Source organism: Notolepis coatsorum, assembly GCF_963971535.1.
Source record: "Notolepis coatsorum genome assembly, chromosome: 9".
Classification (NCBI taxonomy): Eukaryota; Metazoa; Chordata; class Actinopteri; order Aulopiformes; family Paralepididae; genus Notolepis; species Notolepis coatsorum.
Genome location: NC_140173.1, coordinates 149,552,093 through 149,624,181, shown reverse-complemented (window position 1 = coordinate 149,624,181; position 72,089 = coordinate 149,552,093). Strand labels below are relative to the sequence as shown.

At 44.3% G+C, this 72,089-nt stretch overlaps 1 protein-coding gene across 2 annotated transcripts; it reads right to left on the bottom strand.

Moving 5' to 3' along the window:
- Positions 1-30,295: 30,295 nt before the first annotated feature.
- Positions 30,296-68,149, bottom strand: eif2ak2 (eukaryotic translation initiation factor 2-alpha kinase 2). 2 transcript variants are annotated; one of them, XM_084321372.1, is made up of 19 exons: positions 67,817-68,149; positions 64,691-64,889; positions 62,120-62,301; positions 61,358-61,481; positions 58,169-58,245; positions 57,152-57,316; positions 53,694-53,826; positions 51,720-51,787; positions 50,997-51,078; positions 47,882-47,907; positions 46,551-46,590; positions 46,337-46,419; positions 45,017-45,136; positions 43,879-43,998; positions 42,349-42,550; positions 40,095-40,238; positions 38,065-38,166; positions 37,128-37,190; positions 30,296-33,060 (listed from the first exon to the last, which is right to left on the bottom strand). In XM_084321372.1, the coding sequence occupies exons 1-19, from the start codon at positions 67,924-67,926 to the stop codon at positions 32,920-32,922; spliced, it is 2,181 nt and encodes a 726-aa protein (XP_084177498.1). In that variant the 5' UTR covers positions 67,927-68,149; the 3' UTR covers positions 30,296-32,919. The 2 variants fall into 2 exon arrangements, with proteins under 2 accessions (XP_084177498.1, XP_084177499.1); XM_084321373.1 differs by having other exon boundaries at positions 64,754-64,889.
- Positions 68,150-72,089: the final 3,940 nt, after the last annotated feature.

The following is a 72,089-nucleotide window of genomic DNA, read 5'->3' as shown; positions in this document are numbered from 1 at the left end:
TGAGGGTGTGTAGTTAGACGATGCAGAGTGTAGGGGTCTTGAGGGTGTGTAGTTAGAAGATGCAGAGCATAGGGGTCTTGAGGGTGTGTAGTTAGAAGATGCAGAGTGTATGGTCTTGAGGGTGTGTAGTTAGAAGATGTAGAGCATAGGGGTCTTAAGGGTGTGTAGTTAGAAGATGCAGAGCGTAGGGGTCTTGAGGGTGTGTAGTTAGAAGATGCAGTGCGGAGGGGTCTTGAGGGTATGTAGTTAGAAGATGCAGAGCGTAGGGATCTTGAGGGTGTGTAGTTATAAGATGCAGAGCGTAGGGATCTTGAGGGTGTGTAGTTAGAAGATGCAGAGCGTAGGGGTCTTGAGGGTGTGTAGTTAGAAGATGCAGAGCGTAGGGGTCTTGAGGGTGTGTAGTTAGAAGATGTAGAGCGTATGGGTCTTGAGGCTGTGTAGTTAGAAGATGCAGAGCATAGGGGTCTTGAGGGTGTGTAGTTAGATCTAGAGCGTAGGGGGCTTGAGGGTGTGTAGTTAGAAGATGCAGAGCGTAGGGGTCTTGATGGTGTGTAGTTAGAAGATGCAGAGCGTAGGGGTCTTGAGGATGTGTAGTTAGAAGATGCAGAGCGTAGGGGTCTTGAGGGTGTGTAGTTAGAAGATGTAGTGCGTAGGGGTCTTGAGAGTGTGTAGTTAGAAGATGCAGAGTGTAGGGGTCTTGAGGGTGTGTATTTAGAAGATGCAGAGTGTTGGAGTCTTGAGGGTGTGTAGTTAGAAGATGCAGAGCATAGGGGTCTTGAGGGTGTGTAGTTAGAAGATGCAGAGCGTAGGGGTCTTGAGGGTGTGTAGTTAGAAGATGCAGAGTGTTGGGGTCTTGAGGGTGTGTATTTAGAAGATGCAGAGCGTAGGGGTCTTGAGGGTGTGTAGTTAGAAGATGCAGAGCGTAGGGGTCTTGAGGGTGTGTAGTTAGAAGATGCAGAGTGTTGGAGTCTTGAGGGTGTGTAGTTAGAAGATGCAGAGCGTAGGGGTCTTGAGAGGGTGTGTAGTTAGAAGATGCAGCGTGTTGGAGTCTTGAGGGTGTGTAGTTAGAAGATGCAGCGTGTGGGAGTCTTGAGGGTGTTTAGTTAGAAGATGCAGAGCGTAGGGGTCTTGAGGGTGTGTAGTTAGAAGATGCAGAGTGTTGGAGTCTTGAGGGTGTGTAGTTAGAAGATGCAGAGCGTAGGGGTCTTGAGGGTGTGTAGTTAGAAGATGCAGAGCGTAGGGGTCTTGAGAGGGTGTAGTTAGAAGATGTAGAGCGTAGGGGTCTTGAGGGGGTGTAGTTAGAAGATGCAGAGTGTAGGGGTCTTGAGGGTGTGTAGTTAGAAGATGCAGAGTGTTGGAGTCTTGAGGGTGTGTAGTTAGAAGATGCAGAGTGTTGGAGTCTTGAGGGGTGTGTAGTTAGAAGATGCAGAGCGTAGGAGTCTTGAGGATGTGTAGTTAGAAGATGTAGTGCGTAGGGGTCTTGAGGGTGTGTATAGTTAGAAGATGCAGAGTGTAGGGGTCTTGAGGGTGTGTAGTTAGAAGATGCAGAGTGTTGAAGTCTTGAGGGTGTGTAGTTAGAAGATGTAGAGCATAGGGGTCTTAAGGGTGTGTAGTTAGAAGATGCAGAGCGTAGGGGTCTTGAGGGTGTGTAGTTAGAAGATGCAGTGCGGAGGGGTCTTGAGGGTATGTAGTTAGAAGATGCAGAGCGTAGGGATCTTGAGGGTGTGTAGTTATAAGATGCAGAGCGTAGGGATCTTGAGGGTGTGTAGTTAGAAGATGCAGAGCGTAGGGGTCTTGAGGGTGTGTAGTTAGAAGATGCAGAGCGTAGGGGTCTTGAGGGTGTGTAGTTAGAAGATGTAGAGCGTATGGGTCTTGAGGCTGTGTAGTTAGAAGATGCAGAGCATAGGGGTCTTGAGGGTGTGTAGTTAGATCTAGAGCGTAGGGGGCTTGAGGGTGTGTAGTTAGAAGATGCAGAGCGTAGGGGTCTTGATGGTGTGTAGTTAGAAGATGCAGAGCGTAGGGGTCTTGAGGATGTGTAGTTAGAAGATGCAGAGCGTAGGGGTCTTGAGGGTGTGTAGTTAGAAGATGTAGTGCGTAGGGGTCTTGAGAGTGTGTAGTTAGAAGATGCAGAGTGTAGGGGTCTTGAGGGTGTGTATTTAGAAGATGCAGAGTGTTGGAGTCTTGAGGGTGTGTAGTTAGAAGATGCAGAGCATAGGGGTCTTGAGGGTGTGTAGTTAGAAGATGCAGAGCGTAGGGGTCTTGAGGGTGTGTAGTTAGAAGATGCAGAGTGTTGGGGTCTTGAGGGTGTGTATTTAGAAGATGCAGAGCGTAGGGGTCTTGAGGGTGTGTAGTTAGAAGATGCAGAGCGTAGGGGTCTTGAGGGTGTGTAGTTAGAAGATGCAGAGTGTTGGAGTCTTGAGGGTGTGTAGTTAGAAGATGCAGAGCGTAGGGGTCTTGAGAGGGTGTGTAGTTAGAAGATGCAGCGTGTTGGAGTCTTGAGGGAGTGTAGTTAGAAGATGCAGAGCGTAGGGGTCTTGAGAGTGTGTAGTTAGAAGATGCAGAGCGTAGGGGTCTTGAGGGTGTGTAGTTAGAAGATGCAGAGTGTTGGAGTCTTGAGGGTGTGTAGTTAGAAGATGCAGAGCGTAGGGGTCTTGAGGGTGTGTAGTTAGAAGATGCAGAGCGTAGGGGTCTTGAGGGGGTGTAGTTAGAAGATGCAGAGTGTAGGGGTCTTGAGGGTGTGTAGTTAGAAGATGCAGAGTGTTGGAGTCTTGAGGGTGTGTAGTTAGATGATGCAGAGTGTTGAAGTCTTGAGGGTGTGTAGTTAGAAGATGCAGAGCGTAGGAGTCTTGAGGATGTGTAGTTAGAAGATGTAGTGCGTAGGGGTCTTGAGGGTGTGTATAGTTAGAAGATGCAGAGTGTAGGGGTCTTGAGGGTGTGTAGTTAGAAGATGCAGAGTGTTGAAGTCTTGAGGGTGTGTAGTTAGAAGATGTAGTGCGTAGGGGTCTTGAGGGTGTGTATAGTTAGAAGATGCAGAGTGTAGGGGTCTTGAGGGTGTGTAGTTAGAAGATGCAGAGCGTAGGGGTCTTGAGGGGTGTGTAGTTAGAAGATGCAGAGTGTTGGGGTCTTGAGGGTGTGTAGTTAGAAGATGCAGAGCGTAGGGGTCTTGAGGGTGTGTAGTGTAATGAAAATTATTTATGATATCACATTTATAATGTACATGATTCACAATTAGATGTATTTCATTTCAGAGCATAAACTCACTGTGTAACTGACCGCCAAGGGTAAAGATGCCTATCATCTTTATTGTCAGTAAGCTTTAATTTACGTTGGTCTAGATGATCGACTTCTCTGTATTAGCTCAGAATACTGAGCTTTCTATTTAAGAAAAGAATATTTCAGAGCCGCTTGTGCATTTTCATTTCGTGTCCACATGGGGGCAGAGCTCGTCTTTCCTATAGTATAAAGGTCACAGCATCCTGTGTGTGACCAAGGCGGAAGTAACTCAGAGACAACGATGGAGCAGACAGCGAATTATGTAGAATATAAGGACCTTACTTCAGTAAATAACACCCCTTGGTAAAGCGGAATAAGGTATGTCGAACACTAAAATGTATTGTTATTATTATTATTACTGTTGTTGAAGAGGTCTATATTTATGTGTGGTAAACATGTAAAGTGGTGCACTCACTGATTAGGTTCTAATCAAAGGCACCTGCTGCCGAACAAGTAACGTTATTATTTATCATTATTTTCCCCTAAATGCCTTTATTATGGAAGACGAGTTCACCCTTAATATCTTTGAATTCAAATGTTTGTTTGAACACGTTGGGTGCTTTGTTGTGAACAATATTGAACTATGAACAATGTAACTAATTGTATGTTTGTGTTTGACTGTCCTATGCAGTTTTCACGGTGCAAACGGAGCAAACGATGCAACCGTCACTACCTGTACAAACACGGTGCAACGACAACTACCAAAGAAAAGCTACAGTACTGCTATGCTGAAATGCAAAAGAAAAAAGAGAAAATAAATAAAAGCACCTGTACGAAACATAACCGCATCTTTATTTCACCACCAAGCCGGGGGGCAGTTACACACTGTATCTGTCCCAAAAACGAGTGCAAAGGTTCGCTTATGCAAACAAGCCATTGTTTGCAAAAGCTAACTGCCCCCAACTATTACCCCCACCTTCGTGTTATCATGTCCCCGAAGTCATTTCTATAACCCTCCTCAGAATCACACCACTATTATCACTGCCTTTGTCATCATGACCTCAAGATGACGTGGCACACTTGTACCCCCCTGTATTGGACCTGTGTAAACATTACACCACTGCCTTTTCCTCAATGGGACTTCCTTAACGCGCATGTATTGGATTGGATAATACCGCTATCATCTATGTGATTGGATGAAACACTATCATTATCATCCTTGCCCACTTTTACCCTATATAAACTGTGTTAAAATGTTCATTAATTTGTCCAACTCAGGGTAGAGCATTTTGTGTGCTCTGCCTTGACTTGTCACCATTTGTATTCTGCAGAATATAATAATAAATCACTTTTGACTGTGAAGACTCTGTATCCAAAGCCATATTTATTTCATGCATTACCAAGGGTTTAAGACGACTTTCAATTTCCACAACAGTTAGAAGATGCAGAGCGTAGGGGTCTTGAGGGTGTGTAGTTAGAAGATGCAGAGCGTAGGGGTCTTGAGGGTGTGTAGTTAGAAGGTGCAGAGCGTAGGGGTCTTGAGGGTGTGTAGTTAGAAGATGTAGAGCGTAGGGGTCTTGAGGGGGTGTAGTTAGAAGATGCAGAGTGTAGGGGTCTTGAGGGTGTGTAGTTAGAAGATGCAGAGTGTAGGGGTCTCGAGGGTGTGTAGTTAGAAGATGCAGAGTGTTGGAGTCTTGAGGGTGTGTAGTTTGTTAGAAGATACAGAGCGTAGGGGTCTTGAGGTGGTGTAGTTAGAAGATGCAGAGTGTAACTGAGGGGTACAATTCCCTGACTGTATTACTAGATATGATACTTACTACCACTACCTTTGTACTTAATATTCGGCCACCCAGTACACGGCATAAATATATTATGATGAACACTGTCACGTAGATGAAACGGATCCAACACAAATGTACGAATTAGAAATAGGTCTTTATTTCTACACAGCGATGGTGTGTAGAGCAAGCACTTAATCAAATCAATCACATTTATGAATGGAATTAGTATGCACTTTTATGGCAAGAGTATTCGTCGGTATATCAATAGAGAATGTCCAATCTCTGAAGGCGCAGGTGGTACATATACGACCTGGAATAGTTTAAGGAATAACAGCAATGATACTTTAATGATTATATACTGGATACACTAGAGGGGGTTAATCCGGTCGCTTGTAAGCCGACAGGAGTAGGAAGGGGGGGGGGGTAGAATCCGGCTGCCTCGTCCGGCCAAGGGTATCCCAGGTGAACCCACTGTAGTGCCGTTCAATGCGCCGGCGATCCTTGGACCACAGATGAAAGCAGGTGGACTCTTTGTGGGCCGGCGTCATCCGGTCCACGGAGGAGAGACGTGAAGCGACCTCGTCTTGCAGAGCGTCTCCTCACCTTGCGTCCTCTCCAGGGGGGGGGGGTTCCAACACACGGCAGTGTCGGGGGTCTTTATCCATGGAATAATCAATGTATACAAAGCATAATCCGTGCCTGGGAAGGCGGGCTGTCGTCGGTAGAATAATCCGGTATACAGGTCCACTCGCTCGTCGGCTCTGGGGCTCCTCGGGTGCAGCTTCACGTGGGGTCAACCACCCTGGGTAAGCAGCCAGTTCTCTGCCCGAAACGATGGGGTACTGACTACGGTAGTATTCTCACCGCACGAAGCACTATATATTAACAGACTATTATTAGCTTAATAGACTACGTCCAACTCGACGATATAGTGCCAAATATGACTATTCAAATATTAATATACACGATGTCTCAATACCGATGGTAGGCGAACTTGGCCTTACTCCCACACGTGGCGTCGCGGGGAGGCTTTACGTCTGTGACTCTATTGGAGGGTAAGAAACTGGACTGAAAAAAGGAAGTCCTACTTTAGTAGCGCAGTATATATACGCACTATGAACAAATAGTCCCATTAGTGGTGCGGTAGCCAGATTCCTACGCGGAACTAGGACTTGTTCGTACATGTGGAGCGGTACGTTTGAACTGGGTCTGAGGGGTATGGCAGCCTGGCACCAAGGTCTCGACCAATAGTAGAATGGAGACTATTATGGGATGTTCAGTAGGCTAGAATGGATATTCAATGCATATTGTACAAGGAATATACAAGGGATATCAGGGAATATTAGAGAATATACAAATACAATTAAATATATATATATAAATAAATATATATATTCGGTTTAATCTGGCCCTTCACAACAGCCACCCCCTGATTGGTCCCAGACCTAATCAGTTAAACAGAGACAGATTAATCGCGTTGTCTATTTACACATAAGGGTTTGCTGTAGGGGTCAGTCAACTTCACAAAGTCATAGGGTTGTAGGGTCATGGTCATCATCGATTGTGTCTGGGAGTCGAGGCAGTTCTATGAGCCTCGCCACGGGACGGGTGTAAGTGCGACCCTGGACGAGCACTTCAGCTGCTCGGACCTTGCCGTCGGCACCGGTGATCACTTTGCTTACGCGGCCGGCCGGCCACATAGCTCTGGGCAGTGATTGATCAATAATCATGACGACTGTTCCTTCTGTCAAATTGTCTCTCTCCTTTACCCACTTCTGGCGGGTCTGTAGCGACGGTAGGTAGTGCAGTAGGAAACTGTTCCAAAACTTGTCGGCTAATACTTGGCTGTACCTCCACATTCGTCGGCCGTTCGCTTCTTCAGGCCGGTACATTGTCTGTGGTAATGCAGGATCTAGCCGCCCCATCAGGAGTGTGTTGGGGGTAACTGGGTCGATATCCGCCACATCACTGGAGACATATCCGAGGGGCTTCGAGTTAAGTACTCCCTCAATCTCCGTGAGGACTGTCATTAGGACTTCTTCCGCCACAGTCTGGGCCCCAAGTACTGCGTACAAGGCTGTCTTTATGGAGCGCACTTCTCGTTCCCAAGTGCCACCGAAGTGGGGTGCGTTTGGGGGGTTGAATTGGAAATCAACCTGTGCTGGAGCGAGGTGGGTCTTAAGTTCTGGGCCCATAGCTTGGAAGCTCTCTCTCAGCTCTCTTTCGCCGCCTTTGAAGTTTGTCCCATGATCGGACAATAGGGTAGACGGTCTTCCTTTCCGTGATGTGAATCTACGGAAGGCCATAAGGAATGAGTCTGTGCTCATGGTCGGGAGAAGCTCGATGTGTATCGCTCTGGTGGTCATGCATTTGAATACAATACCCCACCGCTTCTCGGTTCCTCTTCCTTTCTTTATGTGCAGCGGGCCAAAGCAGTCCATACCCGTTGAGTGGAATGGCTTGTCACCGATTCGGAGGCGACATGGAGGAAGGTCAGCCATCCTTGGTATGCTGGGCTGCGCGCGCCACTTGCGGCAGTCTAGACATGTTCGCTGGAAGCGTCGTACCGCCTCTCTTCCTTGTAGGATCCAGTAACGACGTCTGATTTCCGCGAAGACTCTTTCTGCTCCTGCGTGATGTACATCCTCATCGTATTTCTTTATAATCAGCTCTGTGACCTTGTGTCGGCTGTTCAATACGATCGGGTATTTAATGTCATCCGGTAGATTGGGGGCTCTGCGTAGGCGACCACCCACTCTGATGAGGGTATGAGCGTCGCTCTCGGGGGCCAGATGAATTAATCTGCTGTCGGATGGGACGGGCTTTCCTCCCTGTAGACAGGCCAATTCATCGGGGAACGAGTCTCTCTGGGCTCGCTGCAGTAGAAGCAATTCTGCTTCCTCGTAGTTAGCTGCTGACATATCAGCGGGGGACTTGCACTCCGGGTGGTACCGCAGGAATGTTCTTTGTTGTGCACTCTCTATGGACGTGCAATCGTCTATGTTAGGGTCGGTGGAGGCTACGGTGCTCAATCCACAGAACACAGACTTCTTATTTTCCACCTCCTCTGGACTTGCTTCCCTCGGGATAGGCATGGGCCACTGTCCTTCCGGGAGTCTTAGGAATGCGGGGCCGTCACTGTAGACATTGCGACGGGTGAGGTCATCCAGGGGCATCCCCCGGGTGATGACGTCAGCTGGGTTCTGTTTTGTATCAACGTAGCGCCACTCTGTTTCTCCGGTTAACTCTTCGGTTAAGTCTTGAATCTCGGTGACTCTGACTCCCACGAAGACTTTGTACTTGCATGAGTCCGATTTGATCCAGGCGAGTACCGTCGTGGAATCTGACCACAGGATTGTTCTAGACACCGGTATGGTGAGCTCACGTTGGATGAGCGTGGCTAGGTGCGCTCCGGCTAGGGCTGCGCAGAGCTCTAGACGTGGGATAGATTGTTGCTTGCGTGGGGCTATTCTCGAGCGGGCGAGGACAAATGCTGTGTAGATCTCTCCCCCCTGGTCTTGGGCCCGCAAGTAGGCTACTGATCCGTATGCGACCTCTGAGGCGTCACTGAAGACGTGTAAGTCCATTTTACATGTCTCTGGCCTCACCGTGGGTGGGAAGTAGCTTCGGCGCATATTAACGCCTGGGAGTGAGTGGAGCTCCATCTCCCACTCTCTCCAGGTGGATGCAAGGTGTGCGGGAATGGGGTCGTCCCAGCCCTGGTCCTTGTCCCACAATGCTCGTACAATCATTTTTGCCCTGGTGGTGTACGGTAGAATACATCCTAGCGGGTCATATTGTCGGGCGAGTGTTGTGTACACACTCCGTCTGGTGGTCGGCGCCGCCGCCGGCCTTCCCTGCTCCGTAGTCAGGGGCTTGTGTCTGTAGTGAAGCGAATCTGTTTTGAATTGCCACACCAATCCCAGGGTCATCTCCTGGGCTTCTCCCGGGATTGTAGCCATCCAGGTCTCGCTGCTGGCTGCCTTGTCCTCGGAGGAGAGGCTGCGCAGTACTTGCGGATCGCTGCTGGCCCACTGCCTGAGATCAAAGCCGCCTTTGATCAATGAGGCGCGGAGTTTAATCAGGAGAGCCTCGGCTTCTTCCTGGGTTGAAAGGCTTTGTAGACAGTTGTCTACGTAGAAGCTGTTCTTTACGCTGTGTCGGACCTCTTCGTCCGCTGCTGGGTCCTCTGCTACATGTTTCTGTAGTGCAAATGTAGCACAGCAGGGGCTGCACGTCGTTCCGAAGGGGAGGACTTCCCATTGGTAGATGGCTGGGTGCTCATCTCCTGGCTTCTCTCTCCATAGGAACCGTAACAGGGGCTTGTCCGCCTCTACTAGTCTCACCTGCAGGAACATTCCTTTAATGTCCCCGCTGATGGCCACCTTTTCCTGGCGGAAGCGGAGTAGAACGCTGAGTAGGGAGGGGCCGAGTGTGGGACCGGGCAGTAACTCTTTATTCAGATTTTGGGATCCGATCTGGTAGCTGCAGTTAAATACTATGCGGTCTTTACCGTTGTGATGGACCTTGTGGTGAGGCACGTACCACGATTCAGTGGTCTGGTCAGCCTCTTTAATGTCCATCTTTGTGACGTGTCCCGCTGTGATGAGCTTCTCAATCTCAGCGCGGTATACACTCTCTTGGGCGGGGTTCCTGGCTAAGCGCCGCTCCGTGTTCAGCAGGTACCGTTCTGTGGCGTCTGTCTTGGCGTGGAAAGTAGGCATTCCTTCTCGCCGCAGGAGTGGCGTGGCGTATCTCAACACGCCGCCGACCGGGACTCTCTTGGTCCCTGTCTCGAGGAGGTGAATGGCGTAAATGTCATCTTTAGAGCGAATGTCTTTCTTTCCGTTCTTAAAGGGCATTTGTTCCAAGGTCCATAGCCGCTCTACGTGTTGCAGGAGTGCGGTTTCTCCCTCTGTGACTCGGGAGTGGAGACATCTAGTGGCTGTACTTCGGTTGAGAGATTTGGCGAGTGGGCCTTGGAGAGTCCATCCCAAACGGGTCTCGACTGCTGCAGGACAGCCTCGGGGTCCGGTATGAACCCGGTCTATCGGGACAATGAGGTCTGCATGGTCGGAGCCTATCAACAGGGTCGGCATAGCATTGTCTATGAGCGGGATCGGTAACTTGCGCAGATGTACATATTTCTCCATCAGCTTGGCGACGGGGTATGTGTACCGCGACAGTCCTATTTCTTGGCTGGTGAAAGCGTCTGTAATCTGGTACCGTCGCTCAGGCTGGCCGCTTGCTGCGATAGAGAATGAGACATTCTCGCCCTTTATCGTCTTCAAATCTCGTCTTATTGTCCGAATTGTCATTTGGGTTTCGCTTCCCCGCAGCCCTAGCTGGGCCGCAGCGGAGGCGAGCAGCAGGGTCTTCTCTGACCCGTCATCGAGGACGGCGTAAGTGTCCAGGACTTTATTCTGGTAGCTTAGTGTCACACGCACTACTTTTAGGAGTACTCGGGCTCCACTGCTGCTGGCGGGATCGATGTACATGACGCTCGCTTTGCGGCTGGATGGTGCGGGTGAAGGGCGCCGTCTGTTACTGTCGTGAAGTATGTCCAGATGGGCTCCATCGCACTTGGTGCACCTTTTCTTTAAGCGGCATTCGGCTGCCATGTGTGAGCGCGCACAGCGAAAGCAGCGCTTGTTGGACTTTATCCATTGACTTGCTTCCTCCGCGTTCAGCTTGGGGAAGGAGTCACATTGCGCTAGCCAGTGTTCTTTCTCACAGTAGGGGCACACTATCTTCCACTTCTCCGTTCTGGAGGGGGTACTGTGGCTCCTGCTGCTCGGTACTGACTCCGATTGGTGCATCACGGTCACCGATCTTCTTCCATCATTTAGTCGTCTGGTTCCTTCTCTGGAGCCAGGGGTGCTCCATCCGAATGTATCTAGCCGTAGGCTGCTGACTTCTCTCGCCAGGAAGTCTGCTAGATCGAGGAGGTTCGGTTCGGGGCCATTCGGGTCTCTGTGGTCCCTCTGCCGCCTAAAGCGCTCCTGACGAGCGGGCGGCAGCTTCTCCAGAATCCTTTCCACATTTGAGTTGGCGTAAAGTTCATGCCTCCCCTTCTCTCTCTGCGCTCCCAACATCCCTACCAGGGACTGCACTCTGATGGACAGGTCGTCCAGTGCTCGATTGTCTATTGCTGGGGGTAAGCGGTCGATGTGTCGGATCTCCTGGATCACGTAATCCCATATGCGCCCATACCTCTGGTCCAATGCTACCAGCGCTGCTGTGTATGGGGTGGTGGAAGTCGCGTAGGCGAGCGCTATATTATGTGCGCGGGGCACCTTTAAGTGCTTCAGTAGGATGGCGTATTTGTGGCGTTCATCCAATACATCCACCAACATGGTCTCCAGACACATGCGGAGTTCTGTATACTGGGCCCGGTTCTCTTGGGTGAAGTCGGGTACCATAGGCGTGCCAATGTATGACGCTGACTGTGGATACATCGGCGAGCGTTGGGGGAGAGGCCTCCTAGGCGAGTCTCCTCCCGCTCCTTGGTATGGGCTGGTACCGGCAGTGTACCATGGCCCGCTTGTCCAGGTGCTGTTCCTCGGTGCGGGTCGTGCGTCGTGCTCACCCGTGTATAGAGTCGGGGGTCTGTAGCGCAGCTCCGCGGGGGTATAGCCTGGGCTGTACCGGATCTCCTGGTCCGGTAGAGTACTGTGCTGTCTTCGGGCGTGGTTCTCCTCCTCTTCCTCTTCGTCTTCAGTTAGGTCATCCAGTGCTTGTAGTCTCTGGTTTAGCCTCTCCACAGGATATGCTGCTCCTTCCCGGTTGCTAGGTCTCGCTTGGACCGGTGGGGGGAGGTGGTCTGTGGGGGGTATAGACCTCGTCTGTTGGTCAAGTTCAGGGTTGTTTACTCGGCTAGGGGATGCCGCCCTGGAGGTGTGTCTAGACGAGTTCCTGGAGCCTCTGGCGGAGGGAGAGGGTGTTGTCCGTCTGATCAGCTGTTCTATTAGTTGCGACTGCTGTCTGTCGCGCGCTGCGTCCCGTTGAGCACCGGCTCGTTCTCGGGCCACATTCTCTTCCATCTGAATGCGTCTTATTTCTAGACGTATCTGCTCGTGTTCGCTTCGCTGCTGGATCTGCAATCGGTCGCGTTCAGCAGCGGCGTTCAGGCTGATGAGGAAGGCCTGCTGTAGGGTCCTCTCTGCCTCGCTGGGAGAAGGCGGTTGTATAGGGGAGCCTTCCCTCGGGGTACTCCTTGCGGAGCCTTGGAGCTCTATCTCCACGGTGCTCTCCCCGTCTTCTTCCGTGCCGAGTTCTCTCTCGGTAGCGTTGTATTCCTCCCGGGACTCATCGGGGACTACTTCTTCAGTACTGGCGGGGTGTGAAGTCATGTCTGGTTCCCACTGGTCCCCACCGTGAACTTGGTCAGTTACATTAGAGCCCGTAGGGGCCTCTATGGTCGGGGTAGTCTGGGCGTTGGGGTTAGACATACTTTTACTTTCTAGTTTTACCGCGTTTACTGTTGGTAGAAGACTAGGTTGTTGACTGACAGCGTAGGCCTCTAAGTACTGAGGGAGCCGTCGTTCGCGCTGCGGGCGTTGGTTAGGAGGATCGTTTCGTGGAGTGTTCATCATAGGCCATTTCAATATTAATAACACTATATTAATATTACACTAATTACCATCCGGCTCGAAGGACCAATTGTAACTGAGGGGTACAATTCCCTGACTGTATTACTAGATATGATACTTACTACCACTACCTTTGTACTTAATATTCGGCCACCCAGTACACGGCATAAATATATTATGATGAACACTGTCACGTAGATGAAACGGATCCAACACAAATGTACGAATTAGAAATAGGTCTTTATTTCTACACAGCGATGGTGTGTAGAGCAAGCACTTAATCAAATCAATCACATTTATGAATGGAATTAGTATGCACTTTTATGGCAAGAGTATTCGTCGGTATATCAATAGAGAATGTCCAATCTCTGAAGGCGCAGGTGGTACATATACGACCTGGAATAGTTTAAGGAATAACAGCAATGATACTTTAATGATTATATACTGGATACACTAGAGGGGGTTAATCCGGTCGCTTGTAAGCCGACAGGAGTAGGAAGGGGGGGGGGGGTAGAATCCGGCTGCCTCGTCCGGCCAAGGGTATCCCAGGTGAACCCACTGTAGTGCCGTTCAATGCGCCGGCGATCCTTGGACCACAGATGAAAGCAGGTGGACTCTTTGTGGGCCGGCGTCATCCGGTCCACGGAGGAGAGACGTGAAGCGACCTCGTCTTGCAGAGCGTCTCCTCACCTTGCGTCCTCTCCAGGGGGGGCGGGTTCCAACACACGGCAGTGTCGGGGGTCTTTATCCATGGAATAATCAATGTATACAAAGCATAATCCGTGCCTGGGAAGGCGGGCTGTCGTCGGTAGAATAATCCGGTATACAGGTCCACTCGCTCGTCGGCTCTGGGGCTCCTCGGGTGCAGCTTCACGTGGGGTCAACCACCCTGGGTAAGCAGCCAGTTCTCTGCCCGAAACGATGGGGTACTGACTACGGTAGTATTCTCACCGCACGAAGCACTATATATTAACAGACTATTATTAGCTTAATAGACTACGTCCAACTCGACGATATAGTGCCAAATATGACTATTCAAATATTAATATACACGATGTCTCAATACCGATGGTAGGCGAACTTGGCCTTACTCCCACACGTGGCGTCGCGGGGAGGCTTTACGTCTGTGACTCTATTGGAGGGTAAGAAACTGGACTGAAAAAAGGAAGTCCTACTTTAGTAGCGCAGTATATATACGCACTATGAACAAATAGTCCCATTAGTGGTGCGGTAGCCAGATTCCTACGCGGAACTAGGACTTGTTCGTACATGTGGAGCGGTACGTTTGAACTGGGTCTGAGGGGTATGGCAGCCTGGCACCAAGGTCTCGACCAATAGTAGAATGGAGACTATTATGGGATGTTCAGTAGGCTAGAATGGATATTCAATGCATATTGTACAAGGAATATACAAGGGATATCAGGGAATATTAGAGAATATACAAATACAATTAAATATATATATATAAATAAATATATATATTCGGTTTAATCTGGCCCTTCACAACACAGAGTGTAGGGGTCTTGAGGGTGTGTAGTTAGAAGATGCAGAGTGTTGGAGTCTTGAGGGTGTGTAGTTAGATGATGCAGAGCGTAGGGGTCTCGAGGGTGTGTAGTTAGAAGATGCAGAGTGTTGGAGTCTTGAGAGTGTGTAGTTAGAAGATGCAGAGCATAGGGGTCTTGAGGGTGTGTAGTTAGAAGATGCAGAGTGTGTAGGGGTCTTGAGGGTGTGTAGTTAGAAGATGCAGAGCGTAGGGGTCTTGAGGGTGTGTAGTTAGAAGATGCAGAGCGTAGGGGTCTTGAGGCTGTGTAGCAGATTCAACTACCCGTCCCTGGTCTCTGCTCTCAGGTATTGAACTGATTTCAAGTCCTTCGCAGCCTGGTTATTGTTGAATTAAAACCACAGGAAGCCATAGGAGCCAATTAGTGATCTGATTGGCCCTCTGCTCCCAGGCCAGGTGATGATGTGGGGATCCAGTATTTGGCACTTGTTGTTGTTGTTTTTTGTCATTTTCCTCAGTGATGCTGATCAACCAGCATGCGCCAGAGACATGATTAAATGTCACCCGACTCCCTTGGTTATTATGGCCCCCTCACTGTGAATAAATAACCTGTGCTCTCTCTCTCTCTCTCTCTCTCTCTCGCACACACACACACACACACACACACACACACACACACACACACACACACACACACACACACACACACACACACACACACACACACACACACACACACACACACACACACACACACACACACACACACACACACACACACACACACACACACACACACAGTGATGTGGCCTACCTCTGAACAGATGGGAGCGGCAGAGCCACAGCTCCCCCTAGTGGTTGCGCCACACATTACAACAACAGTTGTGTCAGCCTGACTGCAACGCTTAGTTTTACTGTACATCATACACTGAACTTGGGTGTTTTTTTTGTGTGGCATGTTCTCAGTATAGAATGATCATCAATTTTACAAGCGGTTTATCATTGTCATTACCTTAAACATTATTATTATGTTTATCATTACCTGATCTAATCTACGAATTCCAATCTGGCTTCAGAACGTCCCACTCCACTGACACATGCTTCCTCTATTTGAACGACCACATCAAACAAGAGGTGGACGCGGGCAAATCCTGCGGCATGGTCATGCTGGACCTACAAAAGGCCTTAGACACTGTCAATCACTCCATTCTAATGGACAAGCTAAAAGCAATTGGTTTTGATAGCTTATCAGTGAGCTGGATGCAATCCTACCTGGAGGGGAGAGAACAGGTGGTAGACGTAAACGGTACTCTATCCCCCCCCTCACAGTGAGCTGTGGTGTTCCACAAGGAAGCATATTAGGACCGCTACTCTTCCTAATTTATGCAAATGACATGTCGTCAGCCTGTGACTGCAACTTGTTCCTGTTTGCAGGTTGACCCTGCTGGTCTCTGGAGATGCTTCCAGCTGCAGCCGCACATACAAGCCCCGCACATAGCAACCCCTCGCTTCCATTGGCTGATTTTTTTTTTTTTTGTCAGCCTTTCTATCTTTTCTATATTAGGTCTGGAGTTGCCCTCATTAAAAACTGATTTGGAGTCTTTGGGTAAAGGAGTAACCTTAGCCTCCTTCCATATCTTTGGACATAGTCCCACTTGTATACATCTATTAATAATATGACACTGGACTTGCTATGATCGTAGCAGTAATTCTCAATAATTTACTATCCAAGTTGTCGGTGCCAGCTAACTTGCTGTCAGGTAGAGCCTGGAGTAACCTTTCAATATCACTAACCTCAACCTGTTGAAAATCAAATGTACACCCTTTATCTTTCATTATGATATTCTTAATTATGTCATTTGATTTTGTATTGTTTGAGATGTGCATTCCCTGCCTGAGCTGAGATATCTTACTTGCATAAAAATCATTAAAATGGTTGGCAATATCACATGGTTTGGTTAGGACAATTCCGTATGACTCAACAAAAGGTGTACAGACATTGGATTTTCTACCCATAATTTGATTTAAAACATTCCATAGATTTTTACCATCATTTCTCACATCATATAACCATGGTTTAAAATATTCCCTTTTTCTCACCTTATTTAACTTTGTGACTTGATTACGTAAGGAACGGTACTTTTGTCTGTCATCTGCAGAACTGGAACACACTGATGCATTTTTGGCTACAGTATGTCTCTCTCATTCATTAAAATTCATTAAAAGCTACTATCTATCCATGGGGCTGATTTGTTTCTGACATAAATAAGTCCAGTGCAACCTCTGGGTCATCCTCACAACATACCTCCTCCCAGTTTATACCCAACATTTCATTAATAAAACCTTCTACATTAAAACTCTTATATGACCGTGAGTGAAATTTCAGGGGAGCTCCCACAGACCGTAGTACAATATATACATACATGAAACACATATAACACTGTACATAACAGAATATTTTAAATAAAGTGCATGATGAGTGGTAACAGTGATTATCAAGTCCAGGTAAGTGCATGGTGCACGTGAGGGGACAGTCAATGAGCGTTTAACAGTCTGACTGCTTGGGGGAAAAAGCTGTTCTTAAATCTTTAACTCTTGGCATGTATGGACCGGTATCTCCTCCCTGAGGGAAGGAGCTGAAAGAGGTGATGTGCTGGGTGAGACTGGTCCTTGATGATACACTTGGAGCGGTGGAGGCAGCGGGAGGTGAAGACGGAGGTGATGTTTGATAGAGGAGTCCCGACAATCCTGCCTGCCGCCTTCACCACCCTCTGTAGAGCCTCTTGCTCTGCCTTTGTGCAGCTGGATAACCACACAGACTTCACACAGACTGTCTGTACAATACTGCTGTAGGCCTATACTACTTATGTAAATAAGTAAGGCAATTGAAATATATCTGCAGTACAGCTCAATACACACAATTGTTAAGGGGATGCAGACCAGAGAAAGACTTCCGTCTTGTTTACATCAGGGTCCCCCATTTTCAATTCATCATAAATGTACAGTTCCCTCCCCCTTGTATATATTTACTGTATGTCACAAATGTAACAGTACTGCATGGTCTGCATCCCCTTAACAATTGTGTGTATTGAGCTGTACTGCATTCTGCAATCTGTTAATAAAGTTTTCAATCAATCAATCAATAAATCAATCAATAAATCAATCAATCAATCAATCAATCAATCAATCGGTCACTGTACCCATTCTGCAATCTGTTAATAAAGTTTTCAATCAATCAATCAATCAATCAATCAATCGGTCAGGTCACGTGTACCCATTCTACAATCTGTTAATAAAGTTTTCAATCAATCAATCAGGGCCTGTGGTCACGTGTACCCATTCGGCAATCTGTTAATAAAGTTTTCAATCAATCAATCAATCTGTTAATAAAGTTTTCAATCAATCAATCAATCAATCAATGAATCAATGAATCAATCAATCAATCAATCAATCAATCAATCCCGCAGTGCAACGTGACCCAAATCATACGGCAATCTGTTAATAAAGTTTTCAATCAATCAATCAATCAATCCCGCAGTGCAACGTGCAACGTGACCCAAAATCACGTGACCAAAATCAGCCAATGGAAGCGAGGGGTTGCTATGTGCGGGGCTTGTATGTGCGGGGCTTGTAAGCGCTGGTCTGAACGGCTGCAGCTGGATACTATTGGGGACCTCTGACAAGAACAAATTGCAGGTTGAAAAAACCCTCAGCACGGAACTAGGCAAAATCTGCATATGGCTCGCTGATAACAAACTATCATTACACATGGGCAAAACAGAGTCCATTCTCTTCGGTTCAAATAACAAACTCAGCAAGACCGACGGCTTCTCAGTTACAGTGGTTGACAATATTGTCACAAGGAAAGACGAAATTACCTACCTGGGTTACATCCTAGAGGCAAATCTTTCCTGTGACAAAATGGCATCCAATGTAATAAAAAAAAGTCAACCAACGAACTAGATTCTTGTACCGGATCTCCTCTCTGGTAAACAAGAATACCCTGAAGACTGGCAGGAGCACTCATTCAAGGGTACTATGACTATGCGTGCACCTCATGGTACCAAAGCACCTCAAAGGCGCTTAAAACAAAATTACAAACATCACAAAACAAACTGGTCAGACTACTACTTGACCTGAACCCCAGAACCCACCTCACCCCTGCCCACTTTGCCAACCTAGGATGGCTTAGAGTAGACGACAGAGTACAGCAACTTGCAATGGGCCTGGTCTACAAGATACACTATACGACCGGGGTGCCCATGTACATGTCAAAATACTTCCCAAAGGTCAGTGAATACCACAACCACTACACCAGAGGAAGCTCAACAAATCATGTTAAACCCAGATTCGGCTCAAACAAGGGACTAAACACGTTTCACAATTATGCCACAACAATGTGGAACGCCCTACCCAAAGCTGTAAAGGAATGTGAATCCCTGCCCACATTCAAAACCGCTCTTAAAGAGCACCTACGGGAGGCTGCAATTCGAAACTGGCAATCGTAAATGCCCAAAACCCCCACCACCTCCTAATAGACAGTCTCCTCCCCACCGCATGTATATATTCCCTCCCCGCCGTATGTATATTTCCCTCCCACCCACCCACCCCCTCCTAATGTACAGTCCCCTCCCCATCATATGTATATACTCTGTCAGGATCTAGGGGTAACAGTACTGTATATTTGAATACCGCTTATGTCACAAATGTATCAGTACTAAATACCTATATGTCCCTATGCCATAAATGTCATGTATGTTGTGTATGTCATAAATGTCTATATGAATTGAAAATGGGGGACCCTGATGGAAACAAGACAAACGTCTTTCTCAGGTCTGCATCCCCTTAACAATTGTATGTATTGAGCTGTACTGTATTGTACCCATTCTGCAATCTGTTAAATAAAGTTTTCATTCATTCATTCAACTCGACAGGTGAATTGCACAACTCATGCTGAGTCTTGGGGATGAGAGCGCCCTCGTGTGGCCCGATAAAAATGACCTCTAGAACACCAGAGGTGCACCCACAGCTACATTCATTAACGGTATGTGTATGCAATTCAGCTTTATTCTGTTTTATATGTGTATTTTTGTTAAAATGTGTATATTGTGATAATGAATTGTATTTTATGTAGGCCTATTTGATGTATGTTATGTTTGATAACCTTTTTTTTATCACTTGTCTTTAGGTTGATGCACTTTTTAACATCTTGGCCGCCAGGGACTACAGATGGAATCAGCCCTCTGGCTAATTCTGGCGTATTTACATTTTTAAATGTTGATTAATATGCACCGTCCCTTTTGCAAATAAACTTAAACTAAGCTCTAGAGTCGACCATGTGGTTGATTTAATTCATAGTAAGTCACTCAATAATCAGACTTTTTGTTTTCTTCCACCACTGAAATTGAAACCCGCTTTATTTATCAGGGACAATATACTGTATTCAAACAGCATATCAGTAAAGGCTCGTTCTGACCGCCTCCAGCCAAGTCCCGCAGCGAGGCTGCATTCAAGGAATATCCGCAGTACCTCGTGGCTGAATGCGCTCCTCTGATTGATTGAAAACTTTATTAACAGATTGCAGAATGGGTACTGTTGTGAAGGATCAGATTAAACCGAATATATATATTTATTTATATATATATATTTAAATAGTATTTGTATATCGTTTGATATCCCCTGTATATTCCTTGTACAATATGCACTGAATATCCCTTTAGTCTACTAAACAGCCCATAATAGTTTCATTCTACCATTGGACGAGAACCTGGCGCCAGGTTGCCATACCCCTAGGTTCAAGTTCAATCGTGCCGCCCAACATGTCGTGGCAAGCCCCGGTTCCGCGTAGGAATATGTCGGGCGAAATACGAATGGTACTATTTGTTCATAGCGCATATATATATGGCGCAAGTAAAGTAGAACTTTCTTTTAGTCCAGTTCTTTACCCTCCAACAGAGTGACAGACGCGAAGCCTCACCCACGACGCATGTGTGGTGTAGTAAGGCCTACTTGGCCCAGAATAGGCATTGAGATATCGTGTAGATTAATAGTTGAATAGTCATAGTTTGGCACTATACCGTCGAGTTGGACGTATTCTATTAAGCTAATAATAGTCTATTTATGTATGGTGCATCGTTCGGTTAGAGTTCTAAAGTTATCAGTACCCCCATCGTTCCTGACGTTATCTGGACGCTTAACCAGGCTGGGCAGACCCCTAGTGGTGCTTGCATCCGAGGAGCTCCGGGCCAGGGCGACTGGACCTGTATATTGGATTACTCTACCCGGACGACGGCGAGCCTTCCACGGCTTGGATTATGCTTTGGGTGCTTTGATTATTCCATGGATAAAGGCCAACACTGCGGAGTGTTGGAACTACCCCCCGGAGAGGACTCCAGGTGAGACGGCGCTCTACACCAGTGAGGTCGCCTCACGTCTCTCCGTTGTGGACCGGCAGCTACCGTCCACCAGAGGGTCCAGCTGTATTCGTCTGCGGACCGAGGTTCTGTGGGCACCGTGTTCAAGACTTTGAATTCTCCCAAGAAACCGTCGGCCAGATGGGATACCGCCAGCGGCTTCTCTAACCCCCCCCTCCTACTGTCTTACAACCAGCGGGACCCCCCCCCCCCTTAGTGTATCCAGCTATAATCATTTAAGTACCATCGCTATCGTTCCTAAATATCCAGGTTGTATACTTACTCCCTGCGTAACCAGAGATTGGACATTCAATGTTGATTTACCTACGAATACTCATTTGCCATACAAGTGCATATTTCAAATCATAAGTGTAAACAAGTGAACGTTGTATATACCTTTTGCTATATTAAATATTCGATTTGTACATTTGTGTGGATTCGTTTCATCAGGTGGGAAAGTGTTCATCATACTTATATCATGTACTGGATGGCCAGAAGTTAAAGTACAAGAGGTAGTGGTATTAAATACCATATCTAACAATACAGTCAGGGAATTGTACCCCTCAGTTACAATTGGTCCTTCGAGCCGGAGGGTAACTAGTGTAATATTAATATAGTGTTATTAATATTGAAATGGCCTATGATGAACACTCCACGAATCGGTCCTCCTAACCTAGAACGCCCGCGGCGCAGACGACAGACACCTCAGTACTTAGAGGCTTACGCTGTCAGTCAACTACCTAGCCTTCGACAAACGGTAAACGCGGTAAAAGTAGAAAGTAAAATTATGTCTGACCTTAACGACCAGGTTTCCCCGACCACAGAGGCCCTAGTAGGTCCTAATGTAACTGACCAAGCTCACGGTGGGGACCAGGAGGGAGCGGACATGCCTTTAACCCCCGCCACTACCCAAGAAGTAGTTCCCGACCACCCCCGGGAGGAAGACAACCCTACAGAGAGAGAACTCTGCACGGAAGAAGAGGAGGAGAGCGCCGAGGAAATAGAGCTCCAGGACTCCCCAACGAGTACCCCCAGGAGCGGCTCACGCAGGAGCGGCTCACCTCCACAACCGCCTTCCCCCAGCGAAGCGGAGAGGATGCTACAACAGGCGTTCCTCGTCAGCCTGACAGCCTCTACCGAACGCGATCGACTCCAAGCGCAGACGCTTAGCGAGCGCGAACATTTTACCATTGAAAGAGACCGTCTCCAAGCACAGGCGCTTAGCGAGCGCGAACAACTCCAAGCGCAACAACGGAGCGAAGAAGAGCGCACACGCCTGGAGATGAGACGCCTTCAGACAGAAGAGAATATGGCAAGAGACCGGGCCGACGCCCAGCGCGCCGCTGCCGGTGCCCAAAGAGAAGCAGATCTCACCAAGCGCGAAGTCGAGCGCGACAAGTTACAAGCGCAGCTAATGGAGCAGCTGATCCGCAAGGCAACACCCTCTCCCTCCGCCAGGGGTTCAAGGAACTCGTCGAGACAACAGTCAAGGGCAGCGTCTCCTCAACGAGCAAGCGACCCTGAACTTGACCAACAGACCGAGCCTAGACCCCCCGCAGACCCCCTTCCCAGACCGGTCCAAGCGAGACCCAGCTACAAGGAAGGAGCGGCATACACTGCGGAGAAGCTAAATAAACGATTACAGGATCTGGAAGATCTGATAGAGGAAGAAGAGGGAGAGGAGGAGAACCAAGCCCGACGACAGCACAGTACTCCACCGGACCAGGAGGTCCAGTACAGTCCAGGCTATACCCCCGCGGCGCTGCGCTACAGACCCCCGACTCTATTCGCGGGTGAGCACGACGCACGACCAGCCCCGAGGAATAGCACCTGGACCAGCGGGCCATGGTACCCTGTCAGTACCAGCCCACAGCGAGGCGCAAGAGGGGACTCGCCCAGGAGGTCTCTCCCCCAACACTCGCTGATGTATCAGCCATCCACGGCGTCATACATTGCCACGCCGTCATTCCCAGACTTCGCCTATGAGAGTCGAGCACAGTACACGGAGCTCCGGATGTGCTTAGAGACAATGATGGTGGATGTCGCTGATGAACGCCACAAGTATGCAATATTACTGAAGCACCTGAAAGTACCGCGAGCGCACAATATAGCGCTAGCCTATGCCACCTCTTCGACACCATACACAGCGGCCCTAGCGGCGCTGGACCAGAGATATGGACGTATATGGGATTACGTAATCCAAGAGATAAGGCATATTGATCGCCTACCCCCAGCCACGGACAATCGCTCATTAGACGACCTGTCAATCAAAGTGCAGTCCCTGGTAGGGATGCTGGGAGCGCAACGGGAAAAGGGCATGCATGAGCTATACGCCAACTCTAACGTCGAGAGGATTTTGGAGAAGCTGCCACCCGCAAGACAGGAGCGCTTTAGGCGGCAGAGAGACTACCGGGATCCCAACGGCCCCGAGCCATCCCTCCTTGATCTAGCCGACTTCCTGGCAAGAGAAGTCAGCAGCTTACGACTGGATACATTCGGGCGGAGCACGCCAAGCTCCAGAGAGGGACCCAGGAGAATAAATGATGGAAGAAGATCGGTGACTGTCATGCACCAATCAGAGTCAGTACCGAGCAGTAAGAGTCACAGCACCCCCTCGAGAAAAGAGAAGTGGAAGATAGCGTGTCCCTACTGTGAGAAAGAACACTGGCTGTCACAATGTGACCTATTCACAAAGATGAATGCAGAAGAAGTGAGTCAATGGATAAAGTCCAACCGGCGCTGTTATCGATGTGCGCGGCCACACATGGCAGCCGAATGCCGCCTAAAGAAAAGGTGCAGTCGGTGCGATGGAGCCCATCTAGATATACTACACGACAGTAACAGAAGACAGCCTCCACCTGCACCATCGCGCGGCACCAAGGCAAGTGTCATGTACATTGACCCCGCCAGCAGCAGCGGCGCCCAAGTGCTCTTAAAGGTAGTCCGTGTGACATTGAGCTACCAAGATAAAGTCATGGACACTTACGCCGTCCTTGATGACGGGTCAGAGAAGACCCTGCTGCTCGCGTCCGCTGCGGCCCAGCTGGGACTGCGGGGGAGCAAGAACGAAATGACGATTCGGACGATAAGAAGAGATTTAAAGACGATAAAGGGCGAGAATGTCTCCTTCACTATCGCAGCAAACGGGCAGCCAGAGCGACGGTACAAGATTACAAATGCTTTCACCAGCCAAGAAATAGGACTATCGCAGTACACCTACCCTGTCACCAAGTTGATGGATAAATATGTGCACCTGCGCCAATTACCTATCCCGCTCATAGACGGCGCTACCCCGACCCTGCTGATAGGCTCCGACCATGCAGAACTCATAGTCCCGATTGACCGGGTCCATACAGGACCCCGAGGCTGTCCTGCAGCAGTCGAGACCCGCCTAGGGTGGACCCTACAAGGCCCCCTCGCTAAATCTCTCAACCGAACAGCAGCCACTAGCTGCCTCCACTCCAGAACGACAGAAGAAGACACCACTCTCCTGCAGCATGTCGAGAGGCTATGGACACTAGAGACAATGCCCTTTAAGAACGAAAAGAAAGATATTCGTTCTAAAGAAGACATTTACGCCATCAACCTACTCGAGCAGGGGACAAAGAGAGTCACAGTCGGCGGAGTGATGAGATACGCAACTCCACTCCTGAGGCGAGAGGGAATGCCCACCTTTCACGCAAAGAAAGACGCCACGGAGCGCTATCTATTGAACACGGAGCGGCGCCTAGCCAAAGACCCCGCTCAAGAGAGTGTGTACCGCGCTGAGATTGAGAAGCTAATCACAGCGGGACACGTAACAAAGATTGACATTAAAGAGGCCGATCAGACGACCGAATCATGGTACGTGCCGCATCACAAGGTCCATCACAACGGCAAGGATCGCATTGTGTTTAACTGCAGCTACCAGATCGGATCCCAAAATCTGAATAAAGAGCTCTTGCCCGGCCCCACACTCGGCCCCTCCCTACTAGGCGTGCTACTGCGCTTCCGCCAGGACAAGGTGGCTATCAGCGGGGATATCAAAGGGATGTTCCTGCAGGTGAGACTAGTAGAGGAGGACAAGCCCCTGCTGCGGTTCCTATGGAGAGAGAGGATCGGAGATGAGAACCCAGCCATCTACCAGTGGGAAGTACTCCCCTTCGGAACCACATGCAGCCCGTGCTGTGCTACATTTGCACTACAGAAACACGTCACAGAGGACCCAACAGCAGATGAAGAGGTCCAACACAGTGTGAAGAACAGTTTCTACGTGGACAACTGTTTACAAAGCGTTTCGACTCAAGAAGAAGCCGAGGCTCTCCTAATCAAGTTACGCGCCTCCCTGATCAAAGGCGGCTTTGATCTCAGGCAGTGGGCCAGCAGTGACCCGCACGTATTGCGCAGCCTCTCCCCCGCGGACAAGGCTGCCAGCAGCGAGACCTGGATGGCGACCATCCCAGGAGAAGCCCAAGAAATGACACTAGGACTAGTCTGGCGCTTCAAAACAGACTCGCTCCACTATAGACACAAACCCTTGGCTCCAGAGCAGGGAAGGTCGACGGCGATACCGACCACCAGACGGAGTGTGTACAGAACACTCGCCAGACAATATGACCCGTTGGGATGTATTCTACCTTACACCACCAGGGCAAAGATGATTGTACGAGCACTATGGGACAAGGACCAGGGCTGGGACGACCCAATACCCGCACACCTTGCCTCAACATGGAGAGAGTGGGAGACGGAACTCCGCTCACTCCCAGGCGTCAATATACGCCGCAGCTACTTCCCATCCACAGTGAGGCCAGAGACATGCGAGATTGATCTACACGTCTTCAGCGACGCCTCCGAAGTAGCCTACGGATCGGTGGCCTACTTGCGTGCCCAAGAGAAGGGAGGAAAGATACACACTGCTTTCATCCTGGCCCGCTCAAGAATAGCCCCACGAAAGCAACAATCTATCCCACGTCTAGAGCTCTGCGCAGCCCTAGCAGGAGCGCATCTAGCCACGTTAATCCAACGCGAACTCACCATTCCGGTGCACAGAACAATCTTGTGGTCAGATTCCACGACAGTACTCACATGGATCAAGTCTGATTCATGCAGATACAAAGTCTTCGTGGGAGTCAGAGTCACCGAGATTCAAGAGTTAACAGAAGCAGCGAGCTGGCGGTATGTGGACACCAAACACAACCCAGCTGACGTCATCACCCGGGGAATGTCTCTGGATGACCTAACCCGTCGCAACATCTACAGTGACGGACCAGAATTCCTCAAGCTCCCGGAAGGAGAGTGGCCTACGCCCACCCCACGGGAAGCAAGTAACGAGGAGGCTGAGAACAAGAAACCTATGTTCTGTGGACTGAGCACAGTCGCCTCCACAGACCCCAACATAGATGACTGCATTACCCTAGCGAGTGCGCAGCAAAGAACATTCCTGCGGCACCACCCAGAGATTCAGTCCACCACTGACATGTCAGCAGCTGACTACGAAGAAGCAGAACTTCTTCTACTACAACGAGCCCAGAGAGACTCGTTCCCCGATGAGCTAGACTGTCTACAGGGAGGAAACCCCGTCCCATCAGACAGCAGACTGATCCACCTGGCACCAGAGAGTGAGGCCCATAATCTCATCAGAGTGGGTGGTCGCCTGCGGAGAGCCCCCGATCTACCGGATGATATTAAGTACCCGATCGTCTTGAACAGCCGACACAAGGTCACAGAGCTGATCATAAAGAAATACGACGAGGATGTACACCACGCAGGAGCAGAGAGAGTCTTCGCGGAGATCAGACGTCGTTATTGGATACTGCAAGGCAGAGAAGCAGTACGGCGCTTCCAGCGAACCTGTCTAGACTGCCGTAAGTGGCGCGCGCAGCCCAGCATACCACGGATGGCTGACTTACCCCCCTGTCGCCTCCGAATCGGCGACAAGCCATTCCACTCCACAGGCATGGACTGCTTTGGCCCGTTGTATATAAAGAGAGGAAGAGGCACCGAGAAGCGGTGGGGTATTGTATTCAAATGCATGACCACCAGAGCGATACATATCGAGCTCCTTCCGACCATGAGCACAGACTCATTCCTTATGGCCTTCCGAAGATTCACATCACGGAAAGGAAAACAGTCTACATTGTTGTCTGATCACGGGACCAACTTCAAAGGCGGAGAAAGAGAGCTGAGAGAGAGCTTCCAAGCTATGGGCCCAGAACTTAAGACCCACCTCGCTCCATCCCAGATTGACTTCCAGTTTAATCCCCCGAACGCACCCCACTTCGGTGGAACCTGGGAACGAGAAGTACGTTCTATAAAGACAGCCATGTACGCCGTGCTTGGGGCCCAGACTGTGGCGGAGGAAGTCCTAATGACAGTCCTCACGGAGATCGAGGGAGTATTGAACTCAAAGCCCCTCGGTTACGTCTCCAGTGATGTAGCAGATGTCGACCCAGTCACCCCCAACACACTCCTAATGGGGCGGCTGGACCCCGCGCTACCCCAGACAATGTACAGGCCTGAAGAAGCGAACGGCCGAAGAATGTGGAGGTACAGTCAAGTACTAGCTGACAAGTTTTGGAGCAGCTTCCTACTCCACTACCTACCGTCTCTACAGACCCGCCAGAAGTGGGTAAAAGAGAGAGACAATTTGACAGAAGGAACAGTCGTCATGATTATTGACCAGTCACTACCCAGAGCTATGTGGCTGGCTGGCCGCGTAAGCAAAGTGATCACCGGTGCCGATGGCAAGGTCCGAGCAGCTGAAGTACTCGTCCAAGGGCGCACTTACACACGTCCCGTGGCGAGGCTCATAGAACTGCCCCGACTCCCAGATACTATCGATGATGACCATGACCCCATGACTTTGTGAGTTGACTGACCCTTACAGCGGACCTTGAGTGGTAGACAGTGCGGTTAATCTGTCTCTGCTTAGCTAATTAGGTGGGACTAATTAGGGGGCGGCTGTTGTGAAGGATCAGATTAAACCGAATATATATATTTATTTATATATATATATTTAAATAGTATTTGTATATCGTTTGATATCCCCTGTATATTCCTTGTACAATATGCACTGAATATCCCTTTAGTCTACTAAACAGCCCATAATAGTTTCATTCTACCATTGGACGAGAACCTGGCGCCAGCAGCCATACCCCTAGGTTCAAGTTCAATCGTGCCGCCCAACATGTCGTGGCAAGCCCCGGTTCCGCGTAGGAATATGTCGGGCGAAATACGAATGGTACTATTTGTTCATAGCGCATATATATATGGCGCAAGTAAAGTAGAACTTTCTTTTAGTCCAGTTCTTTACCCTCCAACAGAGTGACAGACGCGAAGCCTCACCCACGACGCACGTGTGGTGTAGTAAGGCCTACTTGGCCCAGAATAGGCATTGAGATATCGTGTAGATTAATAGTTGAATAGTCATAGTTTGGCACTATACCGTCGAGTTGGACGTATTCTATTAAGCTAATAATAGTCTATTTATGTATGGTGCATCGTTCGGTTAGAGTTCTAAAGTTATCAGTACCCCCATCGTTCCTGACGTTATCTGGACGCTTAACCAGGCTGGGCAGACCCCTAGTGGTGCTTGCATCCGAGGAGCTCCGGGCCAGGGCGACTGGACCTGTATATTGGATTACTCTACCCGGACGACGGCGAGCCTTCCACGGCTTGGATTATGCTTTGGGTGCTTTGATTATTCCATGGATAAAGGCCAACACTGCGGAGTGTTGGAACTACCCCCCGGAGAGGACTCCAGGTGAGACGACGCTCTACACCAGTGAGGTCGCCTCACGTCTCTCCGTTGTGGACCGGCAGCTACCGTCCACCAGAGGGTCCAGCTGTATTCGTCTGCGGACCGAGGTTCTGTGGGCACCGTGTTCAAGACTTTGAATTCTCCCAAGAAACCGTCGGCCAGATGGGATACCGCCAGCGGCTTCTCTAACCCCCCCCTCCTACTGTCTTACAACCAGCGGGACCCCCCCCCCCCCCCCTTAGTGTATCCAGCTATAATCATTTAAGTACCATCGCTATCGTTCCTAAATATCCAGGTTGTATACTTACTCCCTGCGTAACCAGAGATTGGACATTCAATGTTGATTTACCTACGAATACTCATTTGCCATACAAGTGCATATTTCAAATCATAAGTGTAAACAAGTGAACGTTGTATATACCTTTTGCTATATAAAATATTCGATTTGTACATTTGTGTGGATTCGTTTCATCAGGTGGGAAAGTGTTCATCATACTTATATCATGTACTGGATGGCCAGAAGTTAAAGTACAAGAGGTAGTGGTATTAAATACCATATCTAACAATACAGTCAGGGAATTGTACCCCTCAGTTACAGGTACAATACAGTACGGCTCAATACACACAATTGTTAAGGGGATGCAGACCAGAGAAAGACCTTCGTCTTGTTTTCCTCTGCATGGGAAATTAATTGAAAGCATCTAGACTTTGGCCGGAGTCGGTCGAAACGGGCCATAACTCTCTCTCTCTCGTCCCTCAATACCAACCGCTGACGTGCCCCTGAGCAAGGCACTTAACCCCCAAGTGGAGTTGCTCGGTGTCAAGACTGTGGTTGTACTGGGCGTCTCCCCGGTGTGAGTGTGAAGCAGGGCGTTGAGTTGAACCCTAAACCTACCCTGGGGTCGACAGTGGCTCAGGAGGTAGAGCGGTCGTCTGGTAATCGGAAGGTTCCCGGTTCAATTTCCATCCTCCTCCCGGGCAGCGCGTCGAAGTGTCCTTGAGCAAGACACTTAACCCCCAATTGCGTCCGGATGAGCAGGTTGGCACCGTGATTGGTTGCCTCCACCGTTGGTGTGTGAATGGGTGAGTCACCGGGTGAATGTGAGGAACAAATTGTAAAGCGCTTTGGATAAATGGCGCTTTGGTTATATAAATGCAGTCCATTTACCCTGGGTAAGTAAAGGTTAACAAATAAAGTGTTACCATTGAAACAGCCGTCCATCAGACACGTTAAAAATGGTAAAATGGGGGCGGCTAAGTGGCGCAGTGGGCAAGGCGCTCGCCACTAGTGCAGGAGATGCTGGGTTCGAGCCCAGCTCTCGGCATTGCTACCAGCTTGGCTGGTCGTTCATACTAACACAATTGGCAGTATTAGGGGGTGGGAAGCTGGCGGGTGGGTCCTGGTCGTTGTAAACAGCGACTCCTACAGTTCGGTCGGGGCGCCTGCTCAGCGAGGAAAGGATCTAAGGGGGGTAGTGTGATCCTTCCACACGTTACACCCTCTCAGTTAAAGTCCACGCTGCCAGGTGAAAAGAAGCGGTTGATTGGCTACACATGTGTCGGAGGAAGCAGGTGATAGCCTCCACTCTCCCAGACCGACCGTAGGGGGTAAGTGCGCAGCGACCAGGAAGGGGATTGGGAATTGGCATAACGACTAACATTGGGATGGGAGAAAAACGGAGGAAAAAGGGGGGGGGAAAAGATCACAAAAAAATATATATATTGTAAAATGGTGAATTTTTTATATAACAGCTTTTATCCAAAGCGCTTTACAATTTTTGTTGACTTCACCATTCACTCACACATTCACACACAGACGGCAGAGGCAACCATGCAAGGTGCCAACCTGCACACCGGGAGCAATTGGGGGTTAAGTGTCTTGCTCAAGGACACTTCGACACGCTGCCCGGGAGGAGCGGGAATCGAACCGGGTACCTCCGGATTCCCAGACGACTGCTCTACCACCTGAGCCACTGTCGCCCCCAAGTTAGACCCGTTCTCCACTCTGCCTTGCTGATGTACATTGACTACAGATGGAGAACAGTTTTTGGTTTAAGTACAATGCTTTTATTTCCCATATCCAACCCTAAGTGCAAAAGCATTGTGTTTTAGTTTTCACATAGGTTACAGTTGCCAATTTAACAAAACAATAATGCATTATCTGTCAACATAGTACAATCATTCATTTTCTCATAATTTTTGTCATGTCTCAAAGACATGAGAGAAATGTAAAAAAAAAAATGAGCTAAAAGCTCATCCAGGATCTAAACGTTAACACAAGGCCTCCAACAGTTTCCACTCATGATAAAAGTTCAGATTTTACGTTTCACTTCATAATTTTAGTCAATTCACGATTAAAAACCCACTCTGACAGCAGTCATCAAGTGCACGTGACACAGGGCAGGATAGACAGAAACAAACGGTCACATTTATAATTCGTTAAGAGAAGCCGTTACATACATTTTGAACAGTTGCGCTTCGCACGGGGCGGACATGGCATTCCGTTTACAGTCGTAAAACAAACGGAAGTGTACCTAAACAAGCGACCTACAGGTAAACAGAAGTAGCAAGTTTAACCGTTGAATATGAATATGACTTGAATATGATCCGACCGCCGCCCTCTCAGCACATGGAAACAAACAAAACGTTCCCCATCGACGGTAAATACAGTACATTAATATATAATCCATTTCCCCCACAGCGTGCATGTTGTACATTTGTGTAAAGTTCCCATCAGATAGGATGCGTTCTGAGCGGTCGCTTGCCACTCGGCTCAAGAGGAAAACATTTGCAAAGGAGAGTAAAATAGGCCGGGTTCCCGAACAGGATAGATGATAAGAGCTCATCTTATATCAACGGCTAGCAAAATGCCATTTGATTTATGCGTTTCCTGTAAAAACAGGAAGCTAGGGAGGGGCTTGTCGTGGATATTGATTGGCATTTATAGTAGCCAATAGTGCCGAATGTGCATTACGGTCAACCTATTAGCTAGCAAGCTAATGTTTGCAACATACTGTAGGTTAGCAACATTACGCAACATTAGCTAGCAAGCTAACGTTGAACATTTGTTCAATGTAGTTAAAGAGGCAGAGTGCTAGCTCAGTTACAATGTGCTGCAAATGTCACTCTAGAAAGCATTTCATTGGACGCAAAATTAGTATACGCCCCCGTGTGCTGGATGACTCATCAACATTTCTTTTTTTTCCTTCTTATTTTCCAGGAAATGACAAATATCTCTTTTGATTTCATGGGGCCTTTAAAACACACCCGGGAAGAAATGTATTTGGTACAATTCAGGAGATCGTGATATCAGTCGATATCTCAGCATGTACTCGGCGCAGTGCAACTCATTGGACTTAATGTGTTTCAGGGAGCAGCGAATCTGTCACTGCATCCCGTCTGAAAGACACTCGAAGAGGACATATTATGTATCTGTTTAACAATGTTACACGACTTTCTTGAATCTGTGGAACATGTTTAGGTTTTTATTTTTGGCAAAGAAACTGCTCTAAAACTAATTGAAATAATAAATCTTCCAGCTCCTCTTCTTCCCCCCTCGCACTGGACACAAAGGTCTTGGCAGGCGCTGCAGCGACAGGCTGCCTGGAGGGAGATACTCTCACAAGCGGCGGGCAGTAGAGTCGGCAGCCGGTGTTCCGGGTTCCAAAAAGCACGGACAACCGATTAGGCTTGTTTAGGCTTTGTTAATCCGAAGACTTCTAACTAGGGCTGACCCCTATTAGTCGAATAGTGGACTAATCGATCGAAAGGAGCCGTAGTCGACTACCAACCTCTTATTCTTAATATCTTAATTTGTATTTGTTTTATCATTCTTTCCAAAAGAAAAGAGGCCTAGAAGCGTGGCTAACGCTAATGGCACGCATACCAGAGGCTAACTGCCTACGAAAACAGGCACAGAGGCACTGAAAGAGGATTTCACCCGTCTAATGAACACACTAGACTAGACAAATATCAAGATGTATCCATCAGTGGACAAGAAGCCTTCAGTCGACTCCTTCAGACATTAAGCACCCCCCACAGCCCAAATGGAATGATACAAAAAAATAATAGTCTAATAGTTGACTATCGGCTAATTTCGGCCAATCAAAGTCTACTATCCAAATCCTTAGTCGGGGACAGCCCTACTTCTAACCCTGGCCTAGGCGAGGAGCGTCTATAGCCGCCGCGTTTGGCACCGAAAACTACCAGGGACTCAAATTGCCAGGAAACGGCACAGCGCTGAACTTTTAAGTTCCCGAGTGGCCCGTTGTTGTCTGCGTTCGCACCGCGGTGAAAAGATCCACGACGATCCGGCAAATTATTAGTTTGGACGTTGTGGAAAAGGTCTCTAGGCATTCTGTTTGCGGCGCACTCACAACTCACAGGGTCCAGACGACTAGAGTGACTATATGCAAACGAGACGCGGACAAATTGATCTTTAAATACTTGAGCTGCAAACATGTCGACTGCTTAGTTGATATAATCTAATTGTAACTAAGATATTTTCTGGGGGGAAAAAAAGCCTTTTGTGCATAGATCACTAGATGTACCAGTTCTAGTGAAGACTTGGGAAAAAAACCCACTGTCCATAATATGTCCCCTTTAAACCAGACTACTGGAATCGCTCCAGGTGATAATCACACTTCAACCAGACTACTGGAATCGCTCCAGGTGATAATAATCACACTGTGTTATTCCCATGGTGGAGGTTCTGTTCTCTGTGAAGACTAGGAGAGAAGAACGCCTCCAGTTCCGTCTTCAGCGTCTTGGCGTCCGGTCGCTCTTCCGGCTTCTCACTCAGCATCCACTGGATTGTTCTGGCCTGCAACATAATATGATCCACGGCGAGAGTTCAAATCAAAATCAAATCAAATGTATTTGTACTAGAGAGCCCGGAATCACAACGAATTGCGCCCCCCCATGAGCTTCACAGATCAAGAAGAAACGTCACAATGGATCCACAGCAAAAAAACACCATCAAAATCCACAATTTGCGGGGGATGGGGGGGGGGGGGGAGCCAGGCGTGATGGAGTGAGGACACGTTTCAGAGCAGCTCTCCACAAACTTTGTAAAACATATCTTTTTACCCCCTACAGTCTTTGTTTTATTTTTGGTATTTATTAACACAATGGGGACGAACAGCGTATATATCCGTGTTTCGATTCCACCCATTGTGGACAGAAGCACGGATAAATCCGTGGCAAGTTGTTATTGCTTTTATTCCATTTTAATAACCTATTCAAGGTCCCCGAGCGGCACTGCAGATGTACCCTATTCTTTGAATTCGACAAAGTGCAATACCGGCCAGATCCTCTTAGGGGCGCTATCGCGATAATGCAGTGTTCCCTGTGGCCGAACGGTGGACTATTTTTTTTTTTACTTTCAATGGAGTTTTATGTTAGGTCGATTCTGGATCTGCAGCCTGTAGCTTGGATTACGTTTTGCATCGCAGATTTCACCATGCAATAAGGGGATTTATCATCAGCCAATGGACATATCGATCTACCAGATGGCGATCGATAACGGGGAAATGCTCGGGGGGATCCCACCGGACCACGGTAAGATCTTTTTAACGTAAAGTACATCCCGATAGGGCCTTGTTTTGATAGCCATCCAGGCGTTCGGCCTATGAGGCTAATGAGGCTAACGCGGTTATTGGTAATCAATAATCAGAAACGACGTCCCCCACCCCCCCCCCCCCCCCCCTTTCATGCATACATGCGTGAGGATTGTGCCGATCATATGCAGTTTGAGTTTTAACTGGAGCGTATCTATAACCGAAATGCCATTGGATTTAACGTTATTAGCTATTAGCCCTGTATCTCGGCTTCCAGGAAATATACTAGACCAAATCCGGTATAAAGCTTATATTCACGGCGCTATAAAATGAGAACGTATTGATGATTTTTTTTTTTCTTTAAGCCATTTTGAAGGGACGGTTTATGGTCTCAATTCACAATGAGAATGGACAGATAGCAATACTATAAAGTATAGATTTAGCTCTACAAACAGCCCCACGTCTGTTTACATTCCCTGGTCCTCTTGACATTAATTAGACTCATCCCAGTGGCCGCGAAAGTGTTAAGAATATCGACAGGTTAATTACTTTATAAACTTTTTTTTACAGATATAGCGAGCGACAACACACTGACTGGCTCCTCATGGGGCGCAGCTGGCGCGGCGGGGATTGAGCTTAGTGAAGTTAGCTCATCGGCCATTAGCATCGATTGTAGGCCTGTTCGCCAGGCACCTCTGCACCTGTCGTCAACCGGTGACAGGGAGGAGATGGGAACGGCTGTTGGACCGGTGGTGGATGAGGTGGGGACGCTTCACACAAGAGCCCTGGCTAACATTGGAGGGATTGCCCCGCTCACTGGGGAGGCCTCAGGACGGAGCGTGTGCGACCGTGGTGCTCGGAGAGGGCCCGGTCCGACAGGCAGACGGAGCTGACCAGAATGCAGGCTAACCTAGCGAGGCCCGGTGAGGACCAAAGACCAAGATCGGAGGAGGTTTTGAACCTGGAGGATGACCCACCCAGAGTGTGTGCTAACGGCGTGCTATGGAACCGGCTATGGCCGCTCACTCAGCTCAGAGAGAATAGCGGGATTCTTTGTAAATGACGTATGTAATTTAACTCAATCAGCGCCAAGAGGTCGCTTTTTACCATGTGGTAAGAACGCCACCGCTTTAAAGAATAGGGATACATGGCGGTGTTTGCAGGGCTCAAACTATATTTTATATCATATCAATGGATATAAAACTATTGCCCATTTGACATCGAGTATCTATAGTTCAATTTGTGAAAAAGAAATAAAAATGTCATCCATACATTCCCGTTTTATACCGTGGTGAATATGAGTATAGTTTTAGAGTAATCCTGTGTAATCCCAGAAAACGCCGCTATGCAGCGTTTAGTGCATTTAACTAGAAGCCGTGGCGTTTCTCGCATATATCAACAATCAATCTGAAATCAATGCTATATTATCGGTATTATGTTTCATCATGAATGCGTGAAAGGGGGGGGGGGATGCTCTGATCGCCACCAACGGCATACATTGTGGAGTAATGTTACAGTAACACTTTCGGATCACAATGAAGGCATGCTCGATCAACGCAAGATTGATACCATAAGCCCTTACCTTGACTAGGATGGACTGCAAAAAGAATATTCCAATTATCTGATGGCCATTCCAAGTATTGATGTCGATCGTGTTGCCAACATAATCCACCAAAGAACATGAATCGGCGGTGCTTGATTATCCTCAATCCATGTGTTATAACCGCTTGCCATGCCCCACTAGGAAAACCCAGACGGGACTTTTTAGATCGACGTACAGGCCAAGCCAGAGTTTCCAAGGATGTGCAATACCGGCCGCAAGGCGGCAGGTGGCGGTATTGGACATTTGCGATCTCAGACTCATTCCCAATGATAACACAGGCTCCCTCGATGGATTATGAAGGGGAATATCGAATAAAAGAAATAACGATAGAAAACCCGACTTTTCTCGGGTTTGGCGCTCAAGCGATGGTGAGTTAACCCGACTTTATACGTGAGAGGCGTCCAATGAGTTAATAGGGAAGAAGCACTTTGCTGTAGACTGTCGTAAAACGTATTATGTACTTCTTAGCTATGAATCAAATGTCAAGTTAGACCGCGCTCTTAAGTATTATATAAAAGAAGCAGTGAAGCCAGACCAGCACTCTCAGGTTCAAAATTTAATGGCAGCCTGAAACAAACATGTTTCGGAAATATGTATTCCTTCTTCAGTGTTATAGCTTGCAATGGACTTGCAGTCAAAATAATAGTTATATACACAGGTGGTTAATGACTTGGCAGGAAATGACATCACAGCGCAGGTGTGCCTGAGTCTATTGGTCCTCAATGACAAAAGAAAAGACCTATCAAAATAGAGTCTGTTAGTAAATACAAATTATACAAATATACAATGTATAAAAGAAATATAAAAAGACATATAAAAAAAAAAAACACAAAAGCAAAAGCAAAAATTGCATTACATTACCATACCAGAAACTTGCTATGTAACATGCCCGTAGTTTATAGGGCTAATTGAGCCCCTATACTTTTTTCTTTTTTCTATTAAGCATCAAAGGATAAACATACCTCTTGCAGGAAACAACCACTTGGATTAAACCATATAGATAAAAGGTACTTAAAGGAAACAGGTTAAAACGTTCTCTTCATTCATTCCTCTAGGTTCTATGCAATCAAACAGGTGGATATAATAACATTCTCGTTGTAACAGTAACTTATGTCTGTCTCCCCCTCTCGCGGGCCTGTGGACTAACTCAAGTCCCATGTATCTGAGATCGTTAACGGTATGTTTACACCTGGAAAAGTGTCTAGCTACTGACGACTTTATATCTGAATTTCTCACTGAACACTTATGTTCACTGATTCTTGTTTTAAAGGCTCTGGTTGTCTTCCCCACATAAGAAAAATCACACAGGCATTTTAGTAGATACACAAGATTCTTAGCTATGCAAAATGTACATTTTGTAGTCATTACGGTTAGCATTTTACAGCACTTTAACAATAAGAGGAGAATAAGAATGAGCTTGTCAAATGCCATGGTGACCAAGGAGCAAATTGAGCAGCGCCGCTATAATCCAACCAACAGTTGAGTTTCAAACTAAATACCACCTATGATGACATAGGTCATCTGAGTGAATAGTATTTTAAAAATACCATTACAAATTTACAGGACAACATAGATCTTTCCCCAGGATATTTGGTCATTTTAGGCAATTTCCCAGGTTTTCCATGACTGGAAATCTAGTCTCTGAATTTCCAGATTTTCCAGGATGAGTGGGAACCCTGTTATTTGAAGTAGATCTACTTAGTTACTAAAAAATAAGAGTAAAAGTACCTCTGGGGGAAACTTCAGCGAGAACTGTTCAGGAAACGTCTGACTTCTGACATCACTCCAAATCTGCAACAATTTTGCAACAATAATAAAAAAATATATCAAAAACCATACTGTATGTCTGCTCTTACATATCGTTTGTACAACTACATAAAGTTTAATTATCAATACCGACGATTGCAGCCATTTTGGAAATGGAACCCCTTGCGGCTATTCACCGCAAAACAAGGGACAATTATAACTAAAATCAAGAGTCAAAATCTCAGCCTCTTCCATTGGGATACTTTTGGTATTGGATAGTACTTCAAAGAACACGAGTCAAACAAGAAGATAAGATACTAATTTCCTCTCTGTGCGTTCCGTAGAACGCTATCCGGCTGCAAGATACCCTAACATAGCACAAATTAATGGAAGCCGCTACAGACCAGCTAGCCTAGCTGAAAACTCCAGAAGAGATGTTTTTTAGCCAACAGCTGGGCTAGCTGGTCTGTATCCGCTTCCATTAATTTGTGCTAAGCTAGGCTAGCTTGCAGCCGGATAGCTTTATTTTGAACGCACAGAGGGGAAATTGATATCCATCTTCTTGTCGGACTCTGGAGAAGACAGTAAGTGCATTTCCCATGATGTTGGCGTGTTCCTTTAAAGTTTAGTTTTCCATATTGGCAGTAAAATATATATATTTTTTAATTCAAATTAAAAAGTAATTTTAAGGCATACAAATTCTACATTTCACAATATGTATGTACCTTACTGGTACATGTATCTGCACTGCATGAATTTGTAACAACGTTTTTGAAAAGACTGATAGAGCGGCTAACTTTAAATAAAAGAAATTATTTTGGCAACTACTGTACCTGGGAAATCTTGGAAAATGAAATAAACAGTATGATGAACACACTTTTTATGTAAATTGTTTTTAATGTTTTGTTAAAAGACTCACCGCAGCTTTTTCGCTTTTAGTGGACCTCTTCCAAAGGAGTTCAAAATATGTCAACCCCAGAGCAAATATATCCACTTTTCTGTCATAATTGCTCTGGCTCATCTAAGAGAGAGAACAGGAAAAGAGTGTTAAAAATAGAATAGAAAAACAGAAACTTGCAGTATCTCTGCACATCCGTATCTTGTTTGATTCAGGACGATAATCAAATTAAATAATTCATTCAATTGATTAAACAGCATATCCCATTTACTATCTGCAGGTTTCAACAAGTTCAATTAAAGACTTTTTAAGACGACTTAGAGAAAAATTTTGTACAAATTTCACGATCATACTAGCAAAAGAAAAACACACTGAACCCGGCGGCTGCACTAGTGTGCACAGGGAACAAACTTAACTTTTTGACTTACCAGCCATTTGGCTGGTAGATTTTAAAAACTACCAGCCAGGCAGATTTTTTACCAGCCAAAAATTAAAAATAGCTTTTTAGTATATCACCATGTGTTATTATTACTATATAATACTCTCATATGATATTTTCAATTAATACCATAAACAACATAAGGAATATTAGCATAATTTTGAGTGGACTGAAGGAATGAGTCAGCGTTAATAGTTTTAAATGCAAATAATTTATTAGAAGTGGGGTTGGGGACACACTGTTTCAACTCACCACCCCCGCATCATATTGTAGTCTAGTCTGTCTTCAAACTTCCACTCCTCTCGAAACCTTTTTATATTTGAATATCAACATTATCTGTGCATCCTCAGTAATCCTGAGTTTACTACAATATACTCCTCTCCTGAGTCCTGACTAGTGACTTCATCGTCTTTCCAAACGCACGCACACACACAGAGAAAGGGAGAGTGACCCCCCCCCCCCCATTTCCCTTTCCCCAGTCCACACTGTCTGCTGTTCTCTATGGCTCTGCCGCTGATCAGGATTAGCTTGTTAGCTTACGCTAACATAACGTTCATTTCGGGCGATGTGGGCATAAAGGAATGGCGACGATGCAATGCATGTTAGATGCATTTGACCCGTTGTGAGAAGAAGAAAAAACCACAGACTTATTTCGGCTCGCAAAATAGGCGCACTGCTGTGTAGCTCTGCTCTCAGGGAACAAACTTAACTTTTTGACTTATCAGGCATTTGGCTGGTAGATTTTAAAAACGACCAGCCAGGCAGATTTTTTACCAGCCATTGGCTGTTGGCTGGTACTTATTTTGTTCCCCGAGTGTGCACATTTAAATTCTTGCGTGTTCCATACAAGCTCTCGCTAGACGCACCAAGCTCCCAGTAGCTTCGCAAAAAACAACAACTTGAATACAAAAACATTTCATATATTATTTCATCTCCTGACGACTGCCCCCCCCCCCCCAAATGTTACCTGTGCACTTGAAATGTAAGACCTTTCAAGGCCTGAAATTGAGAATTATGGATGTAATACTTTTTAAATACTTTTTAATACCCCGCAGATACCCTGATAAGAGTAAATGGCCGCCATGTGAATATGGTAAATTGTAGGAACTAAAGTTTTCCTAGATTTTGAAAGGCATTTCATCAAGACTGCTTAATGACAACGTTTGTTTGAGCCCCTAGTTATACATTTTTTAATAAAACATCTTCATAGGCATTTTCAAAATATCTCTAGTTAATACACGGCTGGATTTGGTCTTGATTAGCAGTAGACGTGTTTACATCTCTCCAATCACTTAGATTTGCAGTATTTAAAGTGATTTAATCCTTTGGAATGCCCCTATTTGAATTAGGGGGGAGCGGGGCTAATACTACCTGCCAATCAGGGTCCAAGAAATGCAAGAAATCGTTTTTCTAAATCATTCCATAAATACCTTATTAACTGAACTAATTGTGGTAGAAAAACAACTCAAATTACTTTTGTTTTTAGCTAAGACACAGTGCATTCAAAAACAAATGTATGAAAAGACAACAGGAATTATCCGGAATAAATTCAGCATGTAAACGCACTCAATGGCAGAGATTGTAAAACAAAAGCCAATACAAGCCATCTTACTTGTTCGGGTGCCATGTAAGACGTAGTCCCTGTTTTTCTGGTTCTCTCAGTCCGGTTCTGGTCATTGTCGCTATCGTCTGCGGTGACCAGTCCAAAGTCCCCGATCTTCACCCCTCCATCGCTCCCAAACATGATGTTGACAGGCTGTTTGCAGGAAGACAATGGACACCAATACTAGGGCTGTTTGCAGGAAGACAATGGACACCAATACTAGGGCTGTACCGAAGAGTTCGAAGCTTCGTTCATAATGTTGACGTTCGAATTCTAAATCAACATTGACATTTTTTGTAAATTTATTTGTATTTTTATAATTTTTTTATGTGTGTATTCATTCTGTTTAAACCAATGGGGTTTTTCTTCACAGTTGCAGATAAAGATTAGGCTACACTAATATTATACTATTAGTATATGACTCGTCATAAAAATTTAAATAAAACATTCATCATAAATGATGTAGCCTGTCTGCATCTGCTTGGCGCTCCATCACTTTCGTACCAACCGTTGCCCTTATTGGATTATTTATGTTGATGAAACTGATGAGTTATATTCATTAAAGAAAGTTGATTTAATTAAAAAAAAATTACAAATTTAATCAGATGAATCACTTTATTCAAATTGAGGATTTAGTTTGAGGATATTTATATATAATTTTTTTTTTTGATTACATCATAAAATATGACGACTGACATTCGAAGCTTCGTTCGAATACTTCAATAGAAGCTTAGAATGTTAAAAAATTACATTCGGTACAGCCCTAACCAATAAACACATCACACATGAATGACAAACAAGACTATACAGTTTGTCCCCCCGCTAAATGTATGCAGCACCCTCAATCAGTGAAAATGGAAAGTGAAAACACTTGGCATCAAGGGTGTAGGTTTGGTTTCAACATGGGGGGGGGGGGGGGGTCTGGAGGTCCTCCCCCAGGAAATTCTGAGCATCAAACATTTAATACATAACACCTGCATTCTGGTGAACTTTTATGCGCCAATTTATGGTGGAAATGTCATGCTCGGGATGGGATTCCTTTCCACCCTGTCCCCACCATCCTGAGCATGACATAAGAGCAAAACGGTGTGAATATGGTCTACTGCCAACAAATGCAAAAAAAAATTATGCAAAGAGTTAATTGTTTTTATTTTTATTATTATTATTATTATTATTATTATTATTATTATTATTATTATTATTATTATTATTATTATTATTATTATTATTATTATTATTATATGCACACTTGTATACACAATTATTAACACATTCAGCGCCAGAGGTCGCTGTGGGCCGTATGGCCGTGTGTGCCAGCGCTTTAATCAATGGAGATACATGCCGGTGTTTGTAGGGCTAAAACTATATTAAATATCATAGCTATGGATATAAAACTATTGCCCATTTGACATCGAGTATCTATCGTTCAATTTGTGAAAAAGAAATAATTTTTTCATCCATACATTCCCGTTTTATACCGTGGTGAATATGAGTATAGTTTTAGAGTAATTCTGTGTAATCCCAGGAAACGCCACTAAGCAGCGTTTAGTGCATTTCACTAGAAACCGTGCCATTCCTTGCCTGGATCAACAATCAATCTGAAATCAACGCTATATTATCAGTATTATGTTTCATCATGCATGCATGCATGAAAGGGTGGGGGCGGGGTTTCTATGTTTCGATCGTCACCAACGGCATACAGTACGTTGTGGAGTAACGTTACAGTAACACTTTCGGATCACAATGAAGGCATGCTCGGATCAACGCAAGATTGATAACATATAGCCCTTACCTTGACTAGGATGGACTGCAAAAAGAATATTCCAATTATCTGATGGCCATTCCAAGTATTGATGCCGATCGTGTTGCCAACATAATCCACCAAAGAACATGAATCGGCGGTGCTTGATTCTCCCCAATCCATGTGTTATAAACGTTACTACTGCCCGACTAGGAAAACCCGGACCGGACTTTTTAGATCGACGTACAAGCTGAGCCAGAGAGATTCCAAGGATGTGCAATACTGGTCGCAAGGCGTTAGGCGGCGATATTGGACGTTTGCGATCTCAGACACATTCCCAATGATAACATCAGGCTCCCTCAATGGATTATGAATGGAAATAGCGAATAAAATAAATAACGACCAAAACCCGACTTTTCTCGCGGTTTGGCGCTCAAGCGAGGGCGAGTTAACCCGACTTATCTCGGGTCTGCCGTCCAATGTGTTAACAGTGAGAAGGTACTGTGTGAAACCTGGTCTCACCTTCAGGTCTCTGTGGATGAGTCTCCTGGAGTGGATGTACTCCACGCCGGTCACGATCTGCAGAGCGATGACCAGACTCTCCTCCCTCCTCCTGGGGTCTCTCCGCAGGGTGTTCCTCTCATCCATCCACACCTCCAGAGTCTTGTTGCACAGCTCCATCTGAATGTACAGGAACTTGCCTGCCGTAGTATCACTGCCAGACCTGACGACATAAATAATGACGAGAAAAACAAGTCAAAAGTCAGGAGGTAGAGCAGTCGTCTGGTGATCAGAAGGTTCCCGGTTCGATCAGTCTTAATTGGTTTAGCCCTGATCCCCAAATGTGGTCATCCATTTAGCTTAGGCCTTCGGCATTGTTTGTATCTTGTATGTAGGTATATAGGCCCATCTGGGTCTCTTGCCTCTACTCAGCACCTTTATACACTTTCTGTCATGGTCAATGTTTTTACGGTTTTGCTGAAATGGTGCGAAATAAAAAGGCTGTCAAAGTTAACGCGGTATTAACGCGTTATCGCCGATTTGATTAACGCCACTATTTTTTTTACTCACGATTAACGTTTAAGAAAAAATAAATCTTTGAGGAAGGGGCAAGAGAGAAAGAGAGCTGGGAGAGTGTGTGTGTGAGAGAGAGAGAGAGAGAGAGAGAGAGAGAGAGAGAGAGAGAGAGAGAGGGGGGGGTGAGTACTCAGCCCTTGTGTGGGTGAATGTAACAAGTTCCTAACGTTTTCTTTCCCCTATTATTTCATGCACACTTTATTCATTGTTTTAAATTATTATTTTCTTTTAGGTTATTTTGTGCATCACTTTTTTCACATTTTGAATTTGATGCAAATTTGCAATGCATGAGGGTCATCCTTTTGTGTTAAATGGCTGCATAAAGCAAGCATTTGTTGACTCTCATGTTGATAAGAGTATTAAAACTTGGAACTTGAAAAATATCCGTTTAAGGTAGATAACAAAAAAAATTCAATGCGATTAATTTGCAATTAATCGTGAGTTAACTATGGACAATCATGCGATTAATCGCGATTAAATATTTTAATCGATTGACAGCACTAAAAATATATATATATATACATTAGTAAAACCCATGCACAGAAGACAAAAAACATTCTGTTAAATCATAATAATATAGTAGTAATAGAGTGGTAATATAGTAGTAATAGAGTAATAACTAGGGGTGGAACGGTACGCATTCGAACTGTACACCGTTCGGTACGACCTCCACGGTTCGGGGCATGTGTGTATTGTTCGGTTATAACGACGAACCGAACCGTATTTTGTGAACCGTTCTACCCCTAGTAATAACATAGTAGTAATAGAGTAATAATATAGTAGTAATAGATTAATAACATAGTAATAATATAGTAGTAATATAGTAATAGAGAAATAATATAGTAGTAATAGATTAATAACATAGTAATAATATAGTAGTAATAGATTAATAACATAGTAATAATATAGTAATAAGAGTAATAATATAGTAATAGAGAAATAATATAGTAGTAATAGTGATGGAACGAGGCTTACAGTGATATGCTGTCGCTTGTGTCACACTGATAGTCGAAGTCATCGATCCAGGAGGTGTAGTATCGGACGATATGAGGATGCTGGAGGTCAGCCAACGCGCCCACCTCACGCAGCGCTTTCCTGAGAGAGAGAGAGAGAGAGAGAGAGAGAGAGAGAGAGAGAGAGAGAGATTTTTGCCAGGCGAGCGATTTTTTAAGCGAGGCGACCGACAGAATTATATCGCTTCCATTGTTATGAATGAGAGAACCCACACGGCAGGAGATTTTGAAGCGACGGTCGCGCAGCAATTTCTGTCGCCTGGCAAAAAATCTACCTGATCCTATTTTTTGAGGCGACGGCAGGTGACAGAGCAAGGATGAGGAATGAGGAAATAACATGACTTCTACAGTAGAAGTAGTACAGAAGTTCTACTGGTGTATCATTTGTACACCATTAATGTATCAATACATGCATTGATCAATAACCTACGTATTATTACCATGCTACTTATGTTAATTATTATTAACAGGAACAATTTAAATAAATAACGTTAGTTGGAGAAGCTATAGTGGCCGCGTGTCATTAACTTATAAATGAAGTGTTTTTATACGCGGGTAACAAAATAAGTTGTGGGTGTTGACAGAGTTTAATGTCCAGGCTGCAGCTGATGTAGTTTGTAAGGTTTATTGTCCAAAGAAATGATGGTTGAGAACACAACAGTTTGCGTCTTCAGTGAAAAAACTCTCTCAGCAGCTGCATAATACTTGTCCGATCGGTGGTAGTGAACGTATTGTAGCGATCAGTCATGCAGTAATGTCAGGAAGAATGAGGAGCGGTTGTATTCGTATAGGTGGTTTAATTCCACCTCAATATGGGTTTTACAGGTTAATACTTCCCTCGTAAAGCACAACACAGCTACCTGCTAATACGCTCGCTTCACGACAACCTAACGTCCGGTCCCGGCGGTCCGTCCTCCTATATCTCCCGGGGGGAAACACCCCCAGCTAACTTAAGACAGAGCGACACATAATAGCTTATTATACCTGAACGGTCGCGTCTGGTGTGGGGGGCCAAGCGATTGTCGTTGAGCGACAGACGATCGCATCGCCAGGCGACGTCGGTCGCTCGCCGTGTGCGGACCACTTAAGAGTACACTCACTTGTTGCTCCGCACCTTCTTCACAGCGAAGAACTTCCCTTCAAGTTGTCGTCTTGCCTTGTAAACTTGGCCAAAGCCTCCTTTGCCGAGCCGCTCTATTGAATCATACTCTGATTCAAACCTGTAGACATAAGATATATACTATATCAACATAGATACTTTATCATTCAAACCTGTAGACATAAGATATACACGATATCAACATAGATACTTTATCATTCAAACCTCTAGACATAAGATATACACTATATCAACATAGATACTTTATCATTCAAACCTCTAGATATAAGATATACACGATATCAACATAGATACTTTATCATTCAAACCTGTAGACATAAGATATACACTATAACAACATAGATACTTTATCATTCAAACCTCTAGACATAAGATATACACTATATCAACATACCGTAATTCCTCTAATAGTAACCCCGGCTTGTATTTGTTTCAACTGTAGCGGGTACCAGGCTTGTATTAGGAGGAGGCCTGTATAAGAGGGAGGCCTATATTTCAAATTTTCAAACGGATCATAATGAATAAATCAACATTTTGTGTCAGTTTGAACCCAGTAAAATGTACTGGGTTCATTTATTGAAACCAAGTACTGTATGAAATAGTAAACAGTGCAATTACAGGTGGTCACTGGTCATTTCAACGTTTTCAAAGTGAAATCAAGTAACTAGCTCAGTATGCAGCTCAGTATATTAGTAACCCGGCTTGTATTAGGAGGCCGGCTTATAATTGCTTAGCTCAAGAGCGCACCCGGCCATTAATAGAGACCCGGCTTGTATTTGAGACCCGGTTACTATTAGAGGAATTACGGTAGATACTTTATCATTCAAACCTGTAGACATAAGATATACACGATATCAACATAGATACTTTATCATTCAAACCTGTAGACATACGATATACACGATATCAACATAGATACTTTATCATTCAAACCTGTAGACATACGATATACACGATATCAACATATACTTTATCATTCAAACCTGTAGACATACGATATACACGATATCAACATATACTTTATCATTCAAACCTGTAGACATAAGATATACACGATATCAACATAGATACTTTATCATTCAAACCTCTAGACATAAGATATAGACGATATCAACATATACTTTATCATTCAAACCTGTAGACATAAGATATACACTATATCAACATAGATACTTTATCATTCAAACCTGTAGACATAAGATATACACTATATCAACATATACTTTATCATTCAAACCTGTAGACATAAGATATACACTACATCACGTTACACAGCTCTCGGATTGGATGGATGCCATACCTTGAGACTGCAGGTTGGCTAGATGTCCTCTGGGTGGCGCTAATAGCTACCTTTGTTTCTCTTGAGAAATCAGAATCGTCGCCCTTTAGAGGAAATAAAACATTAGTAAATTACTTTGCAACAGGATTTCATGAAGGTTATAATACTGTGCAACAATATTATATTGTTTTTATAAAGTGAATGAGTAGAATATCAAAGAGGTGAGATGCCTTACTTTGCTCCAAGTTGGTGCCATTTGGAAATTTGCTGCAAGTCTAAGAAGAGAGAAAAGAGTAGATGATAGGGATGTTCGATATTGGCTTTTTTACCGATATTGTCCAACTCTTAATAAGCTGCAACGTCCCGCATATGGGAAGTTTTTCGGATTTTTTGTAACCGGCACTTTGGCAACCCCTAGTGGCTCGGGTGTGCATATTTTGTAATACAATATATTATATCGAATTGAAGGCTTATTTGTTGCCTGTCGATAGCGACAAAATCCGTCAAAATCCGTTCAGCGGTTCTCGAGTTACATGCCGGTATTTGAGGCTTGTGCAAAGTACACGTTATTGCGCAAAATACCACTCCCGACTCAGGCTGCAGTAGTTCCGTCAATCTAGATCCGATCTAGAAAATTATTGTGGATCGTTGTAACCAATGAGTGTGGCTTTCCAATGATACCCCACATGGGGATCTAAATAAATTAAAAAAAAAAAAACAGGAAGAAACACGAAAACAGGAAGAGCAAAACTTTTTTCTTTGTACACAGTACAAAAATCACTCCTAATCACTCATTTCTGAATGGATATTTATGGAATTTGGATATCTACTACATAAGGCTTCAGGCTATGGCTCTGTCCAGATTTGTAAGCCATACCACCTTCTGGGGAAATATTACCTCTGGACTACTAACTACTACAGAAAAACTTGAGTAACAAGTATTTTTACAACTCAAGTTCAGACCTATGTAACTATTACTTTAGCACTAAAAGTGAATATCTTTTATGGAATCAGAAACTTCAGAATGTCATCTTTCAAAAGAGACCAGGCTCATGCATGTGCTATAAGTATAAAGTATGTTGTTTTGGTTTTCAAAAAAAGTATGCAGTCCTCAAGTTCAAGTTCAAGAATTGCCACTTTTCTGCCCGCTTGTTAAGAGGTTCCGATACCGATATATGCAGGGTTTCCCCCCCCCAAAAAGACGGAATAATTTCAGGTAATTAACATTACATATCTCTTGTCATGGAATTAACACAACATTATGCATACTTTTGACAATAAATAAAATAAGAATTTGCTTGCCTGGGTAAATAAAGGTTAAATAAATGGAAAAAATTAAAAACCGATACCGATATTACATTTGAATGCCAATATCGGCTGATACTATCGGTAGGCCGATAATATCGGACATCCCTAGTACATACTAGACCTGACTATGAAGTACATACTAGACCACACTATACAGTACATACTACTAGACCACACTATACAATAAATACTAGAAAAATCTAGACCACTATACAGTATGTTTAAAGAAAAGAGACTTACTGTAAATAGACTACTCACCTTATTTTAGGCTTCACATCAGAATTCTGAAATGACAATCAACATGGAATCAAATGAAAGAAAAAGCAACTTTCCAAACGGACACATGAACACAGCCACGCCCACGAGCACAGAGGGTCCAAGCTCATGGCTTTCAAATATTCAAACCCATTTACTAACCGTCAAACTAAATTAATGTGTGCAAAACTGTTTTGACTGGCCAGCAGCATAACTAATACCATTATGTTAACACTTTAATCGCCATGGGTTAAATTCATAATTTACCATCCCTCGCCAGCTCTATTTGTCTATGGAGAAGTTCCCCTTCTTTGCAGGGCTATAACTTTTAAAATTCTTGCTAAATTGCCATTATTATGGCCCATTCAATGTCCTATATGTATTGTTCAGGGTGTAGCAACGTTAAATTTTTTTTTTTTTTACTTTTTTTTTTTAGCGTTTATCGCTTTTCTGGTCAAGCATGACCGACAGAAACAGGTTGAAATGGGATGTAGAGCAGGGGAAGACATTCTGAGAAATGACGGCGGGTCCGGGAATCGAACTCGTGTCCCCCAGATCCGTGACGAGCACGGTTTTCCCCGACGCAGAAATAGCGCCGAGATATGCGGTGAGCTACGGGAGCTCCCTACGTTAAACTTTTTCATTCACATATTCATACTAAAATATGGTCTAAAGTATAAGTATGTTTTTATCGTTTTCTGCAGCTTTCTTCAGAACGTGATTTATAGCCCTAAATGCATTATATTGATGATCAAATACAGTTTGGTAGGAATCTGTGCGAGATAAAAAATGTCAACTGGACGTGGTTCTAGAAGTTTCTACGCATCATCTGATGATGACCGGATGGGCGGGGGATCGTTTATAATTCCGTGGGCAGCGTTAGATGATTCATCCAGAGTGGGTCATATGTTCATCATAGCAGTTTATATGGAACACGTTATAATATAACGCTGAATCTTACCGTGGCTTCCTCGCGCCGCTGGAGAAATGCCCGATCCATTTCCAGGTTGTATAATAGTATATACGTCCAAATCATGTTGTTTTTTTGAGTTATTTGCACCGATCGATGTTCACTGTGTCAATACGGAGTCTCTCTAACGATAGCGAGTGCCCGGACCACATATGAATGAGCACTACCGGTTCAAAGGTTAATTTCCGGTTGGCGATCTGCCGATCGGCCACCAGATGGCGCTCTTGAACCGCTAGAGAGTTGAGTGGAGCTTTGCAGTGTGTCTCAGGGCTCCGGAAAGGAAATATGATTTCGATGACAGATTTTTTAAATATTGACATCAAAGACGAGTTACGGCGTCTTCGGCAGAATGAGCATGGCTAGGAATGACGTGTAAACTCGTCCACGGCGATCATAGTGTTAAAGGTCCACACATTTTTGCACACATTCATATTTTTTGGGACACAAACCGTTTTGCACACATTCACACTACTATTCAAACACTACACTATGAATTGAAAATGGGGGACCCTGATGTAAACAAGACAAACGTCTTTCTCTGGTCTCCCCTTAACAATTGTGTGTATTGAGCCGTACTGTATTGTAGGGATGGGTACCGAATTCGGTACTTTTGAGTATCGATTCAAGTGAGATACCGGGGGGAATTTTTTTTAATTTTTTTTTTTTTTTTTTACCTTTTTTATTTTCATGTCAACGTTCACACGCACAATATATGCTTACCTAGGATTTGACTTGATTTAACAACAAAGCAGTCGGAGAAATGGCAAGCCGAAAACGATCGAAATTGTAGTTATTTGAAGTTTGGATATTTTTTTTCACGACTGAGGTAGGTAAATTAAATTTCTTGAGACTAAAGTACCGAAAAAAGGTACCGTTGGGTACCAGTATCGATTCACAGGTACCGGTACCGTATCGGTTCAAATGTGAAAGGTACCCATCCCTTTGTACCCATTCTGCAATCTGTTCAATAAAGTTTTCATTCATTCATTCATTCATTCAAACACATCAATTAGTTTGACACTTTTTTGTCCTAGCACATTTTCGGGCAGATTTTGGGATTCACCAACGGTCCCTTCTCCTGGATTCGGTCTTAACTTAGAGCGCTGAAGAGCAGTCGTAATTCGGACAGAGTGGTGTGCGCCATGTTTTTAATTAAGGGCTTTATTTGGGAGGAATCATGGTGATTTCGTTCATGTCAACTCTACAGGCATCCTTGGAATTAATTAATCATAATAATAATAAATATGACAATATTTGTATGATAAAAAAATTTAGTTTTCCATTTACAGTCATGCATCAAGAGGCATCGTGATGTCAGAAAATAAATAAAAACACTACACCAACACTGCAAATGACAGTGGATAAATAAATAAGAACTAATAATTTCTTCTCTCTGATCAACTGTGAAGAGAAAGTAGTGCGGAAGAACGTTGGTGGGTGTGTGTGTGTCTTTCCATTGGTTAACATTATTAGGCGAACAAGAAAACGATGAACATTTTCTAAAGTTATGTTTTTGTAGGTTTTTGCTACCAGGCAGTCTGGTAGAGAGAGAGAGAGAGAGAGAGAGAGAGAGAGAGAGAGAGAGAGAGAGAGACCGGGGAAGACATTCGGCAAAGATCACCGGGTCCGGGAGTCGAACCCTGGTCGGCCGTGTTGCACCGTAGTGCTGTATGTGGTGCGCCACTCGGGCGCCCTGCGATGAACATGTTCAGCCTAGTGTAATAACCCTGCTGTGTTACAAACATATCATTCATTCATGGTTTAGTTTCAGGCACACCGGTAGTAAGGGGAGGAGGGGAGAAACAGCCCAGTGCAGACTAGAGTGCGCGGTTAATTTGTTATGTCGACTGGTCATCATGCCTTTACAAGCTTCAACGTTTTATTCATCATCTAAATGTGGCAATACAAGCTTGATATTCAACGTTAAATGAATGCCCTGTGTTAAGACTGTTAGTAAGCCAGTGTAAAGTAAAGTAAAGATATTGAGCATACATTTATAAAATGTGCAACCCTAGTTTCACCTAGTGGTATGAGACGTATTCGTCGTATGGCTGCACGTACCGCACCGCGATGCACGTACCGTAAACTCGCGGGACGAATACACGTACCGTTACACCCCTAATATATAGTATACAGTATATGGGTTACCTTGGGCGAAGACCCATCCGAGAGCGTTGAGTCACTCGCAGTGATCATGACGAATGATGATGATGACGAATCAAGGGAACCCCTTGTTGATGCACATAAGAAAAAGCAACGTTAGAATGTTTCTCAAACTCTTACGGCTTTAAGACTTTATAAACTTTATAAGTTTAAGACAAACAGCTGAGGAGGCCGTCTTTATCCAGACTGACTGACAATAAGGAGGGTAGAACTAAGATGTTTAATTTCACGTCACCGAACATCGTAGGCAGCCAAGTTCAAAATCAAGTAGTCGTGACGGTAGAGAAAGTAAATCCCAGTGTCTTAGGCTTCGTTCACACTGCAGACGAAAGTGGCCCAAATCTGATTTCTCTGCTCATACAGTATGTGACTGGGATCTCTTTTGAACGTTGTCAACAGCACAAATCACATGGAATCTGGTCTTTTCAATTATGATTTGGGGCCACTTCCATATGTGGTCCTAAATCAGATACAGGTTGGATTTTTTGCAATGCGACCTCAGTCAGTCATGTAACTTTCATGCTACTTTTACGTCACACTCTAGATTGACATTTGCCAAAAATGTCTGGAATCTGATATTGGCCACATTTACAATTTAGTCATTTAAAAAATTATGTGAACATCCAAACAAAAACAAATCAGATGGGAGCAATAAATCAGAATTGAGCACTAAGGCAGTGTGAAAAGGAGCCTCAGTTGGTTACTTACCGAGAACTTGAGGGCATAGATGGACTAGATGAGGCTCCTTCTTCAGACAGAGTTGATTTGCAGGATATCTGAGAACAACAGCAAAGACAACAATCGATCCTTAATGTAACCCAGATGTTTCTTTTATTAACCCTTGTGTACCACCGTGTGGTGTTTGTGTTAAATGGACTGCATTTATATCCAAAGCAACAGTTATCCAAAGTGCTTCACAACCTATGCTTCACATTTTACCCGCTCACTCACACATTCACACACCGACGGCGGAGGCGACCGTGCAAGGTGCCAACCTGCTCATCGGGAGCGGTTAGGGGGTTAAGTGTCTTGCTCAAGAGGACACTTCGACGCGCTGCCCCGGGAGGAGCAGGAATCGAACCAGGAACCTTACGATTACCAGACGACCGCCCCCATGTTTGAACAGTATATCCCCCCCCCCCCCCCCCTCACCCCCCTCACCCCCACTCCCAGAACCTCTCCAGGCCTGGAAGACGGCCGTTTCTGGGATCGCCGTGACTTTTTCATGTTTCAGTTTCGAACCCTTGTACCACACTTTTTTCTTTTTTTTTATTGATCTTTTTCCCCCTCCATTTTCCTCCGATTTTCTCCCATCCCAATGTTAGTCGTATGCCAATTCCCAATCCCCTTCCTGGTCGCTGCACACTTACCCCCCACAGTCAGATCATCTGGGAGAGTGGAGGCTATCACGTGCTTCCTCCGACACATGTCCAGCCAATCAACCGCTTCTTTTCACCTGGCAGTGCGGACTCTCACTGAGAGGGCGTAGCGTGTGGAAGGATCACACTATCTCACTCAGGTCCTATCCGCGCTTAGCAGGCGCCCCGACCGAACTGTAGGAGTCGCTGTTTACAACGACCCGGACCCATCCCGCCAGCTTCTCCCACCCTCTAATACTGCCAATTGTATTAGTGTGAACGGCCAGCCAAGCTGGTGACAACACCGGAGCTGTGAGCTGGATTCCAGCTCACAGCTCCGGGGTTGGTGACGAACGCAATCTCCGCTACGCCACCTAACCTAGAACAGACGTTAGTACTAGGGATGTTCGATATTGGCTTTTTTACCGATATACCGATATTGTCCAACTCTTAATTTCCGATACCGATATCAACCGATACCGATATATGCAGGGTTTGCCCCGCAAAAAAACGGAATAATTTCAGGTAATTAACACAACATTATGCATACTTTTGACAATAAATAAAATAGGAATGTGTTCTTACTTGCAAGCCTGGGTAAATAAAGGTTAAATAAATGTAAAAAAAAAAATTATGCTGTCAAGCGATAAAAAAAATAATCTAATTAATTACAGGATTTGTAATTAATTAATCTAATTAATCGCATTTTAATCGCATAACCATTTTAGGCCTGATATTCTATATTCATATTTCAAATTGCATGTGTCCGGATGGCAGAATTCAGTACTGTATCTACAAAACCTTCTGTTTAATCATCTTCCATTTATTCATTTGCTTAGATTCGTCAGGTCTGGTCAATTTGAGCATGGTGTTATTCACAGTCAAAGATAAAACTATTTGTATTGATATTCTCCTTTGGTTCATTACAATTTACTCAAGCCTACTAACAGACACAGTATTTCTGACACTGGGAATACATTCCCTGAGATCCATAGATGTCCCTAGAATCAGTTACCAAGAACATGCAAATGGACTATATTAAAAAAAAAGTCTGTAAATGTGTATTCTATGTTCTTATGGTATGAATGAGATTTTTTTTTTAAGTATTCAAAAAATAAAAAATAGAAAAAAGAATTAAATTAATTTTGAGTTAATTTTCATAACGCGATAATTTGCTGTGTAATTAATTAATGTAATTAACGCGATAAACTGACAGCCCTAAAAAAAAAAAAAATTAAACGTTTTTAAACCGATACCGATCATTTCCGATATTACATTTTAATGCCAATATCGGCCGATAATATCGAACATCCCTAGTTAGTACCTGGCTGTCCCAGTCTGACTGCTCCTGGAAGGCGGACCAGGCCATCTTAGCTGCTTGCTGCTTGGCTTCCATCGCATTCTTGCCCACGCCTTCAGGGTACTCCTTCTTGTCCAGGACAACCTTATAAACAAATCTGTGTGTGTGCATGTGTAGAGGGGGGGGGGGGGGGGGGGGGGGTAGAGGGTTTGAGATCAAAGTGCTTATATTTTTATATGGTTGCTCTACTCTCTTGTATGACTGGGCAATGACTGTTGATATAATCCTTCATATAATCCTGCATACAATCCTTCTATATACCTACTTATTAGGGGTGTAACGGTACGTGTATTCGTCCCGCGAATTTACGGTACGGGCTTCACGGTGCGGTACACGCAGCCATACGAAGAATACGTCTCATACCACTAGGTGAAACTAGGGTTGCACATTTTACAAATCTATGCTCAATATCTTTACTGTACTTTACACTGGCTTACATTGATCTTTAACGTTGAATATTAATCTTGTATTGCCAAAAGTAGATGAGTTTTACAGTTTTCTTTAGTTTTCTTGTTCGCCCAATAATGGTAACCAATGGAAAGACACACGCGCACGCGTCGCGAACACACACGCCGTCTTTCTCCACAGACTCTCAGTCACAGCTGATCGAGAAAAAAAAGAAAAAGCACTACCGTACTTTTCGCACTATAAGCCGCACCTGACTATAAGCCGCAGCAGCTAAATTGAATGATGTGTACATATATAAGCTGCATGTGTTTTAATGTTTAATTACCATATGTAAGGAGTGGAGCCTGCAGCTTAATTTGACTCAACACAGGAAACCTCACCCGGCCCGGACACGGAAAGGATTGACAGATTGATGGCTCTTTCTCGATTCTGTGAGTGGTGGTGCATGGCCGTTCTTATATTGAGCTTTAAGTTCCCACCTCTACAGAGAATGACTCCCACCTCTACAGAGAATGACTCCCACCTCTACAGAGAATGACTCCCATTGGGACACAATACTGTCGGACAAATAACAAGAATTAACTCTTTTACAAGTTGTATTAAGTAAATAAGGGAACAGATAAATAACATTTCAATGCAGTAAAAAAAGCAATATTTCGATTTTCGGGTTTTGTCCACATATAAGCCGTTATATAAGCCGCAGGGTTGAAAAATGGGGGAAAAAGCCGCGGCTTATAGTCCGAAAAGTACGGTACATACTTTTGGACTGATCATCTGAGCTCCTCTCCAGTTGCTGCTACTGTGCTACTTTAAATCCAAAATGTTGATAAATCCTCTGCCATTGTTGTGTAACATGTCATCTGTTCTCTAGTCTTCTTCAGTCTCGGCTTCACATGAAGTTAAATCCTCTCTACAAGTGAAACTGAAATTAAGTTGTTGCATAAGTTGTTAACACTTTGAGTGCCAGCCACAATAAATCTCGTTATTTAATCGTTATTTTTTTTATTAGCGATTTCCATAGATTTTTCATCAATCTAGCCTCACGTTACCATTGGGGCTCTCTCTGAGCTCGAACAGAGAACATACCGCCCCCTATCGTCTCTCCGGATGGTATTGCACTGGACTGCATTGGACTGAATGAAATGGATGGGAAAAAAATTATCCGGAATCCACATTTTACTTATCAGGCATGTAACCCGAGCCGATTGCATTCATTGCCGAGCATCAGAACAGCGTGGAATATGTGTTTCCAGTACCCAGCGTTGGATCAATAAACACGATCGATATTTGGAATGGCGATCAGGAATTGGAATAATCTTTTTGGAGAACATCTGATCTGAGGTAAGGAATCTATTTTACCAGTCTTGGGATAATCAGAGTTTTTTTCACCTATATCTCAGCGTGTCCCATATGTGTGTGTGCGTGTGTATGAAATGTACCGATTAAAAAACAATCCATTCGACAATGTTGACTGCAAACAAGTCATTGATAAGCGACGGGCGTATTAGACACATAGCCATAATTTAAGATATAGTTTATGCGTTCGCAAATGTGCTCGCCCTCTCATTGAATAGAGCGCCGGCACTCAAGTGCTAAATCGTGCGCCCCCTGCTGGCACTGAAAGTGTTAAGGGGGCAGTAGGCAATTAATTTACTCATTGGATGCCTGAACACAGAATGACACAGCAAGCCTATAGAATATCATTATATTTTATAATAATAATTATAAATATATAATAATATTTATAAATATCTTTTTCCTGTTGTACCGAAATCATACCGAACCGTGACACCAATACAGAAGTATGTACCGAACCGTGGCTTCTGTGTACCGTTACACCCATACTACTTATACACCTGAATATAACCCATATAACTCTGTATGATAGCATGTACAATAATGGTGTATATACCGTATACATATATTTATTCTTACCGTATATATATATATCCACATCTGTCTGTACATACCTGCATATAATCCTTTTTACATATCTGTAGATACTACATCTATATCTGTACATATCCATTACCTATTCTTACTAGCTACGCTTCTGGCCAGTATGACTTACTACCATAGTGTTTTTATAACTGTATCACTGTATATATATTAATACTACAACTCTGTACATACATCTGATTAGCACTATTACTCAGGAGCACTCATTTATATTTTATATATATTCTTACAGAGTTTTATATGGGTTATATGCAGGTGTAGGCATATAGAAGGATTATATGCAGGTATATTCAGAAAGATATGGATATACCGTAATTCCTCTAATAGTGACCCGGGCTTGTATTTGCTTAAACTGTAGCGGGTACCAGGCTTTTATTAGGAGGAGGCCTGTATAAGAGAGAGGCCTATATTTCTAATTTTCAAACAGATCATAATGAATAAATCAACATTTTGTGTCAGTTTGAACCCAGTAAAATTTACTGGGTTCATTTATTGAAACAAAGTACTGTATGAAATAGTAAACAGTGCAATTACAGGTGGTCACTGGTCATTTCAACGTTTTCAAAGTGAAATCAAGTAACTTTACCTCAACAGCTCAGTATGCAGCTCAGTATATTAGTAACCCGGCTTGTATTAGGAGGTCGGCTTATAATTGCTTAGCTCAAGAGCGCACCCGGCCATTAATAGAGACCCGGTTTGTAATTGAATACCGGTCACTATTAGAGGAATTACGGTATATATGCGATAAATATATATATATTTATGTTATGTATATGTATAGATGCTTTTCGCCGCTGACTAAAGACGCACTTCTTCAATCATTATCGATTTTTTTTTATTTTTTTTTATATCTAACCCTAACTAACCTTACTGTCATGCATTTGTCCTAATATACTAACCTACACTGTAGCACTCAACACTTTGATGAACATTGTTACTCAGCTGATAGAGTTGTACCCTTCCTGCTGTCTTGTTGTACAAGTCGCTTTGGATAAAAGCGTCAGCTAAATGACAAGATATAAAATGTAAATGTATTTGGCCCTCAGTAGACTTACTCAGGGTTATGTGCTGGGCCTCGTCTTTCCACCAGTATGAAGTCATGGAAGCGCTTGGTTTTCTGACAGTAGTGGTTGAGAATGGTAATATAATTGATCTCGGCTAAGATGTTCCATTTAGGTACGGGGCTACTGCTGCTCATGCTCATGTTCCCCATCTTCTCACTGTGGATAACGGGAGACGAATTAAAATGTGTGATACAAAGCAATTCAAGATTTGATTTGAAATATTTATTTCGAACATGTAAATAAATACAAACAATATAAAATCAAAACAAATCATTGATCAAGAAATTCAATGATTTTTTTTTTAAATAAACAAAAAGCAAAACATAACTCAATTTACATGTTCGAAAAGGAGTAGGAAGAAGTATACACTTATTTAATCCTACCCCTTTTCCACTACTCAAATGAGTGTACTCATTTAAAACCTTACAAAAAATATATATATCTATGCAAAACAAAAACTATATATTATGTAAAAAATGAAAGAAATAAAAGTAAAATGTAAACACCCGTGAATGTAAAATCCCTTCCTCATCCCTGTACCTTGTGAACATAATTTCCTTATAATTCAGTTTGAATTGTCTCATATTTGGACATAGCTTTAGCACCACATTCAGACTGTTCCACAGTTTCACTCCACATATTGAGATGCAGTGTCTTCTCCTGGTAGTGCGTACACTAAGAACTTTTAAATTGAGTTCTCCCCTCAGATTATAACCCCCCCCCTCTCTATCAAAGAACAGTTCTTGACTGTTTCCTGGAAGTACATAACCTTTTTGCTTTATACATTAATTGTGCCGTTTTTAATTCCACAAGATCATTTAACTTTAATGTTTTTTACTTTAAAAATAATATGTTTGTGTGATCTCAATAACCTGCAATGTGAACTATCCTTAGTATTTATGGCCCTTTTTTTTATCAAACAGAAGAAGACACACGGAGGTCGATGACTGGATAATGTTTTTGGGATGACGAGACACATCGCACTGGGTAATAATCTCTTCCACCTACCGGAGGGCAGAGACGCTTTGGATCAGTTGTTCCTCCCTTCGCTGAGTCCATGTATCGTTGCAATTCTCATCTACGGTCTTGAAGGTAAAAGAGAACACTTCAGATTCATGTTCAAGTTTTGTTTTATTTGTCTACATATAAGGTGCATGTGCATTACAGTGACATGCCTGGTTCTGTATGACCCTCCTGAGATTGTAAAAAGTAAAAGAATAAAGACCAAACACAAAACTGTATACATACAAAGTACAAAATGCTAAAATGAGGTAGAGATGTAGAGCAAATCTTTTAGAAATAAATAGATAAAATATGGTGTAGTGTTCAAAAGTGTTCATAGTGTCTAAAGTGAATGTTTAAAGTGAGTGTGTGCATGTGGATGTGTGTGCCATGAATGTGGATGGATGGGTTAGCGTTACATAAGAGTCATTGAGCATCCTGATGGCCTGGGGATATTCACTCATTCAATCTTTATTTATACTCGATAAATACACTTGAGTACTTAAACTCATTTACAGTCGTCGAGATGTTACATTCACAAGTGTCACAGTGCGTTCATAAATATAAAGACATTAGACAATCGGAATAATTAAGAGCAAAATATTTAAAAAATTAAAATAGCAAAAAATTAAAACTGGTAATAATTTAAAAACAATTACACATTGGGGTGACCCGATTGGTCATTAAGGTTCTAAACCAACCCATAGACACTAGAGTGTCTAGTTTCAGAGTTTCCTGCAGGGTATTCCATGAGGTGGGGGCAGAGAAGCCAAGAGCAGATCTACCAAGTTCAGTACAAACTCTAGGCACTGGATAAGTGTAGGACAATCACTGGATCGTGTACGACAGGGTCTATTCCAATAAATAATTTATATAATTTGGACAATCTCTAATTATGGCTTTATAAAGAAAAAGATTCCAATGCAACTTACATATCTCTGTCAGAGGCCCACCCGACCTTATTATATAGGATGCAATGGTGGAGTACCATAACTATCACCGGTGATAAATCTAATGGCTGAATGATAAACATCAGTTCATTGTGTATTTTTTTATTATTGCTTTTACTATTATCATGTTGGATTGTGTTGTAAATATTGTGTTTTACTTGACCCTTTTTTGTATTGACATCCTGTTCTCTCTCTGTCTTGGGGCACTTGTATGATGTAATATATTAAGCATTAACATATATAAATAGAGGATTAAATATATGTTTATTGTATATGCTGAAGGACCATGTATATCTTGTATATCACAGCAGTGCAATTGTTCCATTCTCTGTTAATGCTGGGTGCTTATAGGAATGCGTGCCACCCTCCCTCTGTGTGACCTTGGCTTCAGTAAGGAAAATGCACTCCCCTGGCTGCAACGGTTAACCCTTTAGGCTATTCCTGCTGAAGGCCGGAACCAGTACAGATGCAGATGGAATCATAGGGAGTTTCCACAACACCGTAATCCGTTTCAGTAAAACTGTTACTATTACTTTTTAATAGGGATGTCCCGATCACGTTTTTTTGCTCTGCGAGTGAGACATTCTGTGCTAGCAAAGTCTGACTACTAGCTCAAATCGACTGACTGCACAAGCACTGTATCACAGTAGCTCAGTGGTTCGTGGCGCGTGGGAAGGGCGGGAAACAACAATTAGTTGTTTCACCTGTCATTCAATCAGTCTGTCATCACTCGAAAATCTACTCTGCTGCAATCTTGTCGGTTTTACACGTATGATTGTGTACGTACAGTAGTGTAATGAATGAATGAAAACTTTATTTAACAGATTGGAGAATGGCTACAATACACAGTACGGCTCAATACACACAATATTAAAATGGTGAAGTGCTTTGAGCAGGATACACTTATAATATATTATACAGTGTTACAGTTATACAGTTACAGTATATAATATACAAATATATAAATACCGTCATAAAAATAAAATAAAATAAAATAAAATAAAAAAAAAGATATTTAATTTTTTTTTAAATTCTTTGCAATAACTTCCAACTTCCAACGTGCCTGCCTGCTAGCTACCTAGCTACCTGCTGCTAACACAAAGCTGCCTGTTGCTAACAAAGAGCTGCCTGCTAGCTATCTGCTGCTAACACATAGCTGCCTGCTAGCTACCTGCTGCTAATACATAGCTGCCTGCTAACTACCTGCTGCTAACACAGAGCTGCCTGCTAGCTACCTGCTGCTAACACATAGCTGCCTGCTAGCTACCTACCTGCTGCTGACACATAGCTGCCTGCTAGCTATCTGCTGCTAACACATAGCTGCCTGCTAGCAACCTGCTGCTAACACATAGCTGCCTGCTAGCTACCTGCTGCTAATACATAGCTGCCTGCTAACTACCTGCTGCTAACACAGAGCTGCCTGCTAGCTACCTGCTGCTAACACATAGCTGCCTGCTAGCTACCTACTGCTAACACAGAGCTGCCTGCTAGCAACCTGCTGCTAACACAGAGCTGCCTGCTAGCTACCTACTGCTAACACACAGCTGACTGCTAGTTACCTGCTGCTAACACACAGCTGCCTGCTAGCTACCTGCTGCTAACACATAGCTGCCTGCTAGCTACCTGCTGCTAACACAAAGCTGCCTGCTAGCTACCTACTGCTAACACAGAGCTGCCTGCTAGCAACCTGCTGCTAACACAGAGCTGCCTGCTAGCTACCTACTGTACTGCTAACACACAGCTGACTGCTAGTTACCTGCTGCTAACACACAGCTGCCTGCTAGCTACCTGCTGCTAACACATAGCTGCCTACTAGCTACCTGCTGCTATCACAGAGCTGCCTGCTAGCTACCTACTGCTCACACACAGCTGACTGCTAGTTACCTGCTGCTAACACACAGCTGCCTGCTAGCTACCTGCTGCTAACACATAGCTGCCTGCTAGCTACCTGCTGCTAACACAGAGCTGCCTGCTAGCAACCTGCTGCTAACACAGAGCTGCCTGCTAGCTACCTAGCTACCTAGCTGCCTGCTAGCTGCTTAGCGGGCGTCGTTTTGGAGGCACCCTGATGCGTTCTGATTGGGAAGGGCAGGGTCAAATTCGGTTTAAGGATTTGAAAATATTTTAAAGTTCTGCCCAAAACCAACAGCCACCTATTGCTCCTTTAAGCCGTTACAGGCCCACGGCAAGGCCCAAGGGATAACTACAGATACCATGTATATATTGGTAAATGCACATCGCTTACCTCTGAAGTCTGATTTCCATATATCGCATGGTAGACGAGCTTAGCGGCTTCCTCCTTTGCGTCTTTCTTGTTTTTCCCAAAGCCTGCAGGGTACTCCTTATCTCCAATCACAAAATAACAGCATCTAATGCAAAAACAAACAGTCATGTTGTTTAGGGTTGGGTACAGTTCACATTTGAACCGATACCGGTACCAAAGTTTGCATTTTTGTACCTCATTGTCTGCGTGTTTACTACATTGTACTTTCACTGTACTTTTGTTTGTATATTGTATTATTGTATATTTGTTATTCCTCTTTTACTCTTTTTGCACGAGGGTTTCGGACAGACAAAAATGCTAGGGTTTGAAAGCTCGGCGTTGCTAATGAACATAAAAAAAAATATTTAAACTGAACAACACGGCTCAAAACGTGATCACAGCGCAGGCGCATCAGGCACCCAAAGCCTGAAATAAAGCCGTTTTGAGCCGTGTTGACCAGTTTCTAAAAGATTATTTAAAATGTTTATTAGCAACGGCGAGCTTCCAAACCCTAGCGTTTGTCGGTCTGTCCGAAACCCTCGTGCAACTGTGAGTACCTGTGACATTTCTTTGCGATACTTGTACGAGGAGCGTTTTGATAAGAGAAAAGCGAGACAGATTTAATTGTAGGAATTTTACATGGTGGGATATAAGGGACTGTGTATTCACTCGGTGCATCACAGTCACCAAAGGGGCTATATACATCCCTGCGAAAACATCGGTCAAATAAAGAGCGACGCTTACTGGGTGGCGTTATTCGGCCCCATCCTGGTGGACTCCACCGGCCGCACGTGGACCCGCTCCTTCTGGGAGTATTCGTTGAGCCAGCACGTGTAGTTGGCCTGATTAATGCCCGCTTGGCACCGCAAAGGACGACTTTCCCCCGTCGATGATTCCGTCTGTCGGAGGGGGGCCGGACACGGCTTCTTTAAACGTCGAGAAGAAACATCACAATAAGTTATCAAGAACAAAACAAAAACACCATGAAGTCCAAACAATTGTAAATAAATGAATGCAACACTCCCAGACATACCCCACGCGAAGGTAAGGAAAAACTCACTAAAACCTAGCAATAAAGGATGTCACTCGATGGATACAATTAACTTTTAAATGCGTTTTTTTTCTTTTTGACATCTTCTTGGCCCGCTTGCCAGCTAGAGCGAGCTAGAGCATCGTACGCGAAGAAATGAGGAAAAGCAGTTGGAGCGCGCGAGACAGCGACTTGTCAGATTTTATTCAAACAGAACCAAAAAAACGATTTCTTGATTCAGAACAACTTGATCATGGATGAACAAAACATTCAATGCAAATGGTTGATTTGAATTTCAAGGACTTTTTAAGCACCTTGTCAAAAAATTGGCTGTTTTCAAGGAATTCCAGGCCGTGATTTTTTTTTGTAAAAAATCAAGCACTTTAAGCACTTCAAGGACCTAATGTGCTAATGAGCTACGTCCTTCGGGTTAATTTTTAAGTGAACCTTGTGTAATGGGAGTTGAGTGTCAGGAAGATGCACCCCAACATATGATTCTGTTATTTTTGGTTATTGTCTTTGTTTGTCTAGAAAGAAATAAGTATAGGATGTTATTGACTGTGTGGGTCCTCGTGTGTGTACTTGTACTTCTGCACTTTAACTCAGAGTTATTAACAATGGATGAAAATTGTACTACAGAAGGCTGAGATAAATGAATGTGTAGTCATGATATTGTTTGTATGGACCCTGGAGAAAATCAATAAAAAGAGAATAAAAAAAAATAATAATAATAATAATAATAATAATAATAATAATAATAATAATAATAATAATAATAATAATAATAATAATAATAATAATAATAATAATAATAATAATAATAATAATAATAATAATAATAATAATAATAATAAAAAAAAGAAATGTATATCCCGGACCGTATTTTATTCTTAGTCTTATTTCTATTCTTATTTGTGATTTTTATTTTTGACTACCTAAATGTTTACCATTTACTGTGAGCGATCTGTATGCTTCCCTCGGGATGAATAAAGTATTTCTATTCTATTTCTATTCTATTCTGCTTGTTTTGACGACCGCTAGTATTGGTGATAAACAATTTTGTGCACTATATTGACTTGCTTTTCAAGTCCCGGTTCGATTTCCCGCTCCTCCCGGGCAGCGTGTCGAAGTGTCCTTGAGCAAGACACTTAACCCCTAATTGCTCCCGATGAGCAGGTCGGCTCCTTGCATGGTTGCTTCAGCCGTCGGTGTGAATGTGTGAGTGAATGGGTCAAATGTGAGGGAAAATAGTCAAAGTGTTTTGGATAAAAGCGCTATATAAATGCACCATTTACCATTATTTGTTACCATTTACTGAGTTAGTCTTCTTCATGTTAACTACTGAGTTAGTCTTCTATTCATTCACAATTTGCACCAGCATTTTTGGGCCAAATCAGGACTTAACATTTCGCCATGAGCTGATAGGAGACATACAACATTTTTATTTATAATTATATAAAATCAAGCATCTGGATTTTGAAGTCTTTAAAAATCGACATTATTCAAAGGTCTGGTAAAGGGCTGTTTTATTTAAATACAGTTGATGACGAGTGAAAGTAGAGCGTGTGGGAGTTCTCTCTTCCCTGACCTTGGGACATTTCCTCCTACACAGCCGTCTGAAAGAGACACAGTGTGACGAGCATTCAAAGTATGGTACCTACCTACCGCACCACAAAGGGCTGAAAGTCCCAGTCCCACGGTGGTGTAGTGGTTAACACCATCGCCTCACAGCAAGGAGGTCCTGGGTTCAATTCCCGCTTGGGGACCAGGTTTTCAGAGTTTGCATGTTCTCCCCGTGCTCGACCCATATAAAAAAAAAATTTGATCCACTTTTTCTCCCCATTTTCTATTTTTCTCCCATCCCAATTTCGTATTATCCTATTCTTCCCTCCCCTGTCTTGAACATTGCTAGACTATGCCTCCCACTGGTCGGTTGTAGTGAGGACAGAAGCCTTGCATCACGTGTCCCCTCCGGTACACGAGGAGGCAGCCTGTCGCATCTTTTCACCGCAGCAACTTAAACTCTCAGTGGCGAGGAGTAACGCGTGGGAGGCTCATGTTGCCCCCGCTACTTCCTGCTTCCGCCGCACCGGCGTCACCAAACCGACCTGTAGGAGTCGCTGTCCACAACGTCCAATCCCCACCCACCGGCTTTCCCACCCTCTAACACTTGCCAATTGTGTTAGTATGAACGACCGGCCAGCCGGTAGCAACGCCGAGAGCTGGGCTCGAACCCAGCGTCTCCTGCGTTAGTGGCAGGGAACAAAATTTACTTTTTGACTTACCAGCCATTTAAAATCTTCTTCTTCTGCTAGTCTGAGTGTTGGTAAGAATATAGATGGTCTTACAGTGTTCTCCGGCTCCCTCTGCTCCATCTCCAGGCCCAGTAAGGCATGTCTGGCTGCACACTGTCGGGCCTCTTTCTTGGTCTTCCCCACGCCGTCGGGATAGGGTTTGCCGTTTACCACAGCCCTTACGGTGAAGCTGAAGAATACATGTAGAGTTGTTCAAAATTAACAAGCGTTAATTAGGCAATACATTTAAACGATAACCAAACAACCAACACGCCCCCCCCCCCTCCTCATTCCAAGTGAGTATTTTCTAAATGTGTGATTTAAGGGACAATTCGCTCACATTTTGGAAATAGGCTATTATTATTATTTATTTATTTTCATTTCATCTTTATTCAATAATGAACTTATTTAAGTCAATTAACTTATTTACAATGACGGCCTGGCGAGAGGACAAAAGGGCCTCTCGAAGGGTAACAGGGAAAGGGGACAATCAAATTAAATATAATTAAATAGAAAAGGGCTCAAGCTACCTACTGCTAATTGGGTAGGGCTCAAGCTACCTACTGCTAATTGGGTAGGGCTCAGAGCCTCAGGCTACCTACTGCTAATTGGGTAGGGCTCAAGCTACCTACTGCTAATTGGGTAGGGCTCAAGCGACCTACTGCTAATTGGGTAGGGCTCAAGCTACCTACTGCTAATTGGGTAGGGCTCAAGCTACCTACTGCTAATTGGGTAGGGCTCAGGCTACCTACTGCTAATTGGGTAGGGCTCAAGCTACCTACAGCTAATGGGTAGGGCTGCCGGTCGACTATCGGCACATTTTGGCCAATCAAAGTCGACTATACAAATCCTTAGTCAGGGACAGGCCTAGGCTGGTAAAGATACGCTTCCTGAAGTGTCTAAACGGAAGTACAGGAAGTACAGGCTACAGGTTTTGACAAAACAATTATAGAAAACGTGCGAAGTGCACAATATTTCCTCGTTTAAGCCACTGCAACGGCTTTGCCTGAAGAATTGACTACATGACCGGGACGGTCTATAGCTTGTTTGCCGACAGCCAGGATTCGGGAAAAGTTTGGTCCGTTCGGACTGGAGGCAGCTTCCAGGGGAAGTGCACACACTGGAAATTCTACCCCACAGACACTTTCGGCCGTAGTGCTTTACCAAGCTTTATCTCACGGAGGAGATCATAAAACTGGGAACGAGGTCAGGGACAGGCCTAACCCTGCATACAATCCTTACACCTGCATATAATAATATAATAATAATGCAGGACCTCTTTAGGGGTCTTTATTCGGCATGCAACAAACTGGACATGCAATGGGAGCGGCACACACACAGACTGGGATACACACACAATCATGCATCGTCTTTTTCTCAGTCGCCGATGCGATTGAGTCTCTGCACTTGACCCATCGTCCTTCCCCCCCAAAGGCAGCCGGGAGCAGATAGGGCGTCGACGAGGGGCTGCGCCCGGGGACCAACCCAAGTGCTCCTGCCCGTCTTCGTCAAGGACGCCACAGCGTCAGCGATCTGTTGTTGTGCATGTTTTTCCATTGGGTTTATCTTATCGGGGGGGAAACCCTTGCGAGCACGGGGAGAACATGCAAACTCCACACAGAAGGGCCTGGAAGATACCCCACCTGGGTACCTGGCAACGCGGAAACCTGGTCCCCAAGCGGGAATCGAACCCAGGACCTTCTTGCTGTGAGGCGACAGTGTTAACCACTACACCACCGTGCCGCTTACACCTGCATATAACCCATACTCTGTATGTCCAATAGTGCTGTATTATACCAAATATAATTTATATGTATTGTTATCCGTCTGTACATATATGTAGAAGAGAATCAAGAGATACTATATCTAATCTGTACATATCCCTTACCAGTAGTTACACTGCTGGTCAGTATGACTACTACCATAGTGTCTTTATACCTGTACATATTAATACTACAACTCTGTACATACATCTGATTAGCACTACACTCAGTAGTAGTACTAATTTATATTATGTTATACCCAGTTGAATCACCTGTACATTGTATATTACTGTTGCACTTTACTGTTACATTTGCACTCTGGTTGGATGCCAAACTTATTTTCGTTGTACTGTACTTGTGCAGTGCTGTATGATGATGACAATACATTTTCGAACACACATCGAATCTAAATCAGAAAACGTGACTCCCTGGTCCCTGCAAATTAATGTGGTATCTCGTGTATAAACCAACCTATGGATTGAGCCCTAGTACCCACCGTAACCACTCATTGGACGCAGTGCATGTGATTGATTGAATTGATTGAAAACGTTAACAGATTGCAGAATGGGTACAATTAGTACAGCTCAATACACACAATTGTTAAGGGGATGGAGACCAGAGAAAGACTTTCGTCTTGTTTACATGATCAGGGTCCCCCAGTTTCAATTCATCATAACATACATGACATACAGATAGACAGTACTGCTACATCTAGACATTTATGACCTACCAGATTTACAAATACAGTACTGTTTATGTATGTCACATGCTGTAGGATATATTAACCGTTTAATAAACCTGGGGCCCATTATATAATTGTTATGTTGCTGACTCATTGTCATCACTAATAAACCACTGTTGATTCTCACAACAAACCGCTGCACTCAAAAGACCCTGACGAAGGGAGAACTCTGGTAGGTCATAAATGTATAGATGTAGCAGTACTGTCTATCTGTATGTCATGTATGTTATGATGAATTGAAAATGGGGGACCCTGATGTAAACAAGACGAAAGTCTTTCTCTGGTCTGCATCCCCTTAACAATTGTGTGTATTGAGCTGAGCTGTACTGTACTCTGTACCCATTCTGCAATCTGTTTGGATTGATTGATTGAAAACTTTATTAACAGATTGCAGAATGGGTACAGTACAGTACAGCTCAATACATACAATTGTTAAGGGGATGCAATGCAGACCCCTTAACCCGAATCTGGGTTTAACATGATGCATTTGCTGTTAATAAAAATGTCAATCAATCAATCAAACGATATTACAATCCATGCTTCACTAATGCCAGACTATAATGTCTGACCTGACCGTCGTTACCACCAGAGAGACAATCCATTCCCACTCACGTCTTGATGTGATCGGGGCCGTCGCTGCACACGTCCTCGTAGTTCACCAGCACGTGCGCGCTGTGCGCGTATTCGTTCAGTTTGGCGACGAAATTCCCCGTTTCTTCCATCGTGAACTTAACGTTGTAGCACCTCTGGTTCACGGTGGAGGGACGGACACGGAACACAGCATTCACAGCATTCTTCTCCCCGGTATTATCACAGATGTCATCTCAATCTGTGTGAGAGTGTCGGTCTTCGTAGTTGTCATTCATATATTGTTTATATTTTTCTGCATTGACTTTCGCTTGATGCTAAATAAATCAGTTGCAGATCCAGTTTCGATTTCCTCTCGGTCACGTCGTCCATGGGGGCGTGACCACGTCGTCCAGGGGGCGTGACCACGTCGTCCAGGGGGCGTCGACCGAGTAGGGTATATCTGCAGAGCCGCACTATTCTCCACTTGCACAATCTGAATATAGGGACTTCCGGCTGACTTCCGGTTGCCAATAGCACTTCCTGTCCCATCCAAATACATTGGTTTTAGATACTTTTCTCCCCTTATTTAAACAACTTTGTCGTCACAGAGAGGCAATGAAACGTTTGTATTATTATAGTATAGAATGTATTTAATAAGCAAATGTTTGTCAGCAGGGTTTTTGGGCTGTATTTCATGTAAAAACGTTTACTGTTAGTTTCCTTGCTCAGCCAGCATTAGCTAACAGAAGCTAGTGGTTAAACAGGCCGGATTAGCTTTGAGCTAACTATCTTTCCCGACCCATGTATTCATTCCATTCTAAACATAACGTTAGTTTACAAAACATGACCTGTCTATATAACGTTGAGGAACAAATTATACGTGTGTGGGTGTGTGTTTTGGTGAACATTGGACTGCAAACAGAAAATGCATCACAGTTAGACAGTAGCTACTGTTAGCTGTCCTTCCGGATTAGCTTTGAGCTAACTATCTTTCCCGACCCATGTATTCATTCCATTCTAAACATAACGTTAGTTTACAAAACATGACCTGTCTATATAACGTTGAGGAACAAATTCTAAGTGTGTGGGTGTGTGTTTTGGTGAACATTGGACTGCAAACAGAAAATGCATCACAGTTAGACAGTAGCTACTGTTAGCTGTCCTTCCGGATTAGCTTTGAGCTAACTATCTTTCCCGACCCATGTATTCATTCCATTCTAAACATAACGTTAGTTTACAAAACATGACCTGTCTATATAACGTTGAGGAACAAATTATAAGTGTGTGGGTGTGTGTTTTGGTGAACATTGGACTGCAAACAGAAAATGCATCACAGTTAGACAGTAGCTACTGTTAGCTGTCCTTCCGGATTAGCTTTGAGCTAACTATCTTTCCCGACCCATGTATTCATTCCATTCTAAACATAACGTTAGTTTACAAAACATGACCCGTCTATATAACGTTGAGGAACAAATTATATAGACGGGTAATGTTTTGAACAACTAACGTTACGTTTAGAATGGAATGCATCGGCAAAGATCCGTTAGCTCAAAGCTATTCCGGCCAGTTTATCAACTTCCTGTCATTTAGAAATATGATTTTATAGTGAAAATCATTACCAAAACGTCCGGAAAAACCTAACGGGAGCATTATAGACGGTCATACAAATGTACAAATGCTATAAGGTGGCAAGAAATGCACTATAAACAATACTTTATGCATCGGCAAAGATCCTTAGCTCAAAGCTATTAAGGCTAATGCTGGCTAACAAGAGGCTAGCGCAAGAAACGACGCCTCAAAGTATTGTTTATAGTGCATTTCTTACCACCTTATAGCATTTGTACATTTGTATGACCGTCTATAATGCTCCCGTTAGGTTTTTCCGGACGTTTTGGTAATGATTTTCACTATAAAATCATATTTCTAAATGACAGGAAGTTGATAAACTGGCCGGAATAGCTTTGAGCTAACGGATCTTTGCCGATGCATTCCATTCTAAACGTAACGTTAGTTGTTCAAAACATTACCCGTCTATATAATTTGTTCCTCAACGTTATATAGACGGGTCATGTTTTGTAAACTAACGTTATGTTTAGAATGGAATGAATACATGGGTCGGGAAAGATAGTTAGCTCAAAGCTAATCCGGCCTGTTTAACCACTAGCTTCTGTTAGCTAATGCTGGCTGAGCAAGGAAACTAACAGTAAACGTTTTTACATGAAATACAGCCCAAAAACCCTGCTGACAAACGTTTGCTTATTAAATACATTCTATACTATAATAATACAAACGTTTCATTGCCTCTCTGTGACGACAAAGTTGTTTAAATAAGGGGAGAAAAGTAGCTAAAACCAATGTATTTGGATGGGACAGGAAGTGCCATTGGCAACCGGAAGTCAGCCGGAAATGGCTACTTTGAGATTGTGCAAGTGGAGATGCCCAACGTCTCATGCGCTCATGCGCATGCTCGGCCAATCAGAGCGCAAAACGGGAACGCGGAAACACAACTGCGATGCGGAAAGCATACGCGCGACGCGTCTCTACTTTTCGTAGCTGCATTTCTGCAGACCCCTCTCTGATTGGTTGAGCCCATTTCTGCAGACCCCTCTCTGATTGGTTGAGCGAAGCCCCTCTCTGATTGGTGAAATGAAGCTCGGGGGTAGACGCCGGCTCGTGTGGTGAGCACAGACCATCGCACTCTATATCTATGATCGCACTGGTGTTTGTTTCCGCGTGCGCGTTTTGTGCTCTGATTGGCCAGGTCATGTGACATGTGCGCCAATCGTGGGACAGCAAGTTCTGCGCCTATTTCCGGGTCGAACAGCCTGCCAGCCTGCAAACTACCTGGCGTTCTATCTCCATGCTCGACAAACTCTAACCTTAACCAACTTCGAAAGAGCGCCTAAGCTTAACCAGTGTAGACACTTGCGGTCCCACGATTGGGCGTACATGTCACATGACCAGAAATGACCTGGCCAATCAGAGACGCGGAAACAAACATTTGTCGTCAAGTATTCAGGCCCCCCCCCGCGTGGATGACACCAACAGTCCAGTCCTCGCCTCCTAGAATCCAGTTGATAGCAACAATATGGATGAAGACTACTCTCTCTCTCTTCACCACCGTCTGTCTGCAGGTCGTCAGTGGATGCAGCAGCAGCTCCTCGCTCTCACGCCCCCTGTCGGCGATAATATAATATTTCATTTTGATTGGTTCCCTTCATCACCATGGCAATAATGCACAGCTCCACACAAAAAAAGAAACGCCTCTCAATTTGTACATTCCATGAGCGAAAAGGAGCAGGACAAATCTAATCTTATTTTGCCTGTGCCTTACTCAAAACAAAAAATAAACAATATATAAATTATAGATGGTCTGTCAATTACGAATATTTAACAAGCAATTCTTACAATAACATGAGAACAAAATAAAAATATAATAATAACAATATAGTCATAGGGAAAGCTATTACCCTCAACTTCATACAGTAGAAATGTTCTTTATACATTTTCTTGAACTGAAAGATATAACTCTTTAAATCATTATGTAGATGATTCTAGTTTTACGCCACATACTGAAACACATGGCACACAGTCATATTATTATGGGCTATGTACCCTTTACGTTGGACCGACTGAGGGGGAGACTGGGGTGATATATTCTGTAAAGTGGCCATGAATAAAATGTACAAAGGTCCCTGGTTACTTGCGGCAATTACCAAGTTCTACTGTGTATTGCTTTATTTATATGCTGACCCCGGCTGAAAGGTTGATTCAACTGTTCCCCCTTACAGACCACATCAGACCAGGTCGTGATCAAACACTGCTCATCAAACCTGTACTAGATTAACAATAAGAGCAAACAGACCAATTCAGATCCAGGGCTTTATTAAATCACACAATGTACACCTTTACAGCACAAAATATTCAAAACAATGTGTCCTGGCTCCTCTGCCCTGCAGCAACACCAATAAAATAAAACAGAACATAAGCAATAGCTTAAACATAGCAGCAAAACAAATATTTATAATACAATATACAATAAAACAGCGTAGGAATAAGTGGTGGTGTTTGTTCCTACGCCACGCTCTAACAGGAATAAGTGGTGGTGTTTGTTCCCACGCTCTAACAGGAATAAGTGGCGGTGTTTGTTCCTACACCACGCTCTAACAGGAATAAGTGGCGGTGTTTGTTCCTACGCCACGCTCTAACAGGAATAAGTGGTGGTGTTTGTTCCTACGCCACGCTCTAACAGGAATAAGTGGTGGTGTTTGTTCCTACACCACGCTCTAACAGGAATAAGTGGCGGTGTTTGTTC

Bases quoted from the DNA above. Each gene is read 5' to 3' on its own strand.
- eif2ak2 (XM_084321372.1), bottom strand. From the start codon at position 67,926: ATGGAAGAAACGGGGAATTTCGTCGCCAAACTGAACGAATACGCGCAC. The intron at 64,890-67,816 runs GTGAGTGGGAAT...TGTATTCTTCAG, and splicing joins GGCCCCGATCACATCAAGAC to CTTCACCGTAAGGGCTGTGG. The intron at 43,999-45,016 runs GTGAGTGTACTC...TCTCTCTCTCAG, and splicing joins AAGAAGGTGCGGAGCAACAA to GAAAGCGCTGCGTGAGGTGG.